Here is a 55,089-nt window from a genome sequence, read left to right as displayed (position 1 = left end):
ACATATACTTTACTATATTCAGTAAGACAACCGAATGACATCTTGCCTGCTGACACAAAGTGTGACCTTTGCTGGAAGTGATTCTAAGTCCAAACCCAGCCATGTCGCTGTGAAATGTCTAATCTGTAATTGTCTTGTAGCCACTTCTATGTCTTATCAGGTCAGCACGTTCACCTAGCTAATCTCACTTTTTACCAATCCAGATCAGCTTCTGTCCCAGCTTGAGACAGTTTTGCTTCTTCAAATATGGAACACTGTACTCACCAAACTGTGACTGGTCATGACAAAAGGATTTTAATCTGCCTTTTACTTTTCAGGGTATTAAAAGTCTATTTTTTAAAAAGGAACTTGACTGACAAAAAGTTAGAAGTAGTTAACTGAAATGGTGATTTGCACAAAATGTGGCAAGACAATAAAAACAGAAGACTTCCAGGGCAAGGCATTTCTAATATTTAACAAGGGGGTTCCCCCTCGCCCTTCACAATTGGGGAAATCAAGACTGCTAGCAGAAATGACAAAGCCCAGACATACAAGAATCAGCCTCTGTATTTTGGTTTTGGTCTGGAAAATGAACCATGACAGAGCAGACTTCTGCTCCTGAGCGTGTCTGTGAAAGACGCAGATGCTGCCTCCAACACAAAACCAGAGAAAGGAAGACAGGCCAAGGCTGAGCTGTACCCACAAAGATAGACAGGCTGTCAGCAGCCTGCCAGGAAAATTCCTGTAGTTTCGTCTTATTCTCAGCTGCCATCCTGCCAGGGGGACTCCTCGGGCCCAGACAGGCAGTGCTGATAGGAGCTTACTCCTATGGGCTCCTCTTGGCTGAGGGACACCTAGCTGGGTCACCACCATGGGACCTGCCAGTCAAGCCCTGCTTTGCAGGGAGGTCCTTAACCAGTTCTATCCTCCAGGTTAAATGTTCTATTTCAAGATTTCAACCTCTCGCCGAATCCTTAAAAAAAAAAAAAGTAACAAATAAATAAAAATTTAAGTTTCAGTGGTTATTGGCAGTGCTTTGTACTTTTTTGGTCCAGAGATGCTTGTTTGAACCAAGCTCAAGAATGTTATGTTCTCTGCTGGCTAAGTCTCAATGGAATTGAATGCGAGATGTATTCCTGGCGTTCTGGTGCTGCTTGTGAGTCTTTGCTCACATGCCTTATAATAGTTGGCCCTTTGCCACTCCCTCATCCGAGATGCTCTCCTCCTAGAGGGACCGTAGGAGGACTGTGGCACGCTGAATGACAGCACTGTGAAGAGGGAGGTGAAACTTAATACTGCTAATTTGAATCACTGAACTTGGAAAAGCAGCCGTAACTATGCACACGGAGGGGTGTACTCCCAGTAAGTTATTAGTGCTCAATGAAAAAATTTAGCAGTCACTGTAGGAAGTTCTAATGAAAAATTAGGTCAATGAGCAACTCTATCCAAAAGGTAAATGTAAGATTCTTCTTGAATTCTGAATGCTGTACTGGTCCTTGATCTTAAAAAATTATAGAACAAGAAAAAACATAGAGAATGGTGAATAGACAGCCATGGCTGGGAATGGCTCTGTCTGCATTAACTCATGCTATTTCCCTAGTGGGAAAACAAACAACCAAACAAACAAAACAAAGCCCCAAACAAAAACAAACACCCCCAAAAACCAAACCAAAACACCCCAAAACCCGAAACAAACAAAAAGCCCAAAACAAAAACAAAGGAAAAAAGCCAACAAAACCAACAAAAAGCCCAAAAAATCACAAAACCCCCAAGCAAAAACCAAAAAACAAACCAAAGCCTCAAACTTAGTGATATTTCAGTGATTATTTTTGCCTCAACACCTCCAGGTATGATGACTCCACCACCCCCCTAGGCAGCCCATTCCAATGCTTGACATAGAATGCTCAGACATGGCTGTGAAAAACTCCAATCACTTGTTTTTAAAACTTTAAAAGTTTAATAGTAATAAAATGGTTATAAAAATAGTAATATAATTAGAGTAATAATAATTTGGACAATTTGGATTAGGACAATATGAGACAATAGAAACAAAGAGTTACAGATGTCTGGGTACCTCTTTCTGGGCAGCATAAACCCGAAAAAGGACTCGCATTAACAGAGGATTAACCCTTAAAAACAATAACCAGTTGCATATTCATACATCTCATACGTGATGCATAAATTCTATTTAAATACAGGATTCTGTCTGGTCAGTGTCAGCTTCTTCCTCTGAATCCTGACAGCGTCTTCAGGGCTGAGCGAGGCGTAAAGAAGTTAGTTTCTTCTGAATATGCAATAAAATTTCTTTCTCTGAAAAATTTAGGTGTCCTGTGACTGCTGTCTGGTGTGAGTACCTCATTCCTTTCTTAAAAAAATATCTCACATACATGGTTTCTATTTTAACATTATGTTGTAACCTAAACTATATTTACCACTACTTTAAAAACTTAATACAGCGTAACTTTCTAACATAACACATGTAATATTCATTTTAATATTTGAGAAAAGCCAGTCATAAAATACACATTTTTCACATGGCTCTATGTAATTTTTAAACTTCTCTTATGCCTTTTCTTCCACTTTTCAGAGTAAACACTGGTACTTTTTAAGATTCAGTCACAGGACGCTGCACATCACTAAACTTCAACATCAGTCTCCACTGAGAAGCCATCATTAAAAGAGTGGTTTAAATGCTGCCAGCCTTATCATTATAGACAAATAAACTAGTATCCACACCCTTTTGGGGGAAGACCCACTCCTGAAACTAAGCTTTGCACAGCTGCCATTTCCATCACTTCCAGCAGCAAACCCCGTCGCGCTCTGTGCCGCGTTTCGCTTTCGGCTTGCTCTTTTACCAAAAAGCCACCTAATCCCCGCACCACCGAAAGAACACTGGCACTGAGCCCTTCAGGAGGACAGGGAGCAGCCCGCGGGGCTGCAGACGAGCAGGTCGATATCGTGTGGCGGCACAACCAGCGCCGCCGCTCCCGCCATGCCGCCCGGCCCCGCCAGGCTTGCCGCCCCTAACAAACATGGCCGCGCCAGCCCCGCCGCGCCACCTGCCAGGCCCCAAGATGGCGCCGGCCGCCGCTGCTGTGTCAGGGGCGGCTCCAAGATGGCGCCCTCCCGCCCCCGCTCCTCGCTGCCAGCACCCAAGATGGCTCAATCCGCTTCACCGACGTGGCCCGCGTCTGGCGCGGCCGCGCCGGCGCCCCCAGGCTGTGTCTGCCCTCATCAAAGATGGCGGTGGGCAGCGCCGCTGGTCACTAGACTCCCGCAGCTCGCTCCTCTGGGCTTCGCGGCCGACATGGCGGCGGCCGAGCTGGAGTACGAGTCCGTTCTCTGCGTGAAGCCCGATGTCAACGTCTACCGCATCCCGCCGCGCACCTCCAACCGCGGGTACAGGTGAGGAGAGAGCGTGCGGCGCCCGCGATCGCCCCGGCACGACCCGGCTTGCCTCAGGCCCTGCCCGCAGGGCAGCCGGGGGCTGGCCTGTGCCATGCCCGTGGCCCGGCCTCGTCCCTTGGGAAAGCCGTGTCCTGTGGCCGCGAGCGGGTCTGGCCATCCCCTGAGCCCCCTCCAGCCGAGCTCTGGAGGAGCCGCCGGCTGGAATTGCCTCTTGTGGGCAGGTGGTCAGCGCCTGCAGGTAGGGGAACCTCCGCTCCGCGCTGTGGAGGAGCAGGGGCTGCTCTGTTAATCAGGGGCAGGAGGCGAGGGGCAGCTTGCTGTTCCCGACACCTTGCTGTTCTCAGCTTGCTGTTCCTCGTCTGCTCCCGGTTTGTGGGTTCCCCGGGATGTGATGCTGATGTGCTCTAACGGCATGTTGGATTTGGCCTGGTGGCTCTCGCAGTGGCCGGGAGGAAAGCAGGAGGAATTCGGCGTGATTTTTAAGAAGAGGCTGCAGAACCAGCAGTTAGAAATGACTTCTCTGGTCAGCCAAAAGCAGCTGAGTGTGACTTTGTAAGATGTGCCCCCGGGCCTGCTGGAGGAGCGGGTTTGTGAACTCCCTGAACCTGACAGACTGTAGGCGGATGTTGTGCCTAGCCAAGGATGTTTGTTTCCAGTTATAAAATCCGGTAGATTTTACAGCACCAAGCCTGCTAGAGTTCAGGAAGCGTTTGGACAATGCTCTCAGGCACATGGTGTCATTTTTGTGGTGTCCTGTGCAGGGCCAGGAGCTGTATTCAGTGATCCTTGTGGGTCCCTTCCAACTCAGAATATTCTGTGGTTCTGTAGGTTGCGTTTTTTCTCACTTTCATTTTCCTTTTTTTTTTTTTTACCTTCACAAGACCCTGTAGCAAAGAGTGTGATGGGTCAGTCAAAATGTCTGTGTGTATGTGTGTTTTGCCTGATGTAAGTCAGCTGCCTCTAGGCTATGAAGTACTCAGTGTTATTTTGCAGCCACGGGGTAGAATAATGGAGTGTCTTTTCAACGTGTTAGGAATTAATTTTTGGGGTCTTCCCAATGCTCACAAGTCGCTTTTGTGGATTTCCTGTTCAAGTGAGCTTCTGTCTCCCCTCTTTTGCAAACTTATAAAGGTGAGGAGTTGATGTTCTCTGGACTGTGTCTCTTTCCCTTTGCCCAGAGATGCCAGTCAGAGTCGTGTGTCAGTTGGCAGCAGCAAGAGAGGAGCTGAGACCCCATGTCTTATTTGGGGAGAGAAGTGGAATGAGGCAGCTGCAGGGCTTAAGGGTTTGGGGGCAGAGACTTCTGAGTAGCTGGGCAGAACTGGGGAGGTTGACTATGGTCAGTGTTCAGCTGCTCTTCCTTTCAGGGCATCTGACTGGAAACTGGACCATCCAGACTGGACAGGGCGGCTTCGTGTCACCTCCAAAGGCAAAACCGCTTACATAAAACTTGAGGATAAGGTTTCAGGTAAGGGACAGGCAGTGCCCTGCCAAGGCTGTGGCTGTGATTGCTGCCCCCGAGCCTGTGTTTCTGTGCCTGCCCAGAGCAGTGCATGGCAGCCCTGGCCACCCTTTAGGAACGGGTTGCTCTTCTTAACACCTGATTCTTTATCTGCAGGAGAACTTTTTGCCCAGGCTCCTATAGATCAATACCCTGGCATTGCAGTGGAGACTGTGGCAGATTCCAGCCGCTACTTTGTCATTCGAATTCAGGATGGGACTGGTGAGTTGGGGAGCAATGTAAGTGCCAAGTGCTAGGGGTGGAGGAGACCCAGGTGGAGCTGGGAGTGTGCCAGGAGGACGAAAATGGTGTTGGGAATGCTGAAAAGGCAGGTGGTGTGCCTGAAGGGGTCTGAGGACAGGGTAAGCAGAGGAGGTTCTCTACATTGCACAGAGTCCAGGGGCTGGGCTGGGAAGGTGCATTTGGTTTCCAAGCACACCCCATGGGAAGAAGGGTGCATCCTGAAGGCTGGGGACAATGAACTGCTGTGAGCTGCTGGCATCCATCTCCAGGTGTGGCAGAGAGAGGTAGCACAGAGTGGTTTAGGACAAGCAGAAGGATTTGTGGCCCAGTTGCAGGGCACCTCCAGTGACTCCTCCTGTCTCCTTGCTAGGACGAAGTGCTTTTATAGGCATTGGCTTCACAGATCGGGGTGATGCCTTTGACTTCAACGTCTCTTTGCAGGATCACTTCAAGTGAGTTTTGCTTTTCTGGAATGCTATATTTCCTCTGGCCTTTAGAACATGGTGGGTGGTGGTGCATGCTCATTTAGCACAGGTTTCCTTGGGGTGGCCCTGAAGCCCTTCTCTGGCAAGGGACACTTGTGTGTGCTGCCAGCGGTCGTGCAGGCTGAGAGCCCCTGCAGGTCAGATCTGTGAGTCTTAAGCTTAGGTCCTGTGATGCTCCAGATGCAGTGTTAAACAGCTTCATGGGTTTGTGGTGGTCCCAGCTTTGTGCTGTGTGACACCAGGAGTAGGGAGGTAGCTGGTTTGACAAGGCAAAGTAGTTTGGTGGGATGGAGAGAGAAACCACACGTTTTTCTAAAACACTTTTCCTTTTTGACACAGGGTCTCATGTTTTCCTCTCTTCTTTTTAGGTGGGTGAAGCAGGAGACTGAAATCTCCAAGGAGTCCCAGGAAGCTGACACACGTCCCAAATTAGACTTAGGGTTTAAGGAAGGGCAGACCATCAAACTAAACATTGGGGTAAGCAGACCAGTTTACCCTGCTTCTTTGTCTGGATGTGCCAATGGAGACTTTTCTTTACACTTCCTTTGTTTTTTTTTTTTAACACAGAACATGACATCAAAGAAAGGAGGAGCAGCCAAGCCCCGTGTGTCTGGATCAGGGGGCCTAAGCCTACTGCCACCCCCACCAGGAGGCAAAATTGCAGTCCCTCCTATACCTCCCCCTTCCTCCACAGCCATTGCCAACCATGTCACACCACCACCTGTGCAGAAATCCAGTAATGCAAGCAGTGCAGGTAAGCCTTAGCACTGAGCCAGGAGTGTGTAACACACTGGCAGGTGCTGCTTCAGCAAACTGCGTTCAGCCTAGTGCCAGCAGTGCCCTCTGAGACATGGTGTGTCCCAAGGATTTTGGTCTCTTTGGCAGCTCCGGTGTCCCCAGTGCAAGAAAGGCGTGGACCTGTTGTACTGGGTCCAGAGGAAGGCCATGGGAATGGTCAGAAAGCTGGAACAACTCTCCTGTGAAGAAAGACTGAGAGGGTTGGGGTTGTTTAGCTTGGAGAGGACAAGGCTCTGGCGAGATGTTTCACTGTGTAAAGAGAGCTTGTAAAAAGATGGAGAAAGACTTCTTACAAGGGCTTGTAGTGACAGGGCAAAGGGTAGAGGCTTAAACTGGAAGGGTAGATTAGATTGGATATAAAGAAGAAATTTTTACCCTGAGCATGGTGAAGCCCTGGAACAGATTGCCCAGAGAAGCAGTGGGTAGCCCTTCATTAGAAGTGTTCAAGACCAGATTGAGCAGGACTTTGAGTAACCTGCTTTAGTGCAAGGTGTCCCTGCTCATGGCATGGCAGTGGGACTAGATGAGTTGATCTTTGGAGATCCGTTCCAATTTAAATCATCCTGTGATACTGTAACAAAGAGGTTGCTGCAGTCTTCTGGAGGCTCTGTTAAAAATGTGACCATGCAGAGGTGTCTGGAGAGCTGATGATCCCTTTGTGAAGGCAGAGACTTCAGCAGTGCTGTCCACTGGTTTGAGTGAGAAGATAACACGAGCTTCGGAGTAGGGCTTATGTGGTCCCAGTGTGTGGTTTGTACTGTTAAGGTGGAGCCTGTTTGGCAGCTGTTGTGGTTGCTGAGCTTGGGTAGAATCTGAGCCTTATGTCTGCTGGGAGAGGTAATCAGTGACAAATGTGTCAGGTGGTGTGCCGAGTGGAGACTGAATAGTTCTTGAAGACAATGTACTCTTGCTGGAGGTACGATGTCAGCTGTAGCTGCGCACATTCAGCAAAAAGAGATGCTGTTATAACAAGTCCCTCAAAAAGTCTGACTTTTGCAGGGAAAGCTGGAGTCCCTTCAAAGTTTTTCTGCCCTGCATCCAGGAGTTTGTTTAAGGTGACAGTTAAAATGCCTGTAGGATTTTCTGGATAAGCTGATGTATTTTCTTCTCTCTCTCTCTCTCTTCTGCCTTAGATATTCTTTTAGATTTAGATGCTCCTGCAGCTGCATCCAAGGCACCAGTATCAGCTACCACAGACCTCTGGGGAGACTTCAGCACTGCATCCAGGTAAACTGTGATGAATGGAAGACAAGAAGGGTAGTGTCCTGATGGGTGTGGGAAGAACCAGAAGTTAATAAGTCTTACTGCATCTGCTCATTTGATTTTCCTTCTTTTATTTCAGTGCTGTTCCCAATCAGGCTCCTCAGCAGTCCAACTGGGTCCAGTTCTGAATGATCAAAGCAATGGAATGGGACAAATTGATGACCTAGAGGCACCACATGGGATCAGAGGGGGCACAAACCTCTCTAGTCTTCAATCAAATTGGGACAATCCTTCATTTTTAGATCAGACCTTCACTTAAACTTAGTATTTTTGATCCCACTGAACCTAAAGAGAACATACTGACTCCTCCCAAGATGGGCAAGGAGAAGAGAGGTAGCCTTATCGCCTCCATCTACTTGGCCATTACATGGTACATTCTAGCTCTTTTCCCTGTCTTTCCATACAGGGAAAGCAAGAATCTTGAAGAAAGTGGGTACAGGAGGAGGCTGGGTAGGTGCCTCTAGGTTCCTTGTCCTTCAAATTTTCTCTGACTAGGCTGTTGCTTTTTGTGGCTGCTTTCAGTAGTGACTGCAGCCCCTGCAGCTTGCGGTGCTGAGGACAGCTGCATTTGGCTACACTTGCTAAATGGAACCTCTGAGGAGATAGGTCTTTTCTCAACACAAAACCCTCTTGGATTAATGAAATCTGTGGTGAGGAGTGACTCTCCCCTTGCACACACTACTCTTCCATCTTTGGTGCAATTCTTGGTAGTGCTGCATGTCCTTGTGCTCCTGTGGGAGGAGTTATGCAAGTCCTTGAGTAGGCCTGCTGCTGTTGCGCTGTAGCTCCAGGTGGGCACCCTATCTCAAGGCTCCTGGTTTGGATTGCAGGTTCACTGGAGGAACTTCTCTCATTTTAACTCCTTTCTCTCCTGGCAAAAGCTTCACTGTCACTGAGTTGTTGTAACTGGAAAGAGCTTTAGGGAAAAAAAAAAAAGCCCGTTTTTACAATTTGGTAGTTACTTGCACTAGATGACAACCAGGTGATTCCCACCACTCAGCATTTCATGTTCCTGCATCACTATCCTGAGCCCTGGCCTTGTGTTGTGACTTGGCACTGTGTTACAATTATTGCATATCTACAGTAAGAATTATGGTGGGACAGTAGATTAGATTATTCTCTGATGAAGGGACAGTCTTCCTTCCCCCTTTTAACTCACTCATTTGAGCAAGAAATGTATAGTAGGCTCAATCCTGAGATCTGTGGGAGCAAAATTCTCCCACCTCTGTTCCTTATTATGACTTTTCTTCTGAGTCCAACTTTTAAGGATGTGAGCTGGTTATTGGAACTTATATTTTTATTTTTAATGTGTCCAAGCCCCCTCTATTTTCTGTGTGGTTAAGGGAGTTAGAAAGAGGTAAAAAGCTGTGACTTCCTACTTTTTTTCTTTGGGAGAGTTTCCTGAGGCAGTGTGGACACTACTTCATCTTCAGCAGCTGTGGATGTGATCGGGGCTGTAAGTCTGTCGATTACTGCGGGCGAACTCACAGTGCAGGCTGGAAGCCTCACACTGCTGAATTGCTACCCTTCATGCTGGCACAGAAGCCAAAACACTAGCTGGGTAGTTGGTCTCAGTAACTCTCCGCTGTACCCAGTTACTGGAGCACTAGGGCATTGGTGCTTTCCTGGAAGGCTTCTTCCTGTTTCGAACACTCAACACAGCAACACTTTTGTGTCTCTAGAACACCTTTGTAAGGAAATGTTTCCCTTTGGGCAAAAATTTTATAGTGAGGCTTTTAAAAGAGTATTTTGCACCTTGTATTGGCAAACGTCTTTTCTCATTTTTGTCTGGCTAGAGTGGGGGCATTTTGGAGACAGTTTCACTTAGACCATCCCTCTGGGAAGCAACATTCTTGAAATAGCTCTAAAGCTGCTGCAGTTCCACTTGTGGAAGTGGGGACCAGACTGCTCTTAGATGTGTTTTAAGTAGTCATTTAACCCTGATTCCCTGGCTCTCTTGGTGTTTCCCCCTGCCATCCTTCCCCTGCCTTCATAGTCACTCCTGCAGTCTCACTGTACTTCAGCTCCTTGCCTCCTGAACTTGTGGATGGCTGTAGTCTGCAAGCAACATCACAGACTCTTGGGTTGGCATTTTGTTTTCTTTGTCTTCTTTTTGTTTGCTCACATCCTTGTGAGGTCCTGTCATTTCAACTATGTATCAATTCCCCAACCAAGGAAGTTGATGGCACCAATTAACAAATAACTAGGAGCCTCTTCTGTATTGTCTTAGTATTCTGGAGATAATATATTATGTATTTGAAAAGCTGAAGAAGCAAAAATTAAAGATATATGTATATAAAGCATAAAATGTACTGGTGCAAATGGTAATTAAACAAGTAATACTGGGGAAAAAAATGTCACGAGTCTTATAAGTTGTCAAATTGTTTTTGCATTGGAAGCCTCTAGGTTGAAGGTCTTCATGTCTCCAGCAAGATCCTCAGAGCCTACTTACCCTTCTGCATAGCTGTTGTGGCCTGCAGACTGAACAAGAGCAACTTCAGGAGTGATGGGTTCAGGCTCTGTCTGGGCAAAGAGGTAGGAGTGTGGAAAAAGGACACAAGAATGACACAGCTGTTCCACATATGGCAAGAAAACTCACACAATACCAAACACAAATCAACAACATGGAAACAGGCCTGAGTGTAGGTTCCTGTGGGACTTGGTAAGGGTGTGGATAAAGCAAGCAAGTGAGAAGACTTAGTTGCCCTGATATTTAGCAACTCAGACATTAAAGGCTTCTACAGCCTGCAGATATTTTCAGAAATTATTATTTCTGTGCTGGTAGATTGGAAACAGTCTGTGCGTACTAGAGAGATGGTCAAGGTGAGCCAAGTGGGTCCTTTGTTAGGGACAGCAAGGACAGGCTGCCTGGAAAGAGAGGAAGCAGGAAGATGAGTCACAGCAGGGCAGGCAGGGGCAATGGCCTCACCAGCAGAGGAGCAGTCCTGAAGTACCTAAGCACAAAGATCACAACAGGTCAGGATGAGGATTTAGGTAGCAGGGGACATGGCCAGGCATGGCTGTGCTAGCTCAGGCAGAGTCCAAGGGTGAAACACAGCTATGATAAGGCCAATGTTGCTGAGGTTTCTCAAAGCCAAACACCTCTATTACTCTAAGCTGGACCTGAGTCCAGCCAATCCCCCAGGAGGTGAATATGTTCAGGGCTCTGACATTGTTCTATCAAGCCTGCTTGCAGCCATCTTGCACAGCATGCTTGCTCCATGTTCCTCTGCCAGACAGCAAAGCTGTGTATATGGCTGTGTTGGAAGTACAACACAAGTCCAGTGGCCTGGGTAAAGATAAGAAGTCTTAACCTTTTAAGTCAGTTATTTGAATTGTCAAGCATTCTAGTATCTGTGGTGGCTGGGAAAAATAAAAGGACATTTTTCCAGCTCTAGGACCAAAGCTTTTACCTTATTTTCATAAATAGGGTGGGATGTTGTATAGGTCCTGGCGGGGACAAGATGTAGCATTTTATCCATAAGCTATAGTGGAGCTTCTCAGACCTTTCAGTAGGTATTTGCAGCAGAAAAAGTTGAAAAGCCTAAAAGGGTCTTTCTCCAGAGCAGGAGAATTTTCAGATGAAGTTCACCTAAGGGAAGTGCTGGGATATATTCCTGTTTGTGCATAAAGAAGTACAGAAGACTGGGAAACAGTTAATGGGGGAGAGCTTGGTCATTTGTGGAGATTTTCCCAGGTCGCATGCCTTGCCTCACAGCAAGACCTGCTGGAATGCACAGCTTGGTGAGTCCTGTGCAAGTTTTTCCCTTTCCTCCAATTGGGAGACAGACTGTAGACATAGAAAGAATCAGGAAACAAGTGTTAAAGGGAAGATCCCAGTTTTGTCTGGTTTTTGGTTGTCAATACTTCTGTGGGAGCTGTAGTTGAGTATTTCCCTGCCCCTTCTCCCATTAATTATGTTCTGTGTTCTGTGACTTTGTGTCTCAGAGCCATGCAGCAACTGTTCTTACCACAGCCACACAATATGGATTGCAGACACAAACCTGCCAGATTTCACAAAGCCTTGGTGCTGTGTTTGGGCTCCTGAAGAAATGGAGAAGAAGGGCTCTACATTGGAGGAAATCAAACAAAAACCAAACAGGAAACCAAAACCCCCAAAGTCTTCCTGAGCTTTGATAATGAGGTAAAAGGATCTGAATCTGAACTCATCCTGCTAAATCAGCATAAACCTACAAGGTTCTAGGAGGAGGAATAACAGTGTTGGTAATGTTTGTAAGCAGAGCACTGTGGCCCAAGCGGTTAACACACATTGTAATGCCTCCAGGTCTAGGTAGTCTGATGAGTGCTCATTACATTATGTGAACAATAGACTGTCACTCTGGAGACTGTTACTGGTCTTTTTCTTCCAAGACAATTGCTCTGTCCGTGCTAATAGTCAGGGAAAGCACATTGCAGGATGACAGCTTCATTTTACCACCTGCCATTACCTATAGCTGTGTGTCCCTATCCAGAGCTGGGGCTATGATGGACATTCCTTGAAGCTGAGCATAGGAAGATCAGCCAGCAACAGTTGGCTATGTTTTCCAGTCACTGCTGGGATCCTGGGGTGCACTTCTTGCATCACTTGTGTTTGGGACAGGCCAGGCAGGTAACTTAAAACGAATGGCCTGCTCTCCCTTTTCTTTCCCAGGCATTGTAGGATGGCAGCTCCTGCATGTTGAGGTAGAGAGAGAGGCAGCTTTCAAGCCTTGAAGCAGTCTGAAGAGACGTTCCCTAAAGGAGGAAGCCGCCTGTAACTTGCAGCCTTTGTGTCGAGCCTTGTGTGTTAGGCGTGTACAGAGGTGTGGCGCTCCCTTGCCTTCCCAGCCTGGCCTGCGAGCCTGGCTGGGCTGGTGGCGCCCGCGAGCCGACGCTGAGTTCAGTCTCACCCGTGGCCGTGTGCTGCCATCTGCTGCCGAATCCCTTTGTTGCGGGCTTTCCCGCAATCCCTGGGCTCCGTCTCCAGGGGCTGGCTGGGCGCCCAGCAGTCGAGAGGGTGGCAGGTGGGATGCAAGCAGACATCACCTGAGACCTGGCTAGCACTGGTGGGGTACTCTCTGAAAAGAAATCGCAGCTGGTTATTTGTAGTTTGATAGTTTAGCAATGATGGAGCTGCTGCTTCCAAATGTAGCCATGTGCTGCTATTCTATTGCCCTCTGTGCTTCAGTGCCCTCCTGCACAAACATGGTAGTGTAGGGCTTGGAGCTAGGCTGTGCCAGGGCAGGCATACATCCCCCTTGTGGTCAGTGTGCATACAGATATGGATGTCTGTTGTCTTTAAAAATACTAGGAGGAGTTCCATTCCTTTGGGCCTAACTTTAAAGTGGTGGCTAAACACTTGTTCATGAGTCCCTGTTTATGGTGTTAAGCAAACTGTTCAAAGATGTGTGAGATGCTATGTTGGTAGTGCTACACAAACCGTCCTTTTGATTAGCTGACAGGGACAAGGAGCTGAATTCAAGTGAGAGGGAAGGGGTAGGAGAGCATTTTCTTTGGAGAATATAGGCTAAGTGGGTATAGATACAGCTGTATGTCTGGCCCAGACTTAGCAGCTGCTGTCACCATTACCTAAAGCTGAAGTCAGTACCATGGGTACATGTACAAAGTGTGCTTGAAAATCACTCTTTTTTGGGTAGAAAAGCAGGAAAAGCCCTTAAGTGATACATCCCATACAGAAACAGGGTTACTGTAGGCAGATAACCTGACCTGGGTACTCTGGTCTAGCTCCAAAAGTAGTCCTGATTTGAGCAAGGTTTGAACAAGATACCTCCAGTCTGAAGTATTTTCTAGCACAACTTCTGTGCTCAGCTTGCTGTGGTGGCTCCCACGCTGGGCCAGCAATGTGGTGAGATGTCTGACGTGGGGGTTGGTCAGTGAAGAGGAGCCTGAGATCTGATAGTCCTCCTTCACCTCAGAGGCTCTGTGAAGAGCAGGATGGTGTGCTGAGTCTGTCCTGTCCAGTCTTAAAATGCTAAATAGGCAAATAACTGTGATCTGGAGGCAGAGTCCAAGACACATCAAGGAGCACTTTGCCCTCTTTGTCAGTCCCAGCCAGCAGGGAGTCAGCAGCAGGGGCCCTTTGGCCTCTGGGTCAGTGCCAGCTCTGTGCTGGATGCTGGCACCCTAGAGTGCCATTTGCCCACCCTTTGCTTCCCTGTGCTGACTTCAGTGTCCTGGCATGGTAAAAGTGGGTGACACAGGCACCTGGAGAGTGTGCTCTTCCAAAAAAAACTGCCTTTCCCCTTCTGACGGTGTTGGCATCTGTGTCATGAGGAGGTTCCTGCATATGGTTGAACCCCAAAGCTTGGGGCCTCCAAGCTTTTAATACCTGCCTGGCATTAAAACTTTCCCATCACGTTTCATTGATGAGGTGCCGAGGAGTGTTTGGTTGAGCTGACTGTACTCCCTGGATTTAGTTCAGCTTTCTGTGGCTGTTTCTAGATGGCTTTTGCTTTGTCCTGTCCTGACTGGACACCTGGAGGCAGGTGATGTCCCATCACCTTGCTGCTGGCTGTCATAAGTTGGGCTGGGAAGCTGCAAATGGCCTGCAGGGCCACCTTGGTTACAGGGTAAGGGGCAGCACAGGTCACTTGGGAGTCTTCCTGATAAATCCACCCTTGAGGACAGGAGGGGATGAAGGAGTTCTGCACGGCCAGGGAGATTTGTGCTGCTATTCCAGCTCCACCTGCTGGGACAGCCTAACCAGTACAGCTCACCCCAGAACCTCCCTTTGGAGAATGTTTTTTACTGCATTCCACTTACATACATGCAGAGGATGTGGAGGGAAACAGTTTAAGTTCCAATAAGAGTGTTCCTAAGTTTACAGCGTGAGTCTGGGTGAACTTATGTGACAGCTTCATACTTGCTTGGTGACTGTGGTTGTTTTCAATTTTTTTGCTTTTCTTTCCACTCCCCCCATTCCCTCTCCAAGAAAGGGAGATCACATGCATTCACCTCACTAGGCAGAGAGTAGCCAAACAGAATTCAAGGCTGTGGAGATCTGTGCAATCCTTAGAACTGGAAATGAAGCATGAAGAATTGCTTCTGTGGAGAGGTGTTTGGTGGCCACAACTTGTGCGTGTGAATTCCATATGCCCACTCTAAGAAGATAAACTCCACAGCCCCACCTCTGAAAACAGGCCACTGGGGTCTGACCAGGACTTGGATCTGGCCCAGGTTTGAAGTCGGATATGGTGCTGTGGCAAGCAACTGCAGTATGTGGTTCTGATCTCCAACATAGCCTTGAGACTTATGACTCAGATCCAAAAGAGGAAGGAGACAAAAGTGCAATGTTCCCAGTAATTGCATAAAACAAATCTCTGAGGTAACTGCATCTGAACGTGCCCTCTGTTGGCTTTGATTTGGTAATCTGTAATTGGGGGAAATAAATAAATAAAACATATTTTTGCTCTTCTGAAGAAAATCCTCTGTTAATGCTGCATGTAAAGAGCATTACATGAGGCTTGGGGCTTCTTGTCTCTTTGAAAATTCTCTGGATCATGTTCTTTCTTCTATTATGCCTTCCCTTACACCTGAGGGATTTTGGTAACCTATCATCACACTAGAGTGAGCACATGACTTTCCCTTTCCCAATTCGCACTGAGTTTGAGCTCCCTCAGCTCAGGTGACTTTGGGGCCTTTTATGATCTCTTCTGCTTGAAACCCTCAGCACTTATTAAAATTTGGCATGGATGTGGCCAGGGAAGAAATGCACAAGCTGTTTTGGGGGGGAACATTTCTTTTCATCACTCCTACTTTTCTTTCGTTCCCTTGTGTTGTGCATGGTACTGTAGCCATAGCATTGCCTTTCTGCTGACTCAGGCCTGCCTGTGGTGAGGTGCTGCCACCTGCCAGAAACTTGTGTGGCTTTACAGTGCTACCTTCTGTTTAATCCATCCCACTCATTGCTCTCACTCCCCTTTCCCACTGTCCATTAAGTACTTCCCTGTTTCCTCTTCACCCCTGGATGCTCAAATGTCTTTTTCCTGTGCTTTCACAGGTCCATAGAAGCCATTTTTTCCCTTAGTCTCTTAGCAACCTGTGTGGAACCCTGGTTCACCTATCATTAGAGGGTTTCACTGCCTTCCAGAAGAGGTCTCTTCTCCCTGCAGCTCTGGCCAGTGTCAGCCTTGGCTGAGAAGGGCATTGGGTGCCTTTCTCTCAGATCCCAGGAGGCTGCTGTGCTCCCACACTGTCCCCTAGAGCAGTATGAACTGCAGCATCTTAGCCCTCCCTTCCCTTCCCTTCCCTAACCAGTTCCATGGAGCAGGGTACACAATGGGATCACCTATTGCTAGACTCTCTAACCAGCCAAATCCCACAGGAGCTCTTAAGGAGCTCTAGCTGCCTGAATCCCTTTGATTTGTTATCTGACATCCCTTATTACTGCTTAAGGTCAGGCCTTGGGTTCCCATTCTCTGTGTTCCAGTGCCTTTTTATGCTCTTCCCTTGGCTGCTCTGCTCCATAGCCTTAGTCCCTGAAAAGGAGCAAGGTGATGTGGAGGGGGAAGACCAAGAAGGTAGCATATATTCACTTCTAATGCTCTTCTCACCCAGGTGCAGGGGTATAAAGCCTGGATTTGGTTTAGGCTTTTATCTAAGTGACTTGGAAGTCTGTGCTAGCTACAAGTGCCATAAGAGTAGGTGATGCCAGGACTGTAGGCAGACCCACAACAGGCAGGATTTCCCTAAAAGAGTTATATTGACTCTCCCCATTGTTCACCATACTTAGACACATATCCATCCATTAACTCTTTTGTTATATTAACCTGACCACTAGACATGTCAAACCTTTAACTTCCTAAGTCTCCCTGAGACTTCTCCCCTTCTCCTTCTTTGATATGTTCCCTGCCAGTCTGAGATTTGCTGATTAAAAGATAGTTTAAGGCAAAAGATGACCCAGTGATTAGCAACTGTTTCACCTTTAAATCTCCTGAGAATCTCTGGGACCATCTTGCCCAGGCCTGCTAATTCCATACATTTTGCACAATCAGTTTTGACAGATCCTTTGGTTTAGTCCTTTACAAACCAGGGTTCTTGTGTGTGAATTTCACCAATTTATTCTATTGTGACAAATAATTAATTTAGCTTCATTTTGATGTGCTTGTTCTCTCTGACTGCTTATTTTATACCCTGCTCTTCAGCTGCCCTCAAGGCAGTATATAAAATATAAAGTGTTTGAGGAAGTTCTGACACTTTTGCTTTGTTATGGTTTTGCACTTACTGGAGGTCACACTCATTTCAATTTTGCTCATTTGGCTGCAGGGTCAGCTTGTTGAAAAATGCATATTGATAATCCCTTTGGGCAATCATTTTAGTCATGTCAGCTTTATTTTGTTTTTTGTCAAATCTTCTAAAGTCTAAAGAGGGTCTAGGTATTTGCGTGGTCAATGTGATGTCCCTGTGTAACCTCCATGTTGCTTGTGATGACTCACAGCCTTCAGCTCAATTCTCTCAGCTGCCCCTCTGTGTTCGAACTGGCTTGTAAGAAGTGTGTCACTTCCCTGCAGCTTCCACCACAGCTGTGGCAAGTTTAAAAATGGGATTTCTTTTGGAATGTGTGGGGTTACAGCTTTAGGATTCCAGTCCTACTCTTTGCCTATAAATTTGAATTTAACTCTTCAGCTTCAGCTGGATTTTCAAAAGAAGTGTAAGGCATGTGCAATGGCATAGTTTCCTCTTCTCACATGGACCGACTTGCTAAATTGGATGATGCTGGCTGTGGGGTGAAAGGCTTGCAGATACTACTTTATTCAAACTTCACTGACAGGTAGGGGAGAAAGAGCATTAGTGCCTCTGCTGCCTTCTCTTTGGGTCAGGGTCAAAGAGCTTGTAGAGCAACCAGCAGCTGGAGCACAAGTAAGGAGGGAAAGCAGAGCTGTGAGAGTCCCAGAAAGGAGCTGGGGCTTGTGAGGCACATGGGGCTGAGAGCACGGGAGGCACTTGGCAGTGTGGGTTAGGACTGAGCTGAAAGACATATGTGGGGAAACACAGGTGTTGTGGGAGGACAAGGGAGTGAACAGTACACAGGAAGAGGGGAAATGGAGTTGGTGAGGAAGAGCAGTGAGAATGCAAGGAAGGAAAGCATGAGTTTGGGGGGTTTTCAAGCAAGATTTTTTTAAAATTATTTTTTCAGCACCACAACTAACTGCAGGGTCTAGTTGTTTCTATCTCCCACTCATTTACATGCCATCAGTGTACATGAAATTCTAAGAACAAATTTTTCGGGAATATCATGTGATTGTTGTTACACCTTGGCTCAGCACTGCATCCTGTGGAAGTGTGATTCAGGACTGAATTTTGATTACAAGCAACAACTCTGATGGCTGAAAAGAACTGAGCTGTCTCTGACGTTTAAGTGCAGTCTAATGTAATCTAATAAAAAGAGCAGCTAGAGCCTGAATTTGCATTTGAAATGCTTTGGCTGTGTTTGGAGATGTGTTTCAGTGGAAAAAGCTCATGAAGCTGCTCTGTAACTTCTCTGTCTGCTGCTTGTGTTTCCTGTTTCTTCACAGTGGAAATCTTGAAACCCTGCAAGGACGTAAGCCTTTTTCCCTTGAGGCTGAGTCTGCTGAGGCTTGGTTGGGTGGGGACAGGGGGAAGTATGCAGAGGATTGCTCTGAATTCTCAACAAGAATTTTGAGGCTTAACTAGATTTCAGCAGACACTTAGGGAAGCTTAATTCCAGTGAGAGGGCCAAGACTGAAGACAAAGGATAGTGCTGGAAGGATGTTGGAAAGAGAAGCAGGAGCATGATTGCTTGAGGGACCAGGTTTCTCTCCTGTAGCTGTTCTTATTCTTGTGTGAAAGTCACCTTCTTTGCACACAATACCAAGAGGAGAAATAAAGTTAGCTCAGGATGCACAAGACACAAAGAGGATCCTTGGTAAAGACATCCAGTTACTGCCTCACTCTGCTTAGGGGCAGTTCTCCATAAACTGTGTTCAGATTCCCTTTACCTTCTGCCACATTGTTCTTCTCTGTTGTCTGGTGCGTGTTCTTCCTTCTACTGCCCTATCTCAGCTACAACTCTGCTCTGGTCACCCTCTGTGCTCTCTGGATGTCCTGTGAGCATCTCATTCTGCTCTGCCTTAAGGGAATTCCAGCTAGCCAAACTAACCAGCTTCTTCCTTCTGCTTGTTTTGGAGACCTCGTTGTTGGTTTTTTCAGGCTTTTACAGGGGGCTTATAAGAAAGAGGGAGAGAAACCTTTTAATGGAACTGGTAGTGGTAGGATAAGGGGTCATAGGTTTAAACTGAAAAAGCCAGATCTAGATTAGATATAAGGAAGAAATTCTTTACAATGAGGGTGCTGAGATGCTGAAACAGATTGCCCAGAGAAGTTGCAGATTCCCCTTAATTGAAAATGTTTAGGGCCAGGTTGGAAGGGGCTTTGAGCAGCCTGATGTAGTGAAAGATGTCCTTGCCCATGGCAGGTGGGCTGCAGAAGTGTCTTTGAAGGTCCCTTAGAACACAGACCTTAGTCCTATCTGCTGACTGAACCCTCCTCACCCTGCCTCACTTATTGGCATCTGTTCCCAGAAGTCTTTCTGATTTAGAATGTATCTCAGCAGCTATTTCCCTTGTCTCTTCAAGATCTGCTCCAGCTTCAAATCAGACTAAGCACTGATATTTTGCTCAAGATACTATCAGAGGTTTTTACCAGAAAGCAGATAAGGGACAGTGTTGGAAAAGTGGCAGAAAAATGTAAACTATAGCTTTTCAGCATCTGAGCCTGAAGCAGGCACTGCTCTGAACTTCCACAGGCTGTGAATCAGGTTTGAATAGAAAAGTTTTTGTGTGTACTCTTCCCAATAATCTCTCAGAACATCAACATATGTTTTTTGAAATTCCACTTTGCTTGTTCTCCTCTCTGACTCCCACCTGATCCTTCTGTTTCTTCATGGATATATCAACCTTCTGATTGTTTTTATTGCTCTGTCTAAGGCTGCAACTCCCCAGTCTCACTTCTACAGGAACTTCTCCTAGTCTGAACTTTGTTCTAGTGCTAGCTTCCAGCTGGGGCTGACTTTGAAGAATGAGACATAGCTGAGACATTTGATGTAGCAAATGCAGCTTAACCAGAAGGGGCAAATAGGGCAGAATGCATTTTGTTCTGGACTGCAGGTTAAAACTGGGCTAGGACCTGTGAGAGCTGTAAATGTGAGGGCAATGGTAGAATTACTAACAGACAAAGAAATGCATGAAAATATGGGAAGATAGATAAGTAAGAAAGTTTAAAAGAGGAAAAAAACCCTATAAATGTCTTGAAAAGGAAGCAAATCAGCTGAGAATCTGATATGGGGAAGGAGTGCAACTTCCTTTTCAGTTGTTAGGTTCTCGTTTTTCTTTTATGTCTCAAAATCTTCCATGGTGCCAGGGCTGATTTCCTGGGCTAAGAAACTGAAGATCTCTTTGGAGCATTTCTGAGCTCCCAGGAATTCTCGGGTTATCACCAGTGCTTCCAGTGTTCAGCACAGCCTTCTTTGATGGATAGAGGGTGAATGAATGTATGGGAAAGGCTCAGTAACCTATTCCCATCATCTTCTGGAAATAAGGAGCTAAAAGGCCCGCCTTTTACGTAGCAAAACTAAGGATAGGGTCACACTGTGATTAAATGGCATCAGAAATCACCTATGCTGAGGTGAAGTTCAAAAATGAATCGCCGGCTCCAGTGGTCAAAGGTAAGGAATGAATGGGTTATTTGGGAGAAAGGGAGCTGGGGGGAGCAGGGCTGAAGTAGAGGGAATGAAGTTTTTTCCTTCTGTGACTTTGGTTCCTACCTGATCTTGATGGATTGTTGAGAAAAAGGAGCTAAATGATCAGGAGACTGAAGGAGTTTTGAAATAAGAGTCTTGAGGAACGTCTCCAAGAGGAAAGGCGAATGGGAGTGGCAACATGAGCAAGAATGACTACCGGGAGCACAAACAGTAGGTTTCAAATGAGCATTCATTAAGGAGCCTGTTTGTGCTCCCTCAGTACCCTACATGTTATGTAGTCTTGAAAGAGTCATTTTTGGACCATGCTGAGTACCAACAGTAGAGGCTGTGGTTTAGAGAGCCTGATCTGATCTGTCACAAAGGTGGAGGAGCTCCCAAAGCAGCAAATAAGCCCTAGTCCTGGCTGCTTTTGCCTCTGAGTGAGGCTACAGATTGCTGCTTGTGGAGAGGGTAGGAGAATCAACATGCCTGCTTATAGTAGAGCAGTCAGTTGTACTCTGCAGCTTCATGAGAAGTGGTACTGTCTGCAGAAACATAGCCCCACCATTGTCCATTGGCTGATTGAGAAATGGTCCTTGGAGAAGAGAGACCCAAAACTTAAACACTCTGAAATATACAGAAGAATTATTTAAGATCTAGAGGGAGATCCAAATCTGTTATTGATGTCTGCCACTCCTGAAAAACATTTGACACACCAAACAAACAAATGCTTTTTTCCTATTAAAAATTACAGTGGTAAAATGGTTCTTTTACTAGACTTTGTGCAAATTTAAGGCATATTCTGGTTAATATCTAATCTGTAGTCATTATTCCACAAGTTGAAACCACAGAGATATTCTATGTAAGGCTCACTACTTCTGCCTGACATGCAGGACCCTACACAACAGCAGGTTCCAGGGCAGGTAATGTATGTGTGCATAAATCAATGAATAATATTATTTATAAAATGAAATAAATAATTACTCCGGCCTAAGGATATATAATAGTTTGCCTATTTACAGTTTTTTCTCAGTTTTACAATCCCAAACAGAGTAGGCATCAGCTCCAGATTATTCCTTGCTTGCTCTGAGGTATGAGTCATGGAAATAAATAGTGTCCATAGTCCTGTCTGTCTTGAAAGCTCACTGTTTTCACTGCACCGAGATTAGTTGGTTCTGGATGTAGTTAGCATATCCACTGTGGTGAGGTGGGGCTGGTGGAAGTTCCCCATTGTGTTCCAAATGATTATTCCAAAGACATCAAGTCTGTTGTGTTGTGATCATGCTGGACATGTTACAGAGCACAGACCAGCTGTGGAACGCATTTTGCAGGGAGTTCAACCCACTGAGTGTGCACAAGATTACTGCATTTCAAGTCGTTTGGCTGAGGTGCACAGCATGCAGTGCTCCCTGTGCCACCTGGGTGTGAGTGTGGGATGCTCAGGTCAGACTGGGCGCAGGTTGAACAATGTCTGGATGTGCTGCATATAAAAAAAATCAGTTGGACTGCTTAGAGCTATTTCTGAAATAGGTGGTTTGACTCCAGATCTTGAGGCGGTTCCTTGTTTTCACTGAGGCAAAAGAAAGAAAAACATTATTAGAAAAACATTTTTTGACCAGGGAAACCTGGACCTTGTCTGTCCACTTATTTTCTCTCCAGATAATGAAAAATGATGCCTTTTCCCCTGCTGTAGCAGTCTCTCCCAAGCCTTTGGGAAGTAGTCAGTAGGCTTCCACAGAGAGCAGGTTTCTTACAGTCTTGCTTACTAGGCATGTCTGGTAGGCACACTTGGCTGATGACAGACCTGGGAGCTTCATGCTGAACAATGAATGAAGGCTCTCTAAATCTTATCTTTAATAGTAGTCTCTCCCAAAGCTTCTTTACTCCTGTCCTGTAGTGACTGCTGCTGTCTCTTTCCCCTCCTATGTGCCCTGGCTTGTGTACCTGCCACAAGCTAGAACAATCCCTTAACGTGTATTTGCTTCTCCTTCCCTGTGACCCACTCTCCTGCCTGCTCCCAAACCTACTCAGTACTGGCAATATCCCTCCAGATAAAAGTGAGGTCCTGGCAAATCTTAATCTGAGTACTTTGCTCAGGCTGCTGGACATAGCCCTCTGTTCTCCCCAAATATCCAGCCTAGCACAACCTAGTTTTATTACAGCAAATCTTTGAATCCTGACTTGGAAAGCAGAGATGGAAGGAAAAATATATCTTTCAATCTTCCAATGATGATGTGCCATCATAGCCTTGCACATTTTTTGTCTCCCATCCTGACTCAGATTACATCAATCTTCTGCACAGGAAGTTCAAAAACCTAATGGAACTGAAAGAGGCAGAAAAATTTTCTGGGAAGAAGTCAACATGAAATCTTCCCTTATGTCTTAAGTATCACAGTTTGAGCAATGTTGCATTTAGCAGCTTTGGGCTCAATCTAGAAGGACATTGTTTCACTGTAGTTTTTGAGGCCCTGTGAAGGGCTCACCCCCAAACACCAATACTTATCATTGTTGGCTCGCTGGCTGGGCTGGGAACACACTCACTGAATGGGACTTTTCTAGAGAAACCACAGACATTACCTGCTCTGTCCCAGTCTGTCTTTCTCACAAACCTTGTAACTTCCACGTCAGAAATGAATTTTTTTTTTTTTTTTGAGGAGCTCTCCCTTGAGTAGTACATCCTCAGTATGTGGACTGTGGACTGACAGACCCATAGTTGACTGTGGTGTTTTGTTTGGTGTGTTTCTGTCACTTTTAGGACCTCCTGAGACAAAGAAGCCTGAACAACATCCCCAGAAGTACCCACTCTGGCTGCCATGGTTGATCTCACTGCTGCTTCTCTTGGTGTGCATTGCCCTTGTTGTTGTACTCCTTGGTAAGTATGTGCAAGGAAATTACAAGGGACAGCTCTGGGGGTAGTGCTGGGAGAGAAGTAGAGAAACCATGCTTCATGGTTGTCTGGGCTTTGTGTAAGGTCTCAGGTTTTCCTGCCCTGACTTTGTATATCTCTGCATACATCCTCCAAATCTTCCACTGTTTACCCCGTCACTGTGCCCAGATTGCGCATTCCAATCTTGCATGGCCTTTTTGGAACTGTGGAACAATTTCTCTACTTTCATTGCCCACAAAAAGAACTGTTACATTTGACAGATGGGAAAAAGTGGAGACAGAGGCATAAGTGTCTATACAGGCAGCTGAATCTGCACTTGGGCTCTCTAAGGTACTTGGGTATGCTTTGTGTCCTAGTGGAAAAAAATGACTTCTCACAGTCCTGGCATCTCTAGGATTAACTACAAAGTGCAGTTAATTAACTCCCACAACTTTTTAGGGTTGATTGCAGAATAGTTCATTAGAGGTTATTCCTGGACATGCTGTTTGTAAAGATTGTGATCACTGTTTCCTTCTCATTTTCTATTAAAGATAATTCATGGCATGCTTGCACAAGTTATTAATAACCATGATGGATTCTGGAAGAGGCTTCATATTATGATAAATCTCTGCCTTTCCTTGTGCTGTCCTTTTGTATTGCTTTGATCCAGATGTTTGTATTGCTTTGTTCCCAAATGTATAACCTTTCATGGAATTCAAGCAAATGGCTGGGGAGTTTTAGGCTGGGATGTTAGCATCTGATACCTTCTGATACACATGGAAGGTTTAATATTTTAGTGAAATTTTACTTATCCAAGTTAATTGATGCTACACAGTATTTTGGTTTAGCATAGCGATGCAGCATTTAAATTAAAAACTAGTACAAATTGCATATAGCAGAGAGTGGCCACTGCAATGAACATGTGGATCACAATACAAATACAAAACACGATTTTGATTGCTGGTCATATAAGCATGGAATCATAGAATCATTGATGTTGGAAAAGACAGCTCAGGTCATGTAGTTAAACCACTAACCAGCCACTTCCAAGCCCACCACTGATCCTTGTCTTCAAGCGCCACATCTACTTGTCTTTTGAGCCTTACTGGGAATGGTGACTTCAACACTTCTCTGGGCAGCCTGTTCCAATGCTTGGCTACCTTTCAGTGAAGAAGCTTTTACTAATATCCAATCTAAATCTTTCCTGGCATAACTTCAGACCATTTCCTCTTGTCCTCTTTGTTGTTACCTGGGAGAAGAGGCTGACCCCTACCTGGGTACAAACTCCTTTTAGGGAGTTGTAGAGAGCGATTAAGGTCACCTATGAGCATCTTCAGGATAAACACCACCAGCTCCTTTAGCTGCTCCTCATAGGACTTGTGCTCCAGACTCCTATCGACCTCCACTGCCCTTCTCTGGACATGCTCCAATACTTCAATATCCATCTTGTTATGAGGGGCCCAAACAGGACATAGTTCTGCAGTATGCTCCACATCAAGACATTGAATGTACGCAAATAGTAAGACAAAATAGTGGAGTTAAAGCCAGCTCAGGCCCATTGCTTTCTTCAGGTATGTTTTTATTAGTCATTCAGTTTCTTATGCCACATTGGACTGAGGCACCCATTTATCCTGTGCTAGTTTGGCAAACTGAGGAAGAAGCTGCCCTATTTTGATATCTGAGGAAACCAACACTTCCACAGCTGCTAATTCCCTCAGCTGAACAAAACTAAACTCAAATTTCTTCTCATCCTTTGTATTTGGGTAGGGATAAGGTCACCTTTATTGGCAATGGGGCTGCTCAGCCAGGCATTGCCCTTGCCCATCTCCTCTGAGTCTTCCTCCATTACACCAATTCAGTCATCTGGCAATGGGGCCACTAGGATTCTTCAGCTCATAAATCAAAATAGTTGAAAATTAAATAATTGATGAAAATAGGCATCTGGATTATTAAGCACACTCTGGTCAGCTCCTAATCCATACTCCTGATGAGTGTCTGAGTTACTAGGAAGTCCTTGGGATTGTGGCTGCGGCCTGTCACCAGGAGTGCATTATTCCCCACAAAGTGGAGCCAGTAAGTCCTAGGGGTTTGTGCTGCAGGCTGGTGTCAGCAGCTCCAGCTGTAAGTGATTGCCTTCAGCTGCACTGTGTGTTGCTGATGGAACTGGCCCAGCTGAGGGGGACTCCCCCAAGTGCCTGTTGCTGTGTAGTTGAGGAAGAGACAAAGGGTGACAAGGAGAGGCTGCTTTGTAGACTGGCAGCTGGGCTGTGGGTGTGTGCATGGCAGAGAGGAGTGCTTGGGAGGGCTCTCTCCTGCCGAGTGAGTGGCATGTGCCCAGTGGCATGTGCTTCCAGGGGTCCCTCTGCTGTCTGACTTGGAAGAGGGGCTCTTTCTGGCTGGGAAGGCAGCTGTGCCACTGGTGTGGGCCAGGAGAGGTGACAGCTGGGACCGTGCTTGCTGGGGAAATGGTGGAAGGAGAGTCAAGGGGCCAGAGATGCTGTGTGAGGAGCTGGGAGCAAGGGCTAATCCTGCTGCCTTTCCTCTCCCTTTGCAGTGCTTCCCTTCTGCCACAGCAGTGACCAGCCCTCAGCCCTGCAGCAGCACTTCTCGCAGTGGGAGTGCAACTCAGCGGTGCCACAAGGCACAGGTCAGTACTCCCAATGTCCCCTCTTCCTTGGGGCTAAGGGCCTCGAGGAGGCTGTGCCAGGGCAGGTCAAAGCACATCCCCAGCAGAACTTTGGAGAGGCCTGAGATCCCCTTACAAGGATTACCATGGCTTTGGGTACACAAAGCTCACTGGTCATACCCCTGAGCAGTGGGAAGAAATGTCTGTACTATCCCTGTTTATTCAAGCACCTTCTGTCAGGAAAAGTCACTGAGCAGGACGTGAGCACTGTCCCTGGAAAAGCTGGATCTCTGCTATCACCCTCTCTTGTTAGTAGCCTTCATCTCTCTGTCTTCTTCCTGCACAGAGCGAGGCTGGATGTGCTGCCCAAAGGGCTGGAGAAGGTTTCAAGGAAGCTGCTATTTCCTGTCCCCTGATAAGATGAACTGTGCTGAGAGTGCACAGAACTGCAGTGGGATGGGCTCCCAGCTGGTGGTGATCACCAGCAGGGCAGAGCAGGTAAGTGCACAGGGACCAAGGGAGAGGGACCCAGCAGGCAGAGCCCCAGTGCTGGGCCCTGGAGGGGACTCAGAGCCCCTCCGTGCCCTGCAGGGGAGGGGGAAGGTCCTGTCTGCTCCTCTGCAGCACCAGCCCCCTCTGCCACCAGCCCCATACCACAGGGATTCCTGATGCCTCTCTGTCCTCAGTCTTGCCTCTCATGGACATTGCACTCTCTCTCTGATTGCCAGGAATTCCTCTCCAAGCAGAAAACTCAAGGTGTGCGAAGAGATAATTTATACATTGGTCTGTTTGAGAAGGGGCGCCAGTGGCAGTGGGTGGACAAGACTCCATACAATGTGACAGCAGCGTGAGTATCTCTGCATGAAGGCTGTTTGATGTGACTCCTGGTAGGGAAAGAAAGTAGGTGAGATGTGAGAGGTTTCAGGTGGTGCATGAGAGGGAATTGTCACCCCACTGCCTTCTCAGAGATCAAAGGTACAGCAGGAGAGGGCTGTGTAGGACACCTGGTTCACACAGCCCCATCTGTGCTGGGTATTGGTTATGAATTAACTACCTGTGATCTGTAAATCATTGCTGTCAGCATAGAAAAAGCTGCATCTTGCCATCAGCAAGAACCCTTAATAGTTGACAGGCCTTGCCTTGCCTACATAGCACTCATGTGCACAAAATGGCCTGTGCTGAAATGCAGGGAAAGAGCACCAGGACTGTCCTTGCTGTGCCTTCTTCTGGAAAACAGACTTTGCCTTGAGTCCAGCACAGGCCTCTGCTGGGTGTGTGGTACATAGGGTGAGTGGTGGTGATGAGTTGCCCCCAGCAGGATGGAGCAGGGCCCTGTTGTGCTGGAAGGCTTTAGGAAGGAGGCAGGTTTCCATGTGTCACTGGTGCCAGTGCGATATGGAGTGGGAAGAAGGCCCTTGCTTCAGTCCATGAATCAGCATTGGGAATTTCTGTTTCTTCCCTTCAAGTCTTGCATCCCACTGTGGCCTTTTCCTGCAGTGCTTTACAGTGGGCACTGGGGTGTAACAAGCCTGTCTGTGTCCCAGGTTCTGGCGAGAAGGAGAACCAAGTCCAGGCCATGATGAGAACTGCACTGTAATCCATGTGCCTGAAGGCACCCTCGACAACTGGAATGATGTCAATCCAGCTATGGAGCATCATCGAATTTGTGAAGCTGCAGCAGTAATTGTGTGATGGCAATACCCCTGTCCTGAGTAAAGCTGGGAGCTCAGCAGGGAGCTGGGAACAGCTCTGGCTGTGCTGGGAAGGGTGGGGAGCTCTGACACATCTTCATTGTGTGGGATGGGACCGTGTATGTGGAAGTGAAATGGGCTTTTTGCAGCATCCCCAGTGCATGTGGTGTCTCAGGGAACACAGGGAGGCTCAGGCTCATTGGAGCAGTTCCTGTGTTCTTGTGTCCTCCTCTCACTGAGTGGGACCAGCAGCCTCTGGCTGAAAAGAGATGGACTTCTCCAGGAGGAAAACACTGGAATGGAAGGCAGATATCCCGAGATCCAATGTCCTTTGTGTCCTTGAGCAGAGCTGTTTGCTTTTTGTTGAGTCACACACCAAATGTCCTCTAGCTGTACTGGTTTTGTTGATCAAATTCTGAAATCTTAGACCAGATAAAATACAGTATCACACCAATGAAGAAATTCTCTGTACCTGTCTCTCTATCTCTTTTTTCCTCTGTATTTAAGCTGGAGAGGTAAAGTCCTAGAATCTCGGAATGGTTTAGCTTGTATGGAACCTTTAAGGATCAAGTTTTCAGCCTCTGGGTCTTGAGCACCACCCCTTCCACTAGAGCAGTCTGCTCAAAGCCCCATGCAGCCCAGCCTTGAACACTTCCAGAGATGGGCTATGCACAGCTTCTCTGGGAAACGTGTGCCAGTGCTTCACAACCCTTACAGAAATGAATTTCTCCCTAATACCTACTCTAAACCTGCCCTCTTTCAGTTTAAAGCCATTCCCCTTTGCCTTATGCACTACATGCCCTTGTAACAAGTTCCTCTCCAGCCCTACTGGAATCCTCCTGGAAGACTGCTGTAAGATCAACTAGGAATCTGTGCTTTCCCGTGCTGAACAATCCCAAAATTCCCAATTCTTTTAGCTTGTGCTCCAACCCTCTGTCTCTATCCTGATTGCCTTCATCTTTGTGGCCCTCCCTTTGGACTTACTGCCATGGGGGAAACAACCCACAGCTGGCCTTCAGATGCTCCTGGAGGAAAAAGTCCTCTTCCTGACTCGGGGCTGATCCCAGGCTCACGTGAGGCAGCAGTAGTCCTGGAAAGCCAAATGCTCAGTGGTGCCTGGAATGGCATGGCTGCCCAGGCCAGACCATGCTGCAGAGGAGGCTGACGAGACAGGGCTCCTGCTGCACGTGACATCCCATCCAGGACATCAGTGCCTATTGCATTGCCTTCATGTCCTGCTGTAGAGCATTGGACACCATGGATCTTCCTTTGCTCCATCTCTGCCCACTTCCTGCTTCCTGTGTCCTTGCTTCTCTCTCCTCAGGAAACACCAAGTGCCCAAGCTGCCCTGAGGGAACAGTGCCAGCTCCCCACAGGGAATGCCATTGGGTGTACAGCTCCTGTTTGTGCGCCTCTGTCCTACCCATGGAAGTGAATCGCCTCTCTGTGTCCCAGAGAGAGGGGAATTTGTTCTGGAGGCAAGGTGCCCAGGAGATTTGCCTTCCTAATCCAGTGGGAGCAGTAGTATGAAGAGCAGTGCAGGTGCTGCAGGTGGCTGCAGGACCACATGCACAGCTCGAGGCAGGAATGAGACACAGCGTGGAGGGACAGTAGGTCCTACATACATGGGGACCTATGGAAGAATGGGGACATAAACATGCAATAAACCACACAAATCAGCACAGGCAGTAGGCACTGATCCCAACTCAAAGAGCTGCCTGTTCCTGTTCCTCTCCCTGGCTGCAGCAGGATGATGAAGTCCTTTTTGCAGAGAAAATGTCTGTCTACACCTGTACAGTGTGGCCCTGGGAGTGAGGGCCTCTCCATCTTGCCCTGGAAAGCATGTCCTGCAGCGCACAGCTTCTCCCAGCACCAGCCTGGGCTGCAGAGCTTGCCACTGGCTGGAAAGCCCTGCTTTGTCTGGGGCCTGTAGCACCATTCCCACGAGTTTCTGGCTTTTTCTATATAGGTTCCACTTTAGGCCTGTCCTCTGCCATAACTCTTAGCTGCCAAGCAGGACAAGGAGCACATTTCCTGTCTTCCCTCCTCCACTCAAGAGCCAGCCCAGCACAGGAGGCTTAGGCCTGCTGTGGTGCAGCCAGCTGAAGGTGCACAGTCCCTGAAGGACAGAGCTGACCAGCAGGTTCCTCTGCTGGCTGTCCACTCCTGGGTCAGCAGGTGTGAGCAGCAGCCCCTGCTGGCTCTGGACACTGCCTCCTCCCCTTGGCTGTAGGAAGAAGGCAGGATTCCATGCAGGATTGCTTCCCCTAGGAACAGGGCAGGAGGAGAATATGAGGGATTCATACTGGGAGTTTGGGACGAATGAGGATCTGGAAGAGTCTGTCTCCTTGTCCCTCTGAGCCCTGAGACCCCAGGTCCTGGAGCTCATCCTTCTCTGCAAGACTTGACAACATCCTGAATCCCAACATGTCAGGATCATTGCAGACAAAGTGGACCTCAGCCTCTACATGCTTTAGAGTTCAGCCTCATTGGTGAGAGTGAGATCCAACAGAGTCCATCTCATCTTTGGGTCCTCCATAACCTGTCTGCCAAAGCTCCCTGAAAGGAACCTCCTCTGTCCTCCTGGATTTATTTCATCTTTACTGCAGGAAACAAAGCTCAGAAACTGCAGCACAAGTTGCAGAGCCTGACAGCTGCCTCTGTGAGCTGTCCCCCACACCCTGCTGGGGCTCAGGGCTGTGGGGCTGAATTTCAGGCTGTGAGAGGGCAAAACAACCAGGCACAGTGGGAGCAACTTCCTCTGGGATTAATTCTCCCTTCCTGTATTGTCCCTGCTGCTAGCACTGCTGGTGTGCTTTCTGCCTTTTGCTTTATCAGCGTTTCCTTCCAGGGTCTTTACCCTTACATCATTGTTGCAGATAAGTCTTTGCCTTCAAATCATTTGGAGTTCCAGAAAACTGGATGGCAGGACTGCTCAGGGGATTCAGATTAATGGAGAAACTGCCTTCAACCACTGAGAAAGAGTGAATGTCCTCCACCAAGTCCATTCCTGAGCAGGGGCACACTTGGTGTTCTTTGGACTTGGAACCCTCTGCAGCCTTTCCCATCACACTTCATGTTGGTCAGATGGCCTGGACAGCAGCAAGTGATAGAAAAGGGAGTGTGAATGCAGACAGCTGTGTGAATGCAATAGCTGCAACTATCTGTCTTGGTCTGGAAAGAAAGGTGCCTGCTAAAGGAGACAGAAGCCTCCCCTGAAATGGAGAATGCAAACCCTCCCCACCCCTCCGAATTGCTATGAAGTTTAAATTAAGGGGCTCTCATGCAAATAATATGGGAGCAGGAAAGAACAGTTCTTTAATAGTGAAAGAAAAAAATAAAATGATGAAATACAACAATGCAATACACTAGAACAACACTGACGGAGTCAGAACTCAACCTGACACCCTGTGGGTCAGGGTGTTGGTAGCAGTCCAGTTGGAAAAGGGGCTGCAGTCCTCCTGGAGTGTCAGGCGTGGTTCTGTTGGAGCAGGGGAATCCTGTAGGAAAGGGGAGTATTCTTCCTCTGCAGATTCGTGGAAGTAGAAGCAGCCGCTGTTCCTCTGGGGAGTCCAGTGGAGAAGAGCCATGCTGGAGTGTCAGAATCTCCAGACTATATCTGGGCAGGAATGCTTGGCTCCTCCCTCTGGGCGGAGCATCTCACAATGGGATGTTACAGTTCTTATCAGTCATGTGGTGACATTCAATAGCCTCTTATCAGCAGATATTCCCTGCTAAAGGACCTTGATTATGATCACTGAGGAAGAGAGATAAGGAGAATTGCCCACTTGACACCAGAGAACTGCCATACAGATGGCAATAGAATACATCTTGCCTTGCAATCTGGAACACTGTCTGAGGGGGCATTTGACCCAAACTGCTGCTGCTAAAGAAGAACACGACCACCAGCTTAATAGTAAACAGCACTCCCCATCAGAGACTTGTGGTGGTACCAGGGAACTGGAGAGGTGCCGTGCTGCAAATATGCTCCCTTTCCTTTCCTGGTGTCCCCGTCCTCTCCATGTTCCCAGTGCAGATGTGTACCTCATGCAGATCTAACTCTTTCTCTGATGCCACTTGAGTTGATGTCCCTTGGTTTCCAGTGGTGGGAACACGACCACCATGGTTTTCATGTCCTCCTTGCGGCTGAGTTGCTTCTGCCCTCTTCCAGTGGAGAGGAAGCCTGGAGAGCAGCAATGATAGAAATGGGAGTGTGAATGCAGACAGCTGTGTGAATCCTATAGCTGTAACCATGGGAATGATATTTTCCCCCAAACTACTGCTATTAAAGAAGAACATGACCACCAGCTTAACAGTAACCAGGGCATTCGGGAAAGGCTTCTGAGGCACAGAAGAAACAGTCTGAAAACAAAGATTAGATGAAGCAAGAACAGTTGAGAGAGGAGAGAGGATTGGGAAGGAAGTGGCCATCGAGCCCAGGGTGCTCTGCAGCTTGGCCACCTCTGTCTGTAAGAAGCTCTCTGGCAGCTGAGTGCTGTGGGTGACCTCAGTGCTGGCACTGAGATGTGCAGCAGGCACAGAGCCACAGTTCTGCAGTGTGACAATGTGACCATGTGCATTCACCTGTGGTTCACAGGCTGCTAAAGAGCTGTGCATACTCATGAACCCCACATCTCCAGCAGGAAGTGTGTGGGACCAGGGGAAGCCCTGCTTCCACAAAGGGGATGTGTTCTTGCACCTGCACTTCCTGCGTGGCTGCTGGGAGGCTTGAGTGAATTCACAAGTCTTGTGAATGTGATTTTCTGTGGGGTGAGAGCTTGTGGACATTAGGTACCTAAAGATATTTGGAAAATGTAGGCTCTGACACTTCCTGCAGCCTGTTGTGCACAAAATAACCGCATCAAAGAATGTCTTCTACAGAGCGCTCAGGCTTGTCCTCTGCTTGTAAGCAGTTCTGTGCCCTGATCTTGTGATGCTTCAGCTGAAATGCCTGTGCTGTTGCCATGAGCTCTCCTATTGCCGTGTCTCTGCACCCATGCATTCCTGTCCACAGGGAGAAACCAGCTGATGGAACTTCTCAGCCTGTTCCACATATGTCTGCAGCATTTTCAGTCACAACCAAGTGAGACTTCATGATCTGTCATGCACAGGGACTCTGGCACTGCCAAGTGATCCTTCTGGCCCACAATGCCAGGTCATACTGAACCCCATTGCTCAAAGGCCCAGCCTCACTTCCAATGCAATTAGATCAAATCAGAGTTGGCAAGTTCTCTGTTGTGCTCAGGATTTCTGGGCACAGGATGCACATGGGCACATGGGCCCAGAGTCAGTCACAGATATGCTTTCCTCTCATTTTTGGCTCCCTTTTGCAGGCTGTGCTCAGTGGGCTTAGCCCTTTGCTAGCAAATGCCAAATATACCTGCCTGTGTATGTATTGTCACACACATGGACCCTCAGCAGGAGAGAGCAGGCAGCAGAGAGGGAAGGCCATGTATGACCTGTGAAAGTGCCTGAGGCTGTGCAAAGGGAGATGGTGTGAGCTACAGTGATGCTCCCCTTCATCTGTTTCCTTTGTCTTGGTGACTTTGTGTGTTGCAATGAGCATCTTGTGAAATGTCCTGGCAGGGAAATGATGAAAATGCCCAATCTCCATGTGCTGTGGGGTACACCAGTGTGGGAGGTGCCCTGTACAGGAGGAAGGCTGTTTGTGGGCCCACTGCTAACAGGGACCCTTGGACAAGAGTGATCCTCTTGTAGAGATGATGGATGGCCAAGGGAGAGTCAGTCCTGGAAGTGCAGGTAACCCCCAAACCTTCCCTCCTTTCTGTCCTCCTGCCAAAGGGGTTGGGGGAAAGACAGGGCTGGGATGGATCCTGGGCTTGGTGCGGAGGCCGGGTCTCCTACCAGGAGATGGGCTTAGGACAAGAGCAAAGCAAGAGATGAGGGAGGGAAGTGGGCAGTGGCCAGGCTGGCAGAATGACCTTTTCCTAGAGCCAGGGGGAATGGAAGTCCAGGCAGAGCATGCCCTGCTATTCCCTTCAGTGCTGTGTCTGTACACAATGGGGCTGAAGGCTGCTGTCCTTCTGTCATTGCCCTGCTAAAGCTCTCTGCACCACGCTGAGCACAAGTCCCTGCTCCCATCTCTGCTGTCTCCAAGGACAACCCAGCCAGGGCTCCCCAAGAGCTCCCAAGTGCATTTTCCCCTGTGGGAACAATTCCTTCTGGGGGTCTGGCTGTGCACACCCTGACCTGGGCAGTCACTCCTTTGGGGGACTGTGCCTCTGCAGAAAGGGGCTCATGGGACAGAGGCAAAATGCAGGGAGTGAGAGAAAGAATCTCCAAAGAGAGAGGAAGAGGAGGGAGATCCAGAAAGAGCGTTCAGTGACAGACAGGGTATTGGAAGGCAAGCAGGAAGATGTGTTGAGGAGAAAGGAGGTCAGACAGGAGAAAGGGGGAGTGAGGTTTGGGCAGAATACAGGCAGGTCTTGTGATGAAGAGGGAAATAAAACAGCAGCCTCAGGGCAGCCCCTGTGCTGCTGTACTCTGTGGCTCTGAGGCACTGCTAGGGACAGGCAGCAGGACCTGCTTCCAGCACCTGTGGGGCTCCCCAGTCCTTGGAAGAAGGGACCAGCAGGGTGCTTGGGAGCAGAGCCCCCTGGGTTATCCTGCTCCCAACTCCTGGCTGGGACATGCTCACTCTTGCTTTTTGTTTTGCAGCCCCGGAAGAAGAGAGAGGCTGCTCCTGGCTGAACATCTGGGTCTTCCTTATTTTTGCCCTTGCAATCAAAGCTGCCATTGTGACCTTGTGCCTCTTGTTTGTGCTGCAGCCTAGTGTCAGCAGCTCCAGCTGTAAGTGATTGCCTTCAGCTGCACTGTGTGTTGCTGATGGAACTGGCCCAGCTGAGGGGGACTCCCCCAAGTGCCTGTTGCTGTGTAGTTGAGGAAGAGACAAAGGGTGACAAGGAGAGGCTGCTTTGTAGACTGGCAGCTGGGCTGTGGGTGTGTGCATGGCAGAGAGGAGTGCTTGGGAGGGCTCTCTCCTGCCCTGTGAGTGGCATGTCCCCAGTGGCATGTGCTTCCAGGGGTCCCTCTGCTGTCTGACTTGGAAGAGGGGCTCTTTCTGGCTGGGAAGGCAGCTGTGCCACTGGTGCGGGCCAGGAGAGGTGACAGCTGGGACCGTGCTTGCTGGGGAAATGGTGGAAGGAGAGTCAAGGGGCCAGAGATGCTGTGTGAGGAGCTGGGAGCAAGGGCTAATCCTGCTGCCTTTCCTCTCCCTTTGCAGTGCTTCCCTTCTGCCACAGCAGTGACCAGCCCTCAGCCCTGCAGCAGCACTTCTCGCAGTGGGAGTGCAACTCAGCGGTGCCACAAGGCACAGGTCAGTAGTCCCAATGTCCCCTCTTCCTTGGGGCTAAGGGCCTCAAGGAGGCTGTGCCAGGGCAGGTCAAAGCACACCCCCAGCAGAACTTTGGAGAGGCCTGAGATCCCCTTACCAGGATTACCATGGCTTTGGGTACACAAAGCTCACTGGTCATACCCCTGAGCAGTGGGAAGAAATGTCTGTACTATCCCTGTTTATTCAAGCACCTTCTGTCAGGAAAAGTCACTGAGCAGGACGTGAGCACTGTCCCTGGAAAAGCTGGTTCTCTGCTCTCACCTTCTCTTGTTAGTAGCCTTCATCTCTCCGTCCTCTTCCTGCACAGAGCGAGGCTGGATGTGCTGCCCAAAGGGCTGGAGAAGGTTTCAAGGAAGCTGCTATTTCCTGTCCCCTGACACAATGTCATGGGATGAAAGTGCACAGAACTGCAGTGGGATGGGCTCCCAGCTGGTGGTGATCACCAGCAGGGCAGAGCAGGTAAGTGCACAGGGACCAAGGGAGAGGGACCCAGCAGGCAGAGCCCCAGTGCTGGGCCCTGGAGGGGACTCAGAGCCCCTCCGTGCCCTGCAGGGGAGGGGAAAGGTCCTGTCTGCTCCTCTGCAGCACCAGCCCCCTCTGCCACCAGCCCCATACCACAGGGATTCCTGATGCCTCTCTGTGCTCAGTCTTGCTCCTCATGGGGATTGCACTCTCTCTCTCTAATTGCCAGGAATTCCTCTCTGAGGAGATAAGACAATCTAAAGAACCGAAACCAGACAATTTATACATCGGACTGTTTGCAGAGAAGGTGGGCCAGTGGCAGTGGGTGGACAAGACTCCATACAATGTGACAGCAGCGTGAGTATCTCTGCATGAAGGGTGTTTCGTGTGACTGGTATGGAAAAAAAGTAGGTGAGATGTGAAGCTGTCTGTTGGTGAAACAGAGTGTGGTATCACAAACTTGCCCTGGAGGCCAACATGGGCCTCTGCTGGGTGTGTGGTACATGGGGTGAGTGGTGGTGATGAGTTGCCCCCAGCAGGATGGAGGAGGGCCCTGTTGTGTTGGAAGGCTGTAGGAAGGAGGCAGGTTTCCATGTGTCACTGGTGCCAGTGGGATATGGAGTGGGAAGAAGGCCCTTGCTTCATTCCATGAATCAGCATTGGGAATTTCTGTTCCTTCCCTTCAAGTCTTGCATGCTGCTGTGGCCTTTTCCTGCAGTGCTTTACAGAGGGCACTGGGGTGTAACAAGCCTGTCTGTGTCCCAGGTTCTGGCGAGAAGGAGAACCAAGTGAAGGCCTTGATGAGAACTGCGTTATAATCCGCAGGCATACTGAATTACCCAAGAACTGGAAGGATGTCAGATGCTTGAATTATCATCGAATTTGTGAAGCTGCAGCAGTAGTTGTGTGATGGCAATACCCCTGTCCTGAGTAAAGCTGGGAGCTCAGCAGGGAGCTGGGAAGAGCTCTGGCTGTGCTGGTAAGGGTGAGGAGCTGTGAAACATCTTCACTGTGTGGGGTGGAACCATATGTGTGGAAGTGAAATGGGCTTTGTCCAGCATCCCCAGTGCATGTGGTGTCTCAGGGAACACAGGGAGGCTCAGGGTCATTGGAGCAGCTCCTGTGTTCTTGTGTCCTCCTATCCCTGGGTGGTTCCAGCAGCCTCTGGCTGAAAAGAGATGGACTTCTCCAGGAGGAAAGCACTGGAATGGAAGGCAGATATCCAGAGATCCAATGTCCTTTGTCTCCTTGAGCAGAGCTGTTTGCTTTTTCTTAAGGCACACACAAAACGTCCACTAGCTGTACTGGTTTTTCTGAATAAATTCTCAACTCTAGACGAGGCGAAATACAGTATCAGACCAATGAAGAAAGGCCCTGTGCTCTGTGTGCATATCTCTCTGTCCTTTTCCATCTCTAGGCTGTGGGGGTGTAATCCACAAAGCATGGAACGGTTTGGGTTGGAAGGGACTTTTAAGGATAGTCTAATTTCAAGTCCCCTGGGTCATGGGCAGGGAGAGCTTCCACTAGACCAGGTTACTCATATCACCATGCAGTCTGGCCTTGAACATATTTCAGGGATGGTAAATCCACAGCTCCTATGGGCAACTGGTTCCAGTGTCCCATCACCTTGCAATAATGTATTCTTTTCTAATATTTCATCAAAACGTGTATCCTTTCAGTTTAAAGCCTTTCTCCTTTGTCCTATCATGACATTCTCGTGTAAAATGTCCCTCTCAGCAAGGCTATTTCCACTGCTGTAGTATTGACACTGGCAGTGGTTGGACTTCATTCAACAGGATACACTCAATAACACAAGCAGATGTGAGGAAGTGCCTCAGGCAGCTGTGAGAAAGCAGCAGAGACTTGTGGTGGTACCAGTGAATTGGAGAGGTGCCGTGCTGCAAATATCTTTGCTTTCCTGGTGTCCAGGTCCTCCCCTGCTTCCCAGTGCAGATGTGTGTTTCATGCAGAACTAACTCCTTCTCTGATGCCATTTGAGTTGATTTTCCTTGGTGTCCTGTGGTGGGAACATGACCACTGTGCTCTTCAGGGCCTCTTTGGGCCTGAGATGCTTCTCCGTGCTTCCATTGCTTTCTTCCCAGTTCCAAGCCTTAGCTTTCCTCACAACTCCTGCTTCACCTATTTCTTGATGCCATTTCTCTCTCTTTGCCTCAGCCTACTCCCATTCCCTGCTGGCCCTACCTAAGCCCAGTTCTCGGGCTGTGAGCACAATACAACTCTCTTCATCCCCTCTAAGTCACACATCTAGACCCAGAGTCAGCGTGCCTTCCCTGGAGACCCACTGCCAGACAGCTCTTCTGGTTTTGGGACTCTTATGGGGGTCAAGCTCGTCCCTGCAAAGCAGCAATTTAACCACTTGTCTCAGAGTTTATCTGCATGTTGACTCTCTTCTCCACTGTGTATTTGCACGCATCTGCCTTCCAGGGACGTGTTCTTCTCTGGATTTGAGTTCATTTCTCTAGTTCCCACATCCATTGTCCTCCCAGCTTGTCTCCTGGCCTCTTGGCTTGTCCCTTCTCAAGTTCTCATGGCGATTTCTGCTCCTTGACTTGTTGTTTCCTTTTCCTCTCCATGGGGCTGTGTCTTTGCATTAATGGAATGAAGTAGTCCCTGCTTTGCCTCCATCTGAGCACAGCCTGAAAAACAGGATAGGGAGCAAAAGAAACGCAGCGGCGCTCCACCTCGGGGATCCGACTGTGTCCTCTCACTTCATGGAATGGCTCTCCATCCTCCTTGTGAGTTCTTGCTGCACAGGAGTCCTGGGCTGAGACTTTCTTCCTGAGACATGCAGGAGAGGAGCCCTCATGGAGCCAGCTCCAGCCTGGCCTCCCAGACGGTCATTTCAAGAATAGGCAGTGGTGACAGCACATCCTCCTGGCCCTGCAAGTGAGGGTCTCTCCATGTGCAGCCTAGAAACCAAGCTCTGCAGTGCACAGCTTCTCCTAGCACCAGCCTAGGCTGCTGGGCTGGGGTCGGCCAAGAGGGCACCTCCTTATCCAGGGCCTTTAGCACCCTTCCCATGAGTTTCTGGCTTTTGCCATGCAGGATCCCCTCTGCCATAACTCTTAGCTGCCAAGCAGGACAAGGAGCACATTTCCTGTCTTCCCTCCTCCACTCAAGAGCCAGCCCAGCACAGGAGGCTTAGGCCTGCTGTGGTGCAGCCAGCTGAAGGTGCACAGTCCCTGAAGGACAGAGCTGACCAGCAGGTTCCTCTGCTGGCTGTCCACTCCTGGGTCAGCCGGTGTGAGCAGCAGCCCCTGCTGGCTCTGGACACGGCCCCCTCCCCTTGGCTGTAGGAAGAAGGCTGGAATCCATTCATTATGGACTGATGCCCATGGGAACATGGCAGGAGGAGAACAAGGGTGATTGATCTCTGGTGAATGAGGATCTGGAAGAGTTTGTCTCCTTGTCCCTCTGAGCCCTGAGACCCCAGGCCCTGGAGCTCATCCTTCCCTGCAAGGCTTGACAAGGCCATGGTGCAGGGTGACACCTCCCCACTTCTGGATCCCTGGGGAGCTGACTAGTGTGAAAGGTGGAGCTGTATTGTAATCCTCCAGAAGGCAGCAGGACAGCAGGGCTGGAACAATCTCCTACAGCAGCGAGAGACATTGTCTCCTAATATCTGAAGCTGAAGCATAAAATGCCTGATGGAGGAAACCTCATCCTGAGGACAATGGGAGGCCAGCAGTTACACACAGAGGGTCTTTGAGGTGGGTGTGAACGCTGCAGCCTGCATCCCCACTTGGCTGAGAGGGAATATTGTGGTGAAGAGCGATGCGCAGGCAGGTGGTAGCATCCCTCCCTCCTCTGCTCTGGACGCTTCTAACTCAGCCTCTCTTCATCTGAAGGGGTCCATCCCAAAGATGCTCCATTTGCCTTGTCAGGGCCTAGGAGCCTCCTCTCAGTTACTCCTGCCTGGCAAAGGCTGGCTGTGCCAGGAGATTGGCTCTTTCCTGTCAGTCACTAGGACACATGGGCAGTGATGTGGTCTGCTGCCTGAGGAACAACCTGCAGAGAACAATCCAGCGTTGTCCCCAGGCCTTTGGGGACTCTCCAGACAAAATTCCCTCTCTGTCTTGGGCATGTTCACTCTGTGTCCTGCTATTTCTGCCCAGGTGAGACTGGAGGCGCTGCACAATGGGCTGGAGGGGCTCTCTAACTTGGTGCTCCCACATATTGGCTGAACAGATGTCTTGGAAAGCAAGGACACAGGCTCCCACAGGATGGGGATCAATGCAGAAGCACATCATCAAAGTGGGAGTCTTCCAAGGGAGTTCTTGCAAACAAATGCTCAAACTGGCCACTGTTCGCCCTCCTGAAGCCGCTGCTTGTCATCCTGGCTTTTACCCTCTGCCTTCTCACATAATCCTGCATCCCAACATCTCAGAATTACTGCAGATAAGCTGGCACCCAACCTCTACTTCCCCAACAGTTCTGCCTAACTGGGGAGTGTGAGAGCCAGCAGAGTCCATTTCCTCCTTGGGTCCTCCATAACCTGCCTCAGAAAGCTCCATAGTAATGATCCTCCTGGATTTATTTCATCTTTACTGCTGAAAGCAAACTCAGAAACTGCAGCACAAGTTGCAGAGTCTGACAGCTGCCTCTGTGAACTGTCCCCCACACACTGCTGGGGCTCAGGACTGTGGGGCTGAATTTCAGGCTGTGAGAGGGCAAAGCAACCAGGCACAGTGGGAGCAACTTTCTCTGGGATTAATTCTCCCTTCCTGTATTGTCCCTGCTGCTAGCACTGCTGGTGTGCTTTCTGCCTTTTGCTTTATTAGTGTTTCCTTCCAGGGTCTTTACCCTTACATCATTGTTGCAAATAAGTCTTTGCCTTCAAATCATTTGGAGTTCCAGAAAACTGGATGACAGGACTGCTCAGGGGATTCAGGTAAATGGAGAAACTGCCATCAACCACTGAGAAAGAGAGCATGTCCTCCACCAAGTCCATTCCTGAGCAGGGGCACACTTGGTGTTCTTTGGACTTGGAACCCTCTGCAGCCTTTCCCATCCTTCTTCATGTTGGTCAGATGGCCTGGACAGCAGCAAGTGATAGAAAAGGGAGTGTGAATGCAGACAGCTGTGTGAATGCAATAGCTGCAGCTATCTGAGGGGGCATTTGTCCCAAACCACTGCTGTTAAAAAAGAACACGACCACCAGGTTAACATTAAAAAGCACTTCTCAGGAGAGACTTGTGGTGGTACCAGTAAACTGGAAAATGCTGTGCTGCAAATATCCTCCCTTTCCTTTCCTGGTGTCCAGGTCCTCTCCATGTTCCCAGTGCAGATGTCTGAGTTAGAAAAAGAGTTAGATCTCATGCAGATCTAACTCTTTCTCTGATGCTACTTGAGTTGATGTCCCTGGGTGTCCTATGTTGGGAACACGACCACCATGGTCTTGATGTCCTCCTTGCGGCTGAGATGCTTCTGCCCTCTTCCAGTGGCCTGGAGAGCAGCAATGTTAGCAGTGTGAATGCAGACAGCTGTGTGAATTCCATTGCTGCAACTATTCAAGGGGACATTGTCCCAAACCACTGCTATTAAAGAAGAACATGTCCACCAGCTTAACAGTAACCAGGGCATTAGGGAAAGGCTTCTGAGGCACAGGAGAAACAGTCTGAAAACAAAGTTTAGATGAAGCAAGAACAGTTTGAGAGAGGAGAGAGGAGTGGGAAGGAAGTGGCCATTGAGCCCAGGGTGCTCTGCAGCTTGGCCACCTCTGTCTGTAAGAAGCTCTCTGGCAGCTGAGTGCTGTGGGTGACCTCAGTGCTGGCACTGAGATGTGCAGCAGGCACAGAGCCACAGTTCTGCAGTGTGACAATGTGACCCTGTGCTTTCACCTGTGGTTCACAGGCTGCTGGAAGAGCTGTGCATACTCATGAACCCCACATCTCCAGCAGGAAGTGTGTGGGACCAGGGGAAGCCCTGCTTCCACAAAGGGGATGTGTTCTTGCACCTGCCCTTCCTGCATGGCTGCTGGGAGGCTGGAGTGAATTCACAAGTCTTGTGAATGTGATTTTCTGTGGAGTGAGAGCTTGTGGACACTGGTTACATAAAGATGTTTAGAAATGTAGGCTCTGACCATGTCTGCAGCCTGTTGTGCACAAAATGGAATCAGAGAATGTCTTCTACAGAGAGCTCAGGCTTGTCCTCTGCTTGTAAGCAGTTCTGTGCCCTGATCTTGTGATGCTTCAGCTGAAATGCCTGTGCTGTTGCCATGAGCTCTCCTATTGCTGTGTCTCTGCACCCATGCATTCCTCTCCACTGGGAGAAACCAGCTGGTAGAACTTCTCAGCCTGTTCCACAGTTGTCTGCAGCATTTTCAGTCACAACCAAGTGAGACTTCTTGATCTGTCATGCACAGGGACTCTGGCACAGCCCAAGTGATCCTTCTGGCCCACAATGCCAGGTCATACTGAACCCCTTTGCTCAAAGGCCCAGCCTCCCTTCCAATGCAATTAGATGAAATCAGAGTTGGCAAGTTCTCTGTTGTGCTCAGGATTTCTGGGCTCAGGATGCACATGGGCACATGGGCCCAGAGTCAGTCACAGATATGCTTTCCTCTCATTTTTGGCTCCTTTTTGCAGGCTGTGCTCAGTGGGCTTAGCCCTTTGCTAGCAAATGCCAAATATACCTGCCTGTGTATGTATTGTCACACACATGGACCCTCAGCAGGAGAGAGCAGGCAGCAGAGAGGGAAGGCCATGTATGACCTGTGAAAGTGCCTGAGGCTGTGCAAAGGGAGATTGTGTGAGCTGCAGTGATGCTCCCCTTGGTATTTGCAGGCATCCCCCAGACAGAGTGAGACATGAGTGAATCTGACTCCATGTTGAGGAATGGTTACAGGGTAGATGTCACTCTGACATACTTTTGTTAGCTGACCAAGGAAGGACTGGGAAAGTACCAAACCCTGCTAATATGAGTTTCTGCACCTGCAAGAACTTGTGTCCTTGAGCACAGCAGTAGTACGATAACAGTAATGAGGATGAGACGTGAGAAGCAGAAATGTAAGTTCTCAAGAATGAGGAAGAGCTGATATTGTAGTATAACCAATAGATTGTTTAGCTTGCAGAATATGCATGAGCTTATTACTTGTTGTGTATAAAAGTCTTGTGCTTATCAATAAAGTTGGAGCTTGCTGATTCTTACATTAAGGGTCCTAAGACTTCCCTCACCGTGACAACTCCAATTTATCAGAAGGCTGATTTATTATTTTATGATACTATATTATATTAAATAATATTATATTGGAACAATACTAAAGAAAGAGAAAGGATACAGACAGAAGGTTTAACAGGAATGATAATGAAATACTCTTTACTGACTTCTCAGAGCCCAACACAGCTGATGGTGATTAGTCATTAAGTAAAAACAGTTAACATGAAACCAATCAAACAATGACCAGTTGGTAAACAATCTCCAGACCACATTCCAAAGCAGCAAACACAGGAGAAGCAATCAGCTAATAAATGTTTTCATTTCTCTCTGTGGTTTCTCAGCTTCCCAGGAGAGGAAATCCCGGCGAAGGGATTTTTCAGAAAATAGGACAGTGACACTCCTCTTCATCCGTTTCTTTTGTCTTGGTGACTTTGTGTCTTGCAGTGAGTATTGCGTGAAGTGCCCTGGCAAGGTAACAATGAAAGTTCCTCAATTTCCATGTGCTGTGGGACCACCCAGGATATGGCTTTTTCAGCAGATCAGATTAGAGCCTGTGGAGGTCCCTTGCCAGTGTGGGAGGTGCCCTGTACAGGAGGAAGGCTGTTTGTGGGCCCACTGCTAACAGGGACCCTTGGACAAGAGTGATCCTCTTGTAGAGATGATGGATGGCCAAGGGAGAGTCAGTCCTGGAAGTGCAGGTAACCCCCAAACCTTCCCTCCTTTCTGTCCTCCTGCCAAAGGGGTTGGGGGAAAGACAGGGCTGGGATGGATCCTGGGCTTGGTGTGGAGGCCGGGTCTCCTACCAGGAGATGGGCTTAGGACAAGAGCAAAGCAAGAGATGAGGGAAGTGGGCAGTGGCCAGGCTGGCAGAATGACCTTTTCCTAGAGCCAGGGGGAATGGAAGTCCAGGCAGAGCATGCCCTGCTATTCCCTTCAGTGCTGTGTCTGTACACAATGGGGCTGAAGGCTGCTGTCCTTCTGTCATTGCCCTGCTAAAGCTCTCTGCACCACGCTGAGCACAAGTCCCTGCTCCCATCTCTGCTGTCTCCAAGGACAACCCAGCCAGGGCTCCCCAAGAGCTCCCAAGTGCATTTCCCCCTGTGGGAGCAATTCCTTCTGTGGGTCTGGCTGTGCACACCCTGAGCTGGGCAGTCACTCCTTTGGGGAACTGTGCCTCTGCAGAAAGGGGCTCATGAGACAGAGGCAAAATGCAGGGAGTGAGAGAAAGAATGTCTAAAGAGAGAGGAAGAGGAGGGAGATCCAGAAAGAGCGTTCAGTGACAGACAGGGTATTGGAAGGCAAGCAGGAAGATGTGTTGAGGAGAAAGGAGGTCTGACAGGAGAAAGGGGGAGTGAGGTTTGGGCAGAATACAGGCAGGTCTTGTGATAAAGAGGGAAATAAAACAGCAGCCTCAGGGCAGCCCCTGTGCTGCTGTACTCTGTGGCTCTGAGGCACTGCTAGGGACAGGCAGCAGGACCTGCTTCCAACACCTTGCAGCTCCCCAGTCCTTGGAAGAAGGGACCAGCAGGGTGTTGGGGAACAGAGCCCCCTGGGTTATCCTGCTCCCAACTCCGGGCTGGGACATGCTCACTCTTGCTTTGTGTTTTTCAGCCCCAGCAGAAGAGAGAGGCTGCTCCTGGCTGAACATCTGGGTCTTCCTAATTTCTGCCCTTGTAATCAAAGCTGCCATTGTGACCTTGTGCCTCTGCCTTGGTGAGTTCCAGGCTGTATTAATTCCCTTGGGATGAAGGACTCAGGTGACTGCCCCTGGTCAGGTGGAAAACCCACATCCTAGAACCTCTGCCAGAAGGAAAACACCCTTCACCAAAACACATGTCTGAGATCCCTTCTCATGCAGCCTCAACCTTTGTGAGAACACATCTGCAGCTCTTAAACCACCATTTGAATGTCTGGGCATAAGGCAGATCTCTTGGATAAGCTGGCTGCGTAGGGAACTGCCTGTGGTGGCAGCAAGGCTTTCAGAGCAGGTTGCTCTCAGTCTCTCTCAGTCTGCATGAGCTGAGGGCTTGGACAGCTCTTCTCTGAAGGGAGTGTTTCCAGAGGAACATGAGCCAATGATTTCCTATCCTGCTTACCCAAGAAGGGTAAGGCAGTACCAGTGTCTCTCATCCAACAGAGCTTTCATGGCTATCTGAAGAAGACACTGACCCTTTTTTACCCCTACAGGGATGAGCAGCTCCACAGCAGGTCAAATCCCTCAGCTGAACTCAACCAGAAGTCATCTCTCTTGTCATACTTTCTCTTTAGGTAGGGATAAGGTCACCTTTATTGGCAATGGGGGTGCTCATCCAGGCATTGCCCTCGCCCATCTCCTCTGAGTCTTCCTCCATTTCAGCAATTCAGGCACTGGAGCAACTGGGACTGTTCTGCTCATCAGTGAAAATAGTTCTAAATTAAATGACTGATGAAAAGAGGCATCTGGATTGTTAAGCACACTCCGGTCAGCTTCTAATCCATACTCCTGATGAGTGTCTGAATTACTGGGAAGTCCTTGGGATTGTGGCTGTGGCCTGTCACCAGGAGTGCATTATTCCCCACAAAGTGGAGCCAGTAGCTTTTAGGGGTTTGTGCTGCAGCCTGGTGTCAGCAGCTCCAGCTGTAAGTGATTGCCTTCAGCTGCACTGTGTGTTGCTGATGGAACTGGCCCAGCTGAGGGGGACTCCCCCAAGTGTCTGTTGCTGTGTAGTTGAGGAAGAGACAAAGGGTGACAAGGAGAGGCTGCTTTGTAGACTGGCAGCTGGGCTGTGGGTGTGTGCATGGCAGAGAGGAGTGCTTGGGAGGGCTCACTCCTGCCGTGTGTGGGGCATGTCCCCAGTGGCATGTGCTTCCAGGGGTCCCTCTGCTGTCTGACTTGGAAGAGGGGCTCTTTCTGGCTGGGAAGGCAGCTGTGCCACTGGTGTGGGCCAGGAGAGGTGACAGCTGGGACCGTGCTTGCTGGGGAAATGGTGGGAGGAGAGTCAAGGGGCCAGAGATGCTGTGTGAGGAGCTGGGAGCAAAGGCTAATCCTGCTGCCTTTCCTCTCCCTTTGCAGTGCTTCCCTTCTGCCACAGCAGTGACCAGCCCTCAGCCCTGCAGCAGCACTTCTCGCAGTGGGAGTGCAACTCAGCGGTGCCACAAGGCACAGGTCAGTACTCCCAATGTCCCCTCTTCCTTGGGGCTAAGGGCCTCGAGGAGGCTGTGCCAGGGCAGGTCAAAGCACATCCCCAGCAGAACTTTGGAGAGGCCTGAGATCCCCTTACAAGGATTACCATGGCTTTGGGTACACAAAGCTCACTGGTCATACCCCTGAGCAGTGGGAAGAAATGTCTGTACTATCCCTGTTTATTCAAGCACCTTCTGTCAGGAAAAGTCACTGAGCAGGACGTGAGCACTGTCCCTGGAAAAGCTGGATCTCTGCTATCACCCTCTCTTGTTAGTAGCCTTCATCTCTCTGTCTTCTTCCTGCACAGAGCGAGGCTGGATGTGCTGCCCAAAGGGCTGGAGAAGGTTTCAAGGAAGCTGCTATTTCCTGTCCCCTGATAAGATGAACTGTGCTGAGAGTGCACAGAACTGCAGTGGGATGGGCTCCCAGCTGGTGGTGATCACCAGCAGGGCAGAGCAGGTAAGTGCACAGGGACCAAGGGAGAGGGACCCAGCAGGCAGAGCCCCAGTGCTGGGCCCTGGAGGGGACTCAGAGCTCCTCCGTGCCCTGCAGGGGAGGGGGACAGTCCTGTCTGCTCCTCTGCAGCACCAGCCCCCTCTGCCACCAGCCCCATACCACAGGGATTCCTGATGCTTCTCTGTGCTCAGTCTTGCTCCTCATGGACATTGCACTCTCTCTCTGATTGGCAGGAATTTCTCTCTGAACAGATAAGACAATCTAATGAATCTAAAGCGGACAATTTCTACATCGGACTGTTTGCAGAGAAGGTGGGCCAGTGGCAGTGGGTGGACAAGACTCCATACAACGTGACAGCAGCGTGAGTGTCTGGGGATGAAGGGTGTTTTGTGTGACTCCTGGTATGGAAAGAATCTAGGAGATACATGAGAGGTTTCAGGTGGTCCCTGAAATGAAGTTGTGACCCCACTGCCTTGCCAGAGAGCAAAGGTACAGCAGGAGAGGGCTGTGTAGGACACCAGGTTCCCATGGCCCCATCTGTGCTGGGTATTGGTTATGAATACCTGTGACATGGAAGTCAGTGCTGTAGGCATAGAAATAACTTCAACTCTCTGGCAGCAAGAGCCCTGCAGAAGCCTGATGACCAGCCTGGCCTGACCTGCATTCACTGCACTTATAATCACAAAATGGCCAGAGCTGGAATGCAGGGAAAGAGATGGGGCACAGGGATAAAGCACCAGGATTGTCCTTGCTGTGCCTTCTTCTTGGGAACAAACTTGTCCTGGAGGCTATCACGGGCCTCTTCTAGGAATGAGTGCATGGGGTGAGTGGTGGTGATCAGTTTGAGCAGGGCCCTGTTGTGTTGGAAGGCTGTAGGAAGGAGGCAGGTTTCCATGTGTCACTGGTGCCAGTGGGATATGGAGTGGGAAGAAGGGCATTGCTTCAGTCCATGAATCAGCATTGGGAATTTCTGTTCCTTCCCTTCAAGTCTTGCATGCTGCTGTGGCCTTTTCCTGCAGTGCTTTACAGCGGGCACTGGGATGTAACAAGCCTGTCTGTGTCCCAGGTTCTGGTGAGAAGGAGAACCAAATTATTTAACTGGTGAAAATTGCACTGTAATCCATGTGCCTACAAAATCTCTCAACAACTGGAATGACGTCAAACCAGCTATGAGGCATCGTCGAATTTGTGAAGCTGCAGCAGTAATTGTGTGAAGGCAATACCCCTGTCCTGAGTAAAGCTGGGAGCTCAGCAGGGAGCTGGGAACAGCTCTGGCTGTGCTGGGAAGGGTGGGGAGCTCTGACACATCTTCACTGTGTGGGGTGGGACCGTGTGTGTGGAAGTGAAATGAACTCTGTCCAGCATTCCCAGTGCATGTGGTGTCTCAGGGAACACAGGGAGGCTCAGGCTCATTGGAGCAGCTCCTGTGTTCTTGTGTCTTCTCTCAAGTGGGTCCAGCAGCCTCTGGATGAAAAGAGATGGACTTCTCCAGGAGGAAGGCACTGGAATGGAAGGCAGATATCCAGAGATCCAATGTCCTTTGTCTCCTTGAGCAGAGCTGTTTGCGTTTTGTCGAAAATGTCCTCTAGCTGTACTGGTTGTGCTGAACAAATTCTGAAATCTTACACAGGAGAAAATACAGTATCAGACCAATCAAGAAAGGCCCTGTGTTCTTGTGCATATCTCTTTGTCCTTTTCCATCTCTAGGCTGTGGGGGTGTAATCCACAAAGCATGGAATGTTTTGGGTGGAAGGGACTTTTAAGGATAGTCTAATTTCAAGTCCCCTGTGTCACAGGCAGAGTGAGCTTTCACTAGACCAGGCTGCTCATATCACCATCCAGCCTGTCCTTGAACGTACTGGAGTTGGGACACAGCTCCTATGGGCAAGTGATTACAGTGCCTCACCACCTCACCTTCCTAAATAATAGGAAGGAACCACTCTTCCTTCCTAATATTGATCAAAACCAGCCCTCTGTCAGTCTAAAGCCATTCTCCTTTGTCCTATCATGAGATTATTGTGTAAAAAGTCCCTCTCAGCAAGGCTATTTCCACTGCTTTAGTATTGATGGTGGCAGGGATTTCACTTATTTCCACAAGATACACTCAATAACACAAGCAGATGTGAGGAAGTGCCTCAGGCAGTTCTGAGAAAGCAGTTGTCAGCAGAGACTTGTGGTGGTACCAGGGAACTGGAGAGGTGCCATGCTGCAAATATCATCCCTTCCCATTCCTGGTGTCCAGGTCCTCTCCATGTTCCCAGTGCAGATGTGTGTTTCATGCAGAACTAATTCCTTCTCTGATGCCATTTGAGTTGATGTCCCTTGGTGTCCTGTGGTGGGAACATGACCACTGTGCTCTTCAGGGCCTCTTTGGGCCTGAGATGCTTCTCCGTGCTTCCATTGCTTTCTTCCCAGTTCCAAGCCTTAGCTTTCCTCACAACTCCTGCTTCACCTGTTTCTTGATGCCATTTCTCTCTCTTTGCCTCAGCCTACTCCCATTCCCTGCTGGCCCTACCTAAGCCCAGTTCTCGGGCTGTGAGCACAATACAACTCCCTTCATTCCCTCTAAGTCACACGTCTAGACCCAGAGTCAGCGTGCCTTCCCTGGAGACCCACTGCCAGACAGCTCTTCTGGTTTTGGGACTCTTATGGGAGTCAAGCTCGTCCCTGCAAAGCAGCAATTTAACCACTTGTCTCAGAGTTTATCTGCATGTTGACTCTCTTCTCCACTGTGTATTTGCACGCATCTGCCTTCCAGGGATGTGTTCTTCTCTGGATTTGAGTTCATTTCTCTAGTTCCCACATCCATTGTCCTCCCAGCTTGTCTCCTGGCCTCTTGGCTTGTCCCTTCTCAAGTTCTCATGGCAATTTCTGCTCCTTGACTTGTTGTTTCCTTTTCCTCTCCATGGGGCTGTGTCTTTGCATTAATGGAATGAAGTAGTCCCTGCTTTGCCTCCATCTGAGCACAGCCTGAAAAACAGGATAGGGAGCAAAAGAAACGCAGCGGCGCTCCACCTCGGGGATCCGACTGTGTCCTCTCACTTCATGGAATGGCTCTCCATCCTCCTTGTGAGTTCTTGCTGCACAGGAGTCCTGGGCTGAGACTTTCTTCCTGAGACATGCAGGAGAGGAGCCCTCATGGAGCCAGCTCCAGCCTGGCCTCCCAGACAGTCATTTCAAGAATAGCTAGTGGTGACAGCACATCCTCCTGGCCCTGCAAGTGAGGGTCTCTCCATGTGCAGCCTAGAAACCAAGCTCTGCAGTGCACAGCTTCTCCCAGCACCAGCCTGGGCTGCTGGGCTGGGATCTGCCCAGAGGGCACCTCCTTATCCAGGGCCTTTAGCACCCTTCCCATGAGTTTCTGGCTTTTGCCATGCAGGATCCCCTCTGCCATAACTCTTAGCTGCCAAGCAGGACAAGGAGCACATTTCCTGTCTTCCCTCCTCCACTCAAGAGCCAGCCCAGCACAGGAGGCTTAGGCCTGCTGTGGTGCAGCCAGCTGAAGGTGCACAGTCCCTGAAGGACAGAGCTGACCAGCAGGTTCCTCTGCTGGCTGTCCACTCCTGGGTCAGCCGGTGTGAGCAGCAGCCCCTGCTGGCTCTGGACACGGCCCCCTCCCCTTGGCTGTAGGAAGAAGGCTGGAATCCATTCATTATGGACTGATGCCCATGGGAACATGGCAGGAGGAGAACAAGGGTGATTGATCTCTGGTGAATGAGGATCTGGAAGAGTTTGTCTCCTTGTCCCTCTGAGCCCTGAGACCCCAGGCCCTGGAGCTCATCCTTCCCTGCAAGGCTTGACAAGGCCATGGTGCAGGGTGACACCTCCCCACTTCTGGATCCCTGGGGAGCTGACTAGTGTGAAAGGTGGAGCCTGTATTGTAATCCTCCAGAAGGCAGCAGGACAGCAGGGCTGGAACAATCTCCTACAGCAGCGAGAGCCATTGTCTCCCAATATCTGAAGCTGAAGCATAAAATGCCTGATGGAGGAAACCTCATCCTGAGGACAATGGGAGGCCAGCAGTTACACACAGAGGGTCTTTGAGGTGGGTGTGAACGCTGCAGCCTGCATCCCCACTTGGCTGAGAGGGAATATTGTGGTGAAGAGCGATGCGCAGGCAGGTGGTAGCATCCCTCCGTCCTCTGCTCTGGACGCTTCTAACTCAGCCTCTCTTCATCTGAAGGGGTCCATCCCAAAGATGCTCCATTTGCCTTGTCAGGGCCTAGGAGCCTCCTCTCAGTTACTCCTGCCTGGCAAAGGCTGGCTGTGCCAGGAGATTGGCTCTTTCCTGTCAGTCACTAGGACACATGGGCAGTGATGTGGTCTGCTGCCTGAGGAACAACCTGCAGAGAACAATCCAGCGTTGTCCCCAGGCCTTTGGGGACTCTCCAGACAAAATTCCCTCTCTGTCTTGGGCACGTTCACTCTGTGTCCTGCTATTTCTGCCCAGGTGAGACTGGAGGCGCTGCACAATGGGCTGGAGAGACTCTCTAACTTGGTGCTCCCACATATTGGCTGAACAGATGTCTTGGAAAGCAAGGACACAGGCTCCCACAGGGTGGGGATCAATGCAGAAGCACATCATCAAAGTGGGAGTCTTCCAAGGGAGTTCTTGCAAACAAATGCTCAAACTGGCCACTGTTCGCCCTCCTGAAGCCGCTGCTTGTCATCCTGGCTTTTACCCTCTGCCTTCTCACATAATCCTGCATCCCAACATCTCAGAATTACTGCAGATAAGCTGGCACCCAACCTCTACTTCCCCAACAGTTCTGCCTAACTGGGGAGTGTGAGAGCCAGCAGAGTCCATTTCCTCCTTGGGTCCTCCATAACCTGCCTCAGAAAGCTCCATAGTAATGATTCTCCAGTGTCCTCCTGGATTTATTTCATCTTTACTGCTGAAAGCAAACTCAGAAACTGCAGCACAATTTGCAGAGCCTGACAGCTGCCTCTGTGAACTGTCCCCCACACCCTTCTGGGGCTCAGGACTGTGGGGCTGAATTTCAGGCTGTGAGAGGGCAAAGCAACCAGGCACAGTAGGAGCAACTTTCTCTGGGATTAATTCTCCCTTCCTGTATTGTCCCTGCTCTAGCACTGCTGGTGTGCTTTCTGCCTTTTGCTTTATCAGCGTTTCCTTCCAGGGTCTTTACCCTTACATCATTGTTGCAGATAAGTCTTTGCCTTCAAATCATTTGGAGTTCCAGAAAACTGGATGGCAGGACTGCTCAGGGGATTCAGGTAAATGGAGAAACTGCCATCAACCACTGAGAAAGAGAGCATGTCCTCCACCAAGTCCATTCCTGAGCAGGGGCACACTTGGTGTTCTTTGGACTTGGAACCCTCTGCAGCCTTTCCCATCCTTCTTCATGTTGGTCAGATGGCCTGGACAGCAGCAAGTGATAGAAAAGGGAGTGTGAATGCAGACAGCTCTGCGAATCCAATAGCTGCAACTCTCTGAGGGGGCATTTGTCCCAAACCACTGTTGTTAAAAAAGAACACGACCACCAGGTTAACATTAAAAAGCACTTCTCAGGAGAGACTTGTGGTGGTACCAGTAAACTGGAGAAATGCTTTGCTGCAAATATCCTCCCTTTCCTTTCCTGGTGTCCAGGTCCTCTCCATGTTCCCAGTGCAGATGTGTATCTCATGCAGATCTAACTCTTTCTCTGATGCCACTTGTGTTGATGTCCCTTTGTGTCCTGTGTTGGGAACACGACCACCATGGTCTTGATGTCCTCCTTGCAGCTGAGATGCTTCTGCCCTCTCCCAGTGGCCTGGAGAGCAGCAATGTTAGGAGTGTGATTGCAGACAGCTGTGTGAATTCCATTGCATCAACTATTCAAGGGGACATTGTCCCAAACCACTGCTATTAAAGAAGAACATGTCCACCAGCTTAACAGTAACCAGGGCATTAGGGAAAGGCTTCTGAGGCACAGGAGAAACAGTCTGAAAACAAAGTTTAGATGAAGCAAGAACAGTTTGAGAGAGGAGAGAGGAGTGGGAAGGAAGTGGCCATTGAGCCCAGGGTGCTCTGCAGCTTGGCCACCTCTGTCTGTAAGAAGCTCTCTGGCAGCTGAGTGCTGTGGGTGACCTCAGTGCTGGCACTGAGATGTGCAGCAGGCACAGAGCCACAGTTCTGCAGTGTGACAATGTGACCCTGTGCTTTCACCTGTGGTTCACAGGCTGCTGGAAGAGCTGTGCATACTCATGAACCCCACATCTCCAGCAGGAAGTGTGTGGGACCAGGGGAAGCCCTGCTTCCACAAAGGGGATGTGTTCTTGCACCTGCCCTTCCTGCATGGCTGCTGGGAGGCTGGAGTGAATTCACAAGTCTTGTGAATGTGATTTTCTGTGGAGTGAGAGCTTGTGGACACTGGTTACATAAAGATGTTTAGAAATGTAGGCTCTGACCATGTCTGCAGCCTGTTGTGCACAAAATAACAGAATCAGAGAATGTCTTCTACAGAGAGCTCAGGCTTGTCCTCCACTTGTAAGCAGTTCTGTGCCCTGATCTTGTGATGCTTCAGCTGAAATGCCTGTGCTGTTGCCATGAGCTCTCCTATTGCTGTGTCTCTGCACCCATGCATTCCTCTCCACAGGGAGAAACCAGCTGATGGAACTTCTCAGCCTGTTCCACAGTTGTCTGCAGCATTTTCAGTCACAACCAAGTGAGACTTCATGATCTGTCATGCACAGGGACTCTGGCACAGCCCAAGTGATCCTTCTGGTCCACAATGCCAGGTCATACTGAACCCCTTTGCTCAAAGGCCCAGCCTCCCTTCCAATGCAATTAGATCAAATCAGAGTTGGCAAGTTCTCTGTTGTGCTCAGGATTTCTGGGCTCTGGATGCACATGGGCACATGGGCCCAGAGTCAGTCACAGATATGCTTTCCTCTCATTTTTGGCTCCCTTTTGCAGGCTGTGCTCAGTGGGCTTAGCCCTTTGCTAGCAAATGCCAAATATACCTGCCTGTGTATGTATTGTCACACACATGGACCCTCAGCAGGAGAGAGCAGGCAGCAGAGAGGGAAGGCCATGTATGACCTGTGAAAGTGCCTGAGGCTGTGCAAAGGGAGATTGTGTGAGCTGCAGTGATGCTCTGCTTCATCTGTTTCCCTTGCCTTAATGAGGTTTTGTGTTGCAATGATTCTTGTTTGAAATGCCCTAGCAGGGTAATGATGGAAGTTCCTCAATCCCCATGTGCTGTGGGTCCACCCAGGATATGGCTTTTTCAGCAGATCAGATTAGAGCCTGTGGAGGTCTAAGGCTGTTTGTGGGCCCACTGCTAACAGGGACCCTTGGAGAAGAGTGATCCTCTTGTAGAGATGATGGATGGCCAAGGGAGAGTCAGTCCTGGAAGTGCAGGTAACCCCCAAACCTTCCCTCCTTTCTGTCCTCCTGCCAAAGGGGTTGGGGGAAAGACAGGGCTGGGATGGATCCTGGGCTTGGTGTGGAGGCCGGGTCTCCTACCAGGAGATGGGCTTAGGACAAGAGCAAAGCAAGAGATGAGGGAAGTGGGCAGTGGCCAGGCTGGCAGAATGACCTTTTCCTAGAGCCAGGGGGAATGGAAGTCCAGGCAGAGCATGCCCTGCTATTCCCTTCAGTGCTGTGTCTGTACACAATGGGGCTGAAGGCTGCTGTCCTTCTGTCATTGCCCTGCTAAAGCTCTCTGCACCACGCTGAGCACAAGTCCCATCTCTGCTGTCTCCAAGGACAACCCAGCCAGGGCTCCCCAAGAGCTCCCAAGTGCATTTCCCCCTGTGGGAACAATTCCTTCTGGGGGTCTGGCTGTGCACACCCTGAGCTGGGCAGTCACTCCTTTGGGGGACTGTGCCTCTGCAGAAAGGGGCTCATGAGACAGAGGCAAAATGCAGGGAGTGAGAGAAAGAATGTCTAAAGAGAGAGGAAGAGGAGGGAGATCCAGAAAGAGCGTTCAGTGACAGACAGGGTATTGGAAGGCAAGCAGGAAGATGTGTTGAGGAGAAAGGAGGTCTGACAGGAGAAAGGGGGAGTGAGGTTTGGGCAGAATACAGGCAGGTCTTGTGATAAACAGAGAAATAAAAAAGCAGCCACAGGGCAGCCCCTGTGCTGCTGTACTCTGTGGCTCTGAGGCACTGCTAGGGACAGGCAGCAGGACCTGCTTCCAGCACCTGTGGGGCTCCCCAGTCCTTGGAAGAAGGGACCAGCAGGGTGCTTGGGAGCAGAGCCCCCTGGGTTATCCTGCTCCCAACTCCGGGCTGGGACATGCTCACTCTTGCTTTGTGTTTTTCAGCCCCAGCAGAAGAGAGAAGCTGCTCCTGGCTGAACATCTGGGTCTTCCTAATTTCTGCCCTTGCAATCAAAGCTGCCATTGTGACCTTGTGCCTCTGCCTTGGTGAGTTCCAGACTGTATTAATTCCCTTGGGATGAAGGGCTCAGGTGACTGCCCCTGGTCAGGTGGAAAACCCACATCCTAGAACCTCTGCCAGAAGGAAAACACCCTTCACCAAAACACATATCTGAGATCCCTTCTCATGCAGCCTCAACCTTTGTGAGAACACATCTGCAGCTCTTAAACCACCATTTGAATGTCTGGGCATAAGGCAGATCTCTTGGATAAGCTGGCTGTGTAGGGAACTGCCTGTGGTGGCAGCAAGGCTTTCAGAGCAGGTTGCTCTCAGTCTCTCTCAGTCTGCATGAGCTGAGGGCTTGGACAGCTCTTCTCTGAAGGGAGTGTTTCCAGAGGAACATGAGCCAATGATTTCCTATCCTGCTTACCCAGGAAGGGTAAGGCAGTACCAGTGTCTCTCAGCCAACAGAGCTTTCATGGCTATCTGAAGAAGACACTGACCCTTTTTTACCCCTACAGGGATGAGCAGCTCCACAGCAGGTCAAATCCCTCAGCTGAACTCAACCAGAAGTCATCTCTCTTGTCATACTT

The 55,089-nt window shown here is 49.3% G+C and overlaps 4 protein-coding genes across 4 annotated transcripts in view; all 4 read left to right on the top strand.

Annotated features, from left to right (window-relative positions):
- Positions 1-3,220: 3,220 nt before the first annotated feature.
- Positions 3,221-10,032, top strand: NECAP1 (NECAP endocytosis associated 1). The gene is made up of 8 exons (XM_084226368.1): positions 3,221-3,384; positions 4,755-4,855; positions 5,006-5,110; positions 5,502-5,583; positions 5,985-6,093; positions 6,184-6,370; positions 7,548-7,641; positions 7,757-10,032. The coding sequence occupies exons 1-8, from the start codon at positions 3,287-3,289 to the stop codon at positions 7,803-7,805; spliced, it is 825 nt and encodes a 274-aa protein (XP_084082494.1). The 5' UTR covers positions 3,221-3,286; the 3' UTR covers positions 7,806-10,032.
- Positions 10,033-20,061: 10,029 nt separating this feature from the next.
- On the top strand, positions 20,062-36,289 carry LOC311150977 (uncharacterized protein). The gene is made up of 15 exons (XM_084201039.1): positions 20,062-20,359; positions 23,130-23,246; positions 25,795-25,887; positions 26,213-26,364; positions 26,595-26,713; positions 27,411-27,546; positions 28,065-28,072; positions 28,321-28,409; positions 29,564-29,735; positions 33,806-33,953; positions 34,130-34,367; positions 34,801-34,893; positions 35,219-35,370; positions 35,603-35,730; positions 36,139-36,289. Exons 1-15 carry the CDS (start codon positions 20,293-20,295, stop codon positions 36,281-36,283), a joined length of 1,857 nt encoding a protein of 618 aa, XP_084057165.1. The 5' UTR covers positions 20,062-20,292; the 3' UTR covers positions 36,284-36,289.
- Positions 36,290-43,210: 6,921 nt separating this feature from the next.
- Positions 43,211-47,360, top strand: LOC311166688 (C-type lectin domain family 4 member E-like; the record flags this gene model as incomplete). The annotated part of the gene is made up of 6 exons (XM_084226802.1): positions 43,211-43,250; positions 44,164-44,265; positions 45,605-45,697; positions 46,023-46,174; positions 46,405-46,532; positions 47,238-47,360. 6 exons carry the CDS (start codon positions 43,211-43,213, stop codon positions 47,245-47,247), a joined length of 525 nt encoding a protein of 174 aa, XP_084082928.1. The 3' UTR covers positions 47,248-47,360.
- A 6,134-nt stretch (positions 47,361-53,494) lies between these two features.
- LOC311166704 (C-type lectin domain family 4 member C-like) overlaps positions 53,495-55,089 on the top strand; it is a gene marked incomplete at its 5' end in the record, with an annotated part of 4,324 nt that continues 2,729 nt past the window's right edge. Inside the window, 2 exons of the mRNA XM_084226819.1 lie at positions 53,495-53,534; positions 54,442-54,543. Of these exons, the coding sequence (XP_084082945.1) occupies positions 53,495-53,534; positions 54,442-54,543 (142 nt within the window). The remainder of the gene's footprint in view (positions 53,535-54,441; positions 54,544-55,089) is intronic.

The sequence above is a fragment of the Fringilla coelebs genome (genome assembly GCF_963513975.1).
Source record: "Fringilla coelebs genome assembly, chromosome: 2".
NCBI lineage: Eukaryota > Metazoa > Chordata > Aves > Passeriformes > Fringillidae > Fringilla > Fringilla coelebs.
Note: the sequence above shows the minus strand (reverse complement) of the source record. Positions and strands in the feature narration are given on the sequence as shown.

Excerpts from the sequence above, each read along its gene's own strand:
- NECAP1 (XM_084226368.1), top strand. The coding sequence starts at position 3,287 with ATGGCGGCGGCCGAGCTGGAGTACGAGTCCGTTCTCTGCGTGAAGCCC. Across the intron at positions 4,856-5,005 it reads ACTTGAGGATAAGGTTTCAG|GAGAACTTTTTGCCCAGGCT; the intron begins GTAAGGGACAGG and ends CTTTATCTGCAG. Across the intron at positions 6,094-6,183 it reads CCATCAAACTAAACATTGGG|AACATGACATCAAAGAAAGG; the intron begins GTAAGCAGACCA and ends TTTTTAACACAG.
- LOC311150977 (XM_084201039.1), top strand. The coding sequence starts at position 20,293 with ATGGCATCAGAAATCACCTATGCTGAGGTGAAGTTCAAAAATGAATCG. Across the intron at positions 20,360-23,129 it reads GCCGGCTCCAGTGGTCAAAG|GACCTCCTGAGACAAAGAAG; the intron begins GTAAGGAATGAA and ends TGTCACTTTTAG. Across the intron at positions 28,410-29,563 it reads AATCCTCCTGGAAGACTGCT|CTGCCAAGCAGGACAAGGAG; the intron begins GTAAGATCAACT and ends CATAACTCTTAG.